This window comes from Battus philenor, unplaced genomic scaffold, assembly GCF_028537555.1.
Source record: "Battus philenor isolate CCGP_79_NKW_IND1 unplaced genomic scaffold, ilBatPhil1.0.hap1 SCAF_1, whole genome shotgun sequence".
NCBI lineage: Eukaryota > Metazoa > Arthropoda > Insecta > Lepidoptera > Papilionidae > Battus > Battus philenor.
In genome coordinates this window covers 501,904-566,693 of record NW_027181661.1, presented here as the reverse complement: position 1 = coordinate 566,693, position 64,790 = coordinate 501,904, and the positions used below count along the sequence as shown (strand labels likewise).

The window sequence follows — 64,790 nt, the reverse complement described above, 5'->3', positions numbered from 1 at the left end:
AACAAGAAAAATAACAAAAAACAAAAAACAAAACACTTTTCTCCTTATATGTACCACAGAAAATATTAAAACGTCTACGTCATTAAAAGGCTGTCGAAAATTTGACGTCATAATAATTCAAAAATAACCTTTCTAAATAAACATCGCAATGAAAACGTGACCTAATTATAAAATTTTGTTTAGGCAAATTATTTATAGTAAATATCAGCAAGCGTTTTTATATGTCACGCACATGCCCACCGCTGCACTTAAAGAAACCTCCTGAAGCCCTATAGATAACAAAATAATCTCATCTGGAACATCTATCACGTGTCCATGTATCCAACATTATCACACAGATCCTAACGCCAAGCAAGTTTCATATATAAAGTGTTTAGGATATTTAATAAAACATTGCTTTGCTTGTGTAAATATTTATTACTGAATGATATGACAACGTAATTGGTTCACTATTTCAGCGGAAGGAGGCCCACTATTGGACAAAGATCTCCCACTTAGATATACAATAGGACCAACGTCTTCCGTTGAACTATAACAATCGTCTGTTGACTTTGTGGCTTGACAGTGCAGCAAACTGATCAATATTTTGTGCTATTTACATATAACTGTAATAATAAATAATTATTATTTCGTCTCTTTACAATTCCAATTGCAATATTTGCAGAATGTTGCTTTTTATTCATTTATTTATTTTTATTTAATATCCTTTTTATTTAATTCCAAAATAATATACAAAAAAAAATACAAAGAGCGGTCTTATTACACGAAACAATCTCTCAAAGACAACCATAGTATGGCGTGTACAAAACATACGTATTTACAAACAAACGTACATAAACATACAAACATATGTATCTAACATATATATTTATAGCAAAAAAGGTATTATATATGGCGCGTATATGTTATTTAATTTTATCTAAAACTATTTCACGTGTTTCTTATTCTATTGTTAGCTACATTTGATGCTTATTGAAATTCACGAGTGTTCGTTTTTACGTAAAAATTTATTTATTCGTTTTACCCACGTCACGATATTCTAAAATTACCTCAGATGAATTCTATATTTAATCACATTTTATAATTGAAATGATTAGTCTCTGCTAAGTTTTATTAGACGTCGTTAGTATATAGTCAATGAATAATTATAAAAATGTGTGATATGTTTAAAGATATAACATATAAAATGAGATTTGTTAACATATTTATAATGAATAAGGTATAATACATGTTAATAAATATTTATATATACTATAATAAATAAATACATCGAAATGTACTCAATCGTACTCAAAAAGAATAAAGAAACAGAAGTAGAAAAAGAAATTAAGTAACAGATTTTTTTGTATATATATATATATAATACATGTAACAATATATATATAAAAAATTACCAGCGCCTAAAAAATATATATAAATACATATATAATTTCAAATAAAATATACGACATACTAAAGTCATAATCAAACTTATAATAAAGTTTAGCACGTGTACATTCGAAACTAAAAAACTTTTAACAGTAACGTCAAATTTGATCAACCTTATCGTTGCCAAAACTTCCGAGACATTTCGTAACCATCGCGCTGCGGTTCCTCAATTCTAAACGCAGCCTTAGAAGATCATCGATCGGTTGAAATTTTTGCATGTAGCTGCCCGAGCCAAAGCTTCCAAGAGAGCTTTCGAATTTAACAATGTCTACGTTGAATGAAATAAGTAAGTCAAAATCCTAAGAACAGCTTTCTTTTGAAACATGTAAGGTCATAATAAAAAGAAAACGGCTCAGATTAGTCAAGACATTAAGCATCACACACGTCAGATGGTGTTGAGACTAGTATTAACCGCTACCGTTAACAAAACTGCCATATTTACATACCTGATAATCAATGTAAGTTATAAAAGTAGTGATATACTATTAAAGAACCCAAAACAGCGTTTATACTGCATCAAGATCAGAAAGAAGAGAAATATAAAAAAATAAAAAATATAATCCACTTTCGTACCAAAGTAGTCAACATTCGCACCGTCTTAAAATAATGAATAAAGCCTTTTAATTTAACAACGCCATACGCCCTCGCTCCTGCGGAATCTATTATTATTTGGGCAGCAGAGCAAGTTATATCAAAATCATATATATATATATATATATATAGACCAAAAATTTTAACATCGGTCCAGACGAACTCCCCACTATATATATATATTTATTTATATATATATATAAATATATATATATATATATAAATGTGTGTGTGTGTGTGTAATTAAATAGACGTGGCTCCAAGGTCCATTACCTATAAAAGTTTAGACTATGTCTGCACTCTCCACGCTTGTAGCTGCGTGCATAAGCCACTTGAACAACAATGTTGTTACACGCAACATAATATATACATAGTTGCATAATAATAAAGAAAAAAGTACAATGGGCGTTCTTATCAGACGAGGCAATTTCGTCCAGACAACCATAGTATGTAAACAGTAAGTATAAACATACATATGTATATAGCATATATACTTACAATAAATACACTACATAATTATAAATACAATAATAAATAAGAACATCGAACTGACATATATCGCACTTGCCACAAAAAGAAAAAGTACATTAAAAGGATAAAAAAATCATTAGTTTATTATATATATACATATATAGTTTAATCACGAAAAACACAAGTGTTTAAAGGTCATAATAAATCCATCATCTAATTACCGACTAGTTTTAAGCCGATCGCCGCAAATTGTAAAACAATAATAAGAAATACTTATGGCGCTGTGTATGACGTCACACGCGGTTATGACACACATGAATATTTGTAATTGATTTTCACATAGTTTAACAAGATAGTGGTAGGCAGTATTCAACCCCTGTTATAAACAGCTCTAACCAACACTCTACTTACAGAGAAATTAAACGAATATTTATTCTTTCGTATAGTCTTTGCCAATTTCGAAACGCCATGACATTGAATTAATGCAAATTCAAATAATTTTCTCCATATACTAACTTCGAGGTTAGAAATGTTTCTATAAGAAACTGGCAAGAAAATCGATAGTTACTCCAAGAAAAGAAACATCTCATGGATGGACGGAGATGAATCGCGTGACGTTTCTAAAGTACTACACAAGGATCATAGGAGAAACTAGTAAAAGAAAAAAAATAGGCAAAAAAAATGTATAAGACTAATTAAAATAAATACTCAAATCTGTAATAAGTGTAGAGATAAAAGAAAAATAAATATTAAATTATAATGTGATTTTAATATAATAATGAAGAAAAATAAATAAATAAATAATAAAGCATAAAGCGAGGAAAGTGAAAGGAAGGAAGGAAGGTAGTGAAAGGAAATGAATAAAAGAATTTGTGAAGAAAAACATATTAAAAAACACAAAAATAGTCCCCGTTTAATCTAAAGGGGTAGTACGAAAGGTCCCCAAAAAGGATGACATTATTTATAAAAAATATATATATTACTCACGTGACAATCAGTATAATACAAATTCGAGCCATGATTGTTTCCTATGTAGAGCATTTAATGCAATAACATATATACACACACACACACACACATTTATTTATATATATATAACCATATAACCCAAACAACCCGAAACAGAAGAAGTACGAGCGTACCCTCCAATAGCGGGTTCCATTAAGAATAAACCTTTCGTTTTAACCTAATTTTACATATCAGCATCCGCAATCTCTATTTTTAACGTAAGGTAATCAACTACGACGCAGCAAGCACAACGTTGCTAAAAATGTGAAAAACGATTGCGGAAAACGTGATAAAAACAAACGTGTTCAGCTAAGATTAAAATTTGTAAATAAATGTACACCAAGAATCGATCAAAAACGTGATTTAGAATAAAAATGACGAAATTGTAATAGTTGGGGTAAGGAAAAATTGATATTAAAGGAAAAGATAGAATAATTGTAGTAAGAAAGATAATAAAGGAATGAAAGATAAGAGAAACGATAAAAGTGCGCGAAAATAAATATATTACATGTGAAAGTCCCTGTCCTAGATAGATAGGGATATATCCTCCTATAGATATAGGCCGTAAAAAAACCGAAACTTAAGGATCTTCCACAAATCAGTTTCTTAAAGAGACGATCGCAAAGTTCATTTTGGTATAACATTAATTGCTAATTATTCAAACTAATCCTTCTGTATTTCGACAGAGAAAGTTTTATTGTTCTTACTGTTTAAAATCGAAGCTTATATATTCAGTTTATTGTTCACTTTATGTACACAATACTTATAGATACGTGGAACATACACATTTTGCTGGTAATGACAAATAACCGTTTTATATTTATTTTTGTATCAAATTTTACGGTCTAATATTTATGACGTCACATTGTGTACGGCGCAAAAGCCGTCAACTGACTTTAGACAATTAAAAAAAATAGATAGGTAAGAGTGATTTATTATTTATTTATTTTAGGTAGAAGTTGGAGGAGGTCTGCTCCAGTGGACGTCCTGGGTTGCGCTTGCTGATTCTTGGTCTCCACTCCCCTAATGAGGAGCTATCGTTCACCAATATATATTTACAGTTTTATATTTATTTCTGATATTCATTCTCACAGTCACAGTTCATTCTTCATCACAGTTTCTTTCGGACTTCTATATTTATTTTTTTATATTTTCTTCTTAAATCATCTCTCTCTTTCTCTTCTATGCTTACTCTCTGTAGAAGTACGTGCTGTTAGCCCGAAGGCTTTTAAGGCTTCATCTAGGGTTCATATGAGTTCACAGAGCGGAAGAGTCCGTGAACTTAAACTTTCTTTCTCTTCTCCACTCATCTCATTGTCACAGTCAAAGTTTCACCTTACTGTAATATCTTTGGTAAGGATAGTAACATGGTTAGTTATTTATAAGGAAATATTGACTAAGCGCCTTCTAAGCACTAACCAGTTAAACCAGCGGAACTTGTACTTATTAAAAGGCCATGGTGAACTTCCATCAAAAACATATATGTGCTTTACCTGCATCCATAAATCACTTCGCTATAAAAAAGAGTTGTGGGAGCAACATTACGTCATCATCAGCGGCGCTTCGGAAAAGGGGAATCCCACAGAAAAATATTCCTTTATTTGCATCGGTATTATAGATGAAACATAACGCCATCGTCAGCGGCGCATCGAAAAGGGGAATTCCACAGAAACATAATTGTTCATTTCACATTAGTGTTAGTACGAGAGAAGCTCGTATGGCTTCAAACATTCAAATTAACGGACCCTACCCCTCCGTGAATACAGCTCCGATAAAGCTGTAAAAGCCTTAAGGCTACAGAGAAAAAGCAAAATGATTTCACATACTTCTCCTACGGACTTCGTATAGTTATTAACCTCCTCGACCTACGGGTCCAAAAAAGAATTCTACAGAATATTATACATACCGTTAAACAGTAAAAGCAAGAATCATAAGTTTCAGAGCCTGTTACATAATGACATAGATCGATTTGTTACCGAAATAGAAAAACCGGAACTTTGAATTTAAGTTTGAAGGTCAAGTCAAATTGTTGTTGAGGTTCAAACCTGGCTATGCAAAATCTTTCTTTCCGAGTATAATCTTGAAAGTGGAATTATTATAAAATCTTTTTAATCATCCAAATTACATTCTGCCGATTAATTAATAAATAATTATGAAAATAACGAAATGTCAAAAAATCTTAATAAAAATTTAAAGATATTTTAAATTAATTACAGCGCCATCTATCAATAGTATACGTTTCCCGTTTTTGTATTTACTAAATATTTAATTATGTGATTTTAAAATACCTGAGAAGTTTTTCGTGAAGGATAGTTATTGTTGCTCTATTAGCATTAGTAGTGAATAACATCACGAATTGTTTAATCATTCAGCTCTTTTAAAACACCTTCATAAAACTAGTAAATCATTTATCAGAAACAGTGTACACTTTTTACAGTTTATTCCTGTTTAATACCCTTTAAATTCCATGATGCACGCCTTGCGATCAGAAGGCGCTACTGCGACGCCGCGACTATTCGGGTTTCAGGTCGAATGGCGCGCGATCGGCATATTACATTACTTTAGCTCGAAGCAACAAGAATGCCTTACTGGTACTTGAGAAGGTTCCTCAACTGTTGACGTCCTTTTGGAAATTTTAATGTACCGATAACGTGCCGGCAAAACCGCGTAAATATGCCATCCTGACCGAAAATATCATCGTCAATAAGAAAGAGATTAATAAATAGATACTTCCGCTATGCAACAGTAGTCGTGCAATGAAGTGCATCACCCGCCAGCCCGCTGATAATCCATTTTGACACGAGTTGACTCGGTGTTTGGCAATGGTCGGTGTAACATCTGTGGATGCCTCGTGGGGGGTAAAACACGTGTAGAGTAGATTAACGGTGGTAGTTGCGTTTCGCAATGTTTACCGCATGCGCATTTATTTGTGGGCTGGCGGGCGGTGCACTACATTGCACGATTACTGCTGCATAGCGGAAGTAGCTATGTATTAATCCCTTTCTTAGTTAGGATGGACTTCCGCGAGGTAACGCCTGAATCTATTAGATAATGTCGTCGTCCGCAAAGGGTTAATTGTAGCTGGACGCTTCTGGAACATTCGTAGATTTAAGTTGGAGAATACCTTAACAATGATGATTCAAATTTATACTTGTTTATATTGTTCTCTTCTAACATTACTCGTGCCATAAACACGTGATGATTTAAAATTGTTCTATTACGATAATGGTATGAATAAATGTATAATTAAAAAACCTAACACCCTCCCTGTCGGGATCAAAGATGGTACAATATACCTACTGAGTGTAACGCTAGTGCATCCGAATGCCCGTCTATTTTTTAAAAATATCGTTTTTTAGGAATCTTTCTTTTCCCTATCATTTTAGGACAGGGACTTTGATTTACATATATTTTATTTATTTTTCTTCTTTCTTACATCATAATACCTGGAATTTTATTTTCTCCCTTTTATTTACATACTTTCTATACATCGCCTTCCATCTTTCGCCAATAAAATATTATATTTATTATCATTCTTTGTTTTCTTTCACAGTTCCAATTTGATTTCTCTTTAAAAGCATTTACTTACAATTTTAATATTTGAATATATTTTATTTCTTTATGACAGTTACTACTTCATTAATTTCACTGGCCTCTTTTGGGGTCTGTCGTCCAACCCACGATGGGTAGACATGGTCTTTATTTACATTGCGATGTTCTACATAACTTTAATTAATTTCCATGCTCATCTTTTCTCCTTCTCAATGTTTTTCATTCTTTCCTCTAATTACCTTGACAATTACCTTTCCAATCCAATCCTTTCCATTCAAATCCTTTCTTATTTTAAAAACCTTTCATACTTTTGCGCCATATTTCGCCTCACTTTCTTAACTTTAACATTTTTATTGTTCTTAATTTCTATTTTCTTACTACTTGCACAGCAGTTAATTTATATTTCTAATATCAAAACTTTTTTATCACAAGAGTGATAAAATGGCTTTGGTATTATTATTTTATTATTCTGGTCCCTTAATTTATTTATTGATTTTTATTGACTATCTTAGTGACCACTCCGGTAAATACTCTAGTTTAACTAGAAAAAATTGACACTGACGTTAACAATCGTTTGTTAAATTTGTTATCTGTAATTTAAAATTATATTTAACGACATCTAGTGACAAGTTGCTTAAACATTTTCAGTCTCATACGTCCAATACCCTACAGAAAATAATATGCGTTTTTAGTCACCTACTCATAGATCCAACTCCTAAAGGTGGATTGAGAAGCAGGTAGACGCTTCCACATCCCCCTATAGATCAACAATTAGACCCTGTCACATACGACGATGTTATGGATGTCATTCAAAATTACAGATCGTGCATATCTCTATTAGGCTCATTTGATTCCGATATTGATTTTTATTTTTATCGCAACCATAATAAGCGGATTCTTTACGTAATAGAATCAAGAGCGCGATGGCCATATTAAACACTAAGCATGCAGACAATCCTACGTGATAACGTTATTGAGGAGTCGAGAACCTTAGGAGTAGAGTGGTTCTTTATTATAAATGATATAAAAGGCAGTTGTGTGAAGTAAACTGTATGAATGTTCCATACTGAATGCTTGTATTGTCAAAGGTGTTATACTTATATATATTCATATACCTTCAAGAATAATGTAATGAAAATTTTCCACAACCTCGCGACGACTTCCTATTGCAATTCAGTTGTTATTTGGAGTCCATCAACTGTCAACAACACGTTTATTCTCTCATGAAGACTCGCTGGTTTCCAAATGGGTTAAATATATATGAGAGTTAAAAATTTTTGTGTAGCAAAGACATTTAAAAATACTTAACCTTAGGAGTAAAAAGGTTCTGTTTCCTAATTGAAATATGAAACTGTTGTGTGTAGACCTCACGACTATTCCATATGGAAAACCATTACGAAATGCTTCAAAGTTATATGGTTATTAATACACCTGAAATAATTTCATGCAAAGTTCTGACAATCGCTCTCGCATAAGTTATAGCCAATATACAAAAATGCTTTATTGGCATCGGTCGTGATTCGCGAATTAGCAAGCGGCTAACAAAATAAAGGTACAAATGGCTTTGGAAAAAAAATATGCATTAGCACATAAGATTGATGTAGGCTGCAGAACTTCTTAACCTAGAACAGTGTGTTTTCATTACCTACGATTGTACATGGAAATAACCATTTAATCTGTTATTAAAACAGTTCGTCGATGTCGCGCCTAAAATGATTGACATTAATGAGACCTTTGGCACAAATTAACACTATATCAATTAATATAAATCCTCTCTTACCGATCCAAGATATGGTTTAGTTCTGATTATGAAAATAAAAGTATTTTTTGTTATTTGAAATAAAAGTTATGTCAATAATAAAGCAATAAATTTGTTTTTTTTTTTTAGAAAATCATCTATTTTACCATTTAAAGTATTATTAACTTATAATTTATTGCGAATACCACAATATTATTTTTTAATGTTAAAATCGCAATAATTAGCTGTAATAACATGTTATATTTAAAATATTGAAAAAATGTAAAGAAATACTTAAAATTTGTTTTAAATATTTTTATTAAATATCCATGATTTTTTTAACTAAAATTATATACTTCAGCCTCGAATTGACAGATAGTCTGTCATTGTCATCTGTCAAACAAACGTCAAATTCAGATGCTTCGATGTAGTAGTTTCGTAAAAAACAGTCCGTGTTTCCTCGCGAACGTCCAAAGGTGGCGTAAGAAATGTGAGACCGGTATTGAGTCGGCATCATTTTGAACTGATCCGAGGTCATTTGATTCTCTAATTCCAAGCTCAATTATTATCGATAACCGTTATCGTAATATTTATCAGAAATTTTTTGTGATAACTTTAGAGTATAATTTATAAGTATATGAAGTTAAGGAAACTACATATGCTTGCAGTTTTCACGTTGTAATTTGCACATGAGCCAGGTATTCTTTGGTTATTTTATATTTCTACCAACTTTAGCCTAATTGTGATTCAATTTTATTCAGATACAGTAGTTTTTTATTTGTTGTTTTTACCGTATATTGCAATAAAAATATACGATCGTTTAAGTTTTGTTTTAATTGATGGATGCAGCGCGTTTAGAATGTACATCCAAGATGTGTTGATAACCTACTGAACCTAAATAATTGAAATCTAACATTTATTATTTTATTGATTAAAAAGTTAGTCAAAGTTGTGATCAATAAAGTGTTTAAATTAATTTAAAATTGCTAAATCCAGTTTTCACATTCCAGTTTGAAATTGTGTATATATATATATAAATTATATCACTGTCATTCTATTTCTAGATTTAGAAGATGTTTTCAAATATGAAGATAGATAAAAGATTGCTGCCTATTAAAGGACATTACTTTCTATTTAATGCTGGTATGTATGTTTTATTTGTTATTAATTACTGTTACATACAACCTTCAACTCTGTGAACTTAGTTCCGATGAAGTTGTAAAAGCCGTCAGACTAACAGCTTTAACATTAACAGAGAATAAAAAAAGCCATTTTGTTCTTATGTCTTTGAAATTTTATCATTTTAGCAGACTAATTTATATGGTAATGATTTAGGTATATCTGAGAGTGATATATTCAAGTGGATTATGTTTTGTGATGCATTATCTTTATTACTCTTGGGAGAATATCCCGAAGCTGAGAAACAGTCTTCGCCTAGGCATCTAGGCGGATAAACAACATCTCTTTAGCCAAGGCTATAGTACAGAGGTAGGTTTAAGGATGTTCACCATCCATGAGATTTATGTCATGGTTATTCATTGAAAAACTGACATATTTGGGTTGTATAACAGTAGCTATTATATGGTTGTAGGAATATCATGACACATGAACTTGTGCATGTATTTCATGAAAAAGATTCAAGATTTAATCGCAAGATTTCTCAATGAGGTGCTATTGGCAATGTTTGTACAAATAGTGTTGTACCATCTGAAGATTGCAATATGGAGTAGATATGAGGAAGTGGTTGCATAAACCATAATTCCTTCCATGAAAAGTAGGTGTCGCAACAGCCAGAGCAGAGTGTTAATAGCCGGCAGCTTATGGCAGGCATTGCCTGTTGCTTGTCGGCATTCCACAATGCTCACTGTGTTGACTCTTAGTACTCTTCGATACTAGAGATCTGGCCTTATTGATCATGCCCGTGCTTTTCCGGGCCAATTAATCTGCTTGTTGCTTCTGGAGTCGTCATTTATCTACTGTTTACTTGTCTATATAAAGACACTAAATATATATTTTTTGTTCCAGGCACTGCACCTTTGGTTCCATATCTGTCAACATATGCACGTCAATTGGGATTCTCGTCAGCAACTGTTGGTCTTATATATACAGTGTTACCAATATTCGGTTTAATTGCGAAGCCTCTATTTGGAGTGATAGCGGATAAGTAAGTAAATCATTTGTTTAAATATCTATACGATCAATTCTTTGTTCTTATTTCATATTTATGAAATGGTAATTATGAATTTAATTTGTAAATAAGGCTTTGGTTTATCTTATCTTTCATCACTTGGTAATTAATGCATTAAGGACCAGATGTTTTGATACAAACATGTACGTTCTAAAATCATCATAACTTTGTTATTTATGAAGCGATTTTTGCGATTTTTAAAATTGTACAGAAATATGTATAGGTATTATTAAAAAAGAATGATTTTTTCAAAATAATTATAATAATATTGAATGGCCAAAGTGCAATGCAACATATGGAATTCTCTCCGAGACTAAGCTGTATTTATCTTGCGTTTGTATGCCTCTTAAGCGAGCAATCGTAAGACCTTGTTTGATTCTTGGAAGACAAAGGATTTAATCAAGTTCAATATATGGGCTGTTGATGCTAATATTTAAATATACAAAGTAGGTTACAATTAACACAGCGGAGGATTAATGATTGCATGAATAGTTGAGGTTGGTGAGGTTTGAGGGAAGCAGCCCTAGTGGAATTCTTCACTTGAATTAAATAAGTAGTCTCTATGGATGATCTTAATTGAAAAATGCCAGTGTTTTTACCATGCCATATATTAAAAGAAATGTTATTTATGTTTTATTAAAAAATACTCTGCTTTGCGAATGTTTAAGAATATACTTACATATATACTACCTAGTGCCGCGATTTCGTCCGTGTGAATTTTAACAATTTAGATTAGATTAGATATCTGCCAGTATAAGTCCCTTCAAAATCGGTCTAGCCATTTCAGAGATTATCCGGATGAAACAGACAGACCGACTGGATTAAATTAAAAAAAGTAATTTTGGTATATGTATGTAGTCAAAAGCGGTGACTTTAATTTTAAAATTACGAATAGATATTCTATTTATCTTGTGAATAGATATGTAGAAAGCTTATATTGTAGCAATATTCGAAATTTAAACAACTTAAACATATGTGAATGTCAAAATCAATTTATCCAGCGATGAAATTTTTACATATGAAATGATGATGATAGTTTTTTTATTATATTTATGTATAGTTGTGCTTAAATTAATAATGTATCTTATTGATGCGTTCGATTTGTGAACATAGCGTGTTTTATAATGAATTCTTGGAACGCGACTTTTATGTTTTTATTTCTTCATTCCTGACTTATAAAAATAATACGTCTCAAATGTTTTTAGTATACTTTTTTACATGCAAAGCGAATTCCATGGCTTGTCGGGTTTATCATTTTATGCGAATGTTTTAAACAAAAAGTGTGTGTCGTGTCCGTTGAACTGTCGGAATTAGGTGTAAAAAGAGTTTGTGCTCGATTGAACATGGCTTGGCAATTGACTGCGTAATAACACAGCCATACTTTATGACTAATAATTTATTGCGTCCTTACATGAAAATGTTTGGATTGTGTAAAGTGTAATGTAGCATCCCATATATCAACGTCATATTGAATTCAGCTGAATAGACGGTTATGGGTTATAATCTGTATATCTTAATAATATTTTAAATAAAGAACTACGTAATATTTACTAGACCATTGATTATCTGTTTCAATAAAAAGTTTTTATTTTTTATTTTTATACTGTATATGGCGATTGCGATATAAGTTAGCATGATGTTTTTATGTAGTATCGTATTTATAAATATGATTTATAGCAGGGGTGGCCAAGCTCCATGATAGTTTGAGCCGTTGTTCGAAATTTGAAATTTTTCGCATCGCAATTTTTTTTACAAATTTTTATTTATTGAAATTATATAACATAAGTACAAAACACACCAATACCTCGCTTTGCGTCGTTTCGTTTTGCGTTTTATTCGAAGTTGCGTCTCTGCTTAATCAGTACTAATTTTCAATGTGCGTCGTTAGGTTTTCGAGGTCACATTGTATTGGGTTCGAGTCTTTAATTTTTTTTTTTGGCAACACTTGTTTCTAATTGCGCTATGCCATCAGAACTCGGGGATTCCCTTTCTAACTAAAAATCAACGCAATTTGAAAACAGTTTTATTTTCACTTTGTTTTGCTAATTTTAAGAGTTCAGTTTTAATTGAGTAGTGTGTTGTGCTTTTTTAAAAAGAGAATAATAAATTTATATCATTTTTACGTGTTGTTTCTGTTTACTTAAAAAGTAAATATTATTCCAGTTTATTTATTGGCAAAGTTATATAACTTTTGTTTTTTAAAAAATAGTGTTTTCGTGACCCTGGAACCTATCTTCGATCTTTACATTGTTTGCTATAGAAAATCTTAATTCACTTTGCGGCGTTTTAATTTGCGTCGTATTTTTTTGGAACGTAACCACGACGCAGTGAGGTATTGGTGTATGTGTATTGAAGTTAGTTATATGCACACGTATATGACAGCACTTCTGATAGTACTTAAGATGCCGGTTAGTTAATTATGATCGGTGTTTGGATTTCGCTAATTTTATGGTGGAATAATAATAATAATTATTATTCAGACCTGTAATTTGTTCGATTTCCCAAAAGCTTACATAGGTTATATAAATTTAAATATTGAAATAATTCGATAGAAATAGGCCAATAATAATCCTTCAGGGCCCACAGCTTGATCACCCCTGTATTATAGTATATATGTATGTATGTCTGTATATATGTATGTTTTGTCGTTAACTACCTGTTATTTATACTTCTATTGTTACCATACTATGGTCGTCTGTAAGAAATTGCCTCGTGTGATAATTGTAATTTTTCTTTACTATTATACAACTATGTATAATTCCTAGCGTATACAATAAAGAGAAAAAAAAACTTAAATAAACTTTATGCACTAAGCTATGTTATATTTATTACTATGAATGTATTATCAGTTTAATTTTACTTTTAGCAATCCCCGGTGATATAGTTAAAGTCGCAATTAGTCGCTAGATGCGGGCAACGTAAGATCGGTGATCGTAGCGATCTTCGGAAAAAGCTTATGCTTTGCAATGGTCATCTATCAGGTGATGATATGATGATAAACAAAATTATCACTTTACTAAATCAAGATCACCGTCGTTAAACAAGTTATGGATAGTGTTATGCTCGGGATAAAATCAGAAATGACATGATTCGTATATGAACAAAAGTAACGGTTTTAATCCAGCTGATTGGCAATTTTAAGTGGCAGTTAGTAGCCGATATATCGCACTACACGTGTCCGCTAGAGCCTTAATGAGGTGACTATTAGAAGGAACCTTATGTCCAGCCGTGAACCTCCTGCAGCCTAAATGATAAATAATGATTAATACATGTACTCAAAATAAATATTACATCAAATATTAACCGATCGTGATGAAAACAAATAATTTTTTAAAAAATATTTTCTGACGTTGATTTATGGAACTATCAGCTTAAAAATATTAAGGGGAAAGTAATGTCGCTTTCTTAAGTAAAATTCACACGACTACATTTTAGCAAATATTTATTTCTGATCAACAATATATTCACCTTCGTTATCAACAATCTTTTGTCTTTTAGTATTAAAATTTTCAATGCCGGACGTAATGTTTTAGTTTCAGGGTGTTCCTTTTTGTTATATATTCGTTGTGATTATAAGATCCAATTTGAAACCAAAATATAGAAAATAACACAGTAATACTAGGATAAATCATCAATAAAAATAATAAAACTGTAATATTTTGAGGATGGAGTAGCGGGGTGAATGACTATGGGTGGAAGGACATGAATTACAAGAGAAAAACTGTAAATAAAAGAAAAAAATAATCCATAATACATTCAACTTTTAAAAAAAATAATTTCTTGATGCTTTGAACAAAAAAGTTCTGTAATTTTAAAAATTTCTAAGACTTAAAAAGTATTTTTTGAGACCTCGCAAACCAAAAACTATGTTTCGCGATATTGTCATCAAAATGAATTAACTTCAACAGGCAGTCAACCGATATATGTTACTGATAAGGAGACGGTTCATTTTAACTCGATTGATAACGTCATCTTATCTATTCTATGTTGATGAAGATTTAGTATCAAGGGGCAAATGTAATTATCCCAGTTTTCCATTATGTTAACCATATATTACTTGTAATACTGTTATCAAAAACTAAGATGAATTTGTTTGTAAAATTAATTTACTTATTTATTCTTCCAAATCAATTTCGTATCCACCAAACAAATCCCCGTTCGATAAAACGCTTTTTCCAGACCTTGAAATAGTCGTAATAATCTTTTTCCTGCATAGCGTTCAAAACCTTCGATTCGGACTTTATATCAACAACAAACGTATTCATATATACCGCTATATATACCTTTCTCTGTCGCATACATATTTTGTCGCTCTCACACAAACGACGTCGATTGGTTGCAAAGTGTGAATTGTGATTGGTTGCTTGATAAAGTTAGATCTAGGATTGGATAACATAGCTTTAAAGTTTTGTATAAGTATAAAAAGAGGTGTTACGGTAAATAAAGTTCAGGCTGTTCTATGCATTGTAGTTTTACCTTTAATTCCAAAGAGAAGAGAGTCTATATCAGCGTTCCCGTATTGGCGTTTTGACTTCGTTGAACAGTTAAAAGTCGCACGGAGTCAATTCAGGCGTATACAGTGGTTGGATCTAGTTTTTTGTAAAAGCGTCGAAGAAGCAATGAAGTAAGACATCGATCAATTGACGCTTTTGATACACAAAACATCCTTCAAAATTGTTTGGGCGGGGTCAAAACGCAAATGTTAGTTAGTTCTACAAAGTTAGATAGTTCTACAAAACTAGTAAAAAAAAAATATACCTGCGTTCTTAATGCCCGGGAGTTTTAAATGATAATTTCAAACTGATTTTTTCATCAACTTGTATATTAAACTTGTCAGCATGACGGTTTTTGGGAAAGGCCTGTCTTGCAATGGGCGTCTATGGTTTGTTTTGACGATATGAACACTAGTCTAGTCTGAACCGGGTATAGTCCCTTGTTAAATATGTTCATTTGTACATATGCATACACGAACACTATTATTTTCGGGATTATTAAGAAATATAAATATATATATATATATATATATATATATATATATATATATATAATTCTGTAGCCGTTATTGTTTCATCCTACATACGCCCACTGCAAAACAGGCATCTAAAGATATCTATGGGGCTTATATCATAATTGCTACGCATAACAGTCGGGTTGGCCATAGCAGTATGTTATTATGGTATGTAGAGGGCGCTACTGCTCATACTATAAAAAATTGTTTGTAACACAAGAACTATGTAAGATTGTATTCCGGGATTTGAACTCGTGAACTGCGATCGCAAGTCACTATGTACCATAAGGTGTTGAGTAGAATTCGTAAAAATATAAAATCAGCTGACAGACGCTTACTGCAAGGCATAGGGCTCCCGCAAAGATTGCGCTGCTTGCAAGCGACTTCCATGCGACTTTATTTGAAATAAACTTCAAAATGAGCTTCAGTACAATAATTTTAATGGATACAGCTAGTTAAACCAACAGAGGTTCTGTATACTAGAGCTTCCAATAGAGCTTTTAGACCGGTTGGATGCGAGATGCATCCATCTTATTTCGATGTGCTTAGCAAATTTATCTATTTATCTTTTAAGTTTCTACTACAAAAACTTAAGGCTGTATGTATGTATCTTTTACTTTCGGTTAATTTTAATTATAACATCGATTGCTTAACTATTAACAACGATAAGGTATACACCAATACGTCACTTTGCGTCGTGGTTACGTTAAAAAAAACACGACGCAATATGAAACGCCGTAAAGTGAATTTAGATTTTCTACAGCAAACCATGTAAAGATCGAAGATAGGTTCCAGGGTCACGAAAACACTATTTTTTAAAAAACAAAAGTTATATATCTTTGCCAATAAATAAACTGGAATAATATTTACTTTTTAAGTAAACAGAAACAACACGTAAAAAATGATATAAATTTATTATTCTCTTTTTAAAAAAGCACAACACACTACTAAATTAAAACTGAACTCTTAAAATTAGCAAAGCAAAGTGAAAATAAAACTGTATTAAATTTGCGTTGATTTTTAGTTAGGGAATCGCCGAATTATGATGGCACGGCGCAATTAGAAACAAAAGTGTGGCCATATTTTAGAAAAAAAAAAAGAAAATTAAGACTCGAACCCAAAACAACGCAACCTCGAAAATCTAACGACGCATAATGAAAATTAGTACTAATTAAGCAACTTCAAAAAAAAAAACACAAAACGAAACATCGCAAAGCGTGATATTGGTGTAGATTACACTTATATAACATATAACATAAGTAATTTTGTTTCAGGTTTAAAATTCAGAAATCAATTTTCATATTATTCCAAGTGGTAACGATACTCAGTTTCTCGGCGATTTATTTTGTTCCCGGCGATTCGAATCCACTTGCCACAGTGCAACTCGAGTGCGGCGACGGTGTGTCGTTTTTGCGAAGCTGCTATCGGGACTCGAACTCAATCGACCAGTGCAGTAAAAATGCGTTTGAGACTCTAACTGGAACATCTCGTTGTAACGTAAGTAAATTTTTAATGTGTTTTAATTTTATTATAAGGGAATTCCCCTAGACACACGCGTGATCACGTAGGCATTATTTATTGAAATTTATTATAGTTGTAAAACATTCAAAGTTGGTCAGCGAAATGCACATATCATTCAGCTGTTTGTAGTTGTTTAAAGTGATCAATTTTAAATATGTGACAATAATTTATTTTCTCTATTAAAAAGAATAAAGTTCTAACAGTAAAAAGTTTGCAGCGACGAAGCTCTTTATTCGCGGTATATGTTTCATAAATATATGAGATTATATGGGATACGTTCCTAGGTGACAAAATAAAAATCAAAACAAATATAAAAAAATCAATGTAATTACAGTGTGATTGTTTGCATTAATTATCTTAAGGCCTAAACAAAGGTTTGAAGAATTTTGTAATTTTCACTTGCTTGGCAGTTTTTGAAAGCTTCAATTCAGACTGATACGCTGTATTCGCATTAGCAATTTCCTTCTTAAAAATAAGGCTTCGTTCCACAGACGGATCGACGTTCCATTCCATTTGCCATTATTAAACCTTCACTAAGATTTTTCAAATTAAATGTCACGTTTCTATCATAGAAAGAAACACCATTGAAAAATATACTTTATGCCTTGACTAATAAGGTTGCTCTCATTCTGTTTGTTTACATTCTCAAAAACACCGACCGCGTCGACGGTGGCTCACGTCAAAGCCTTCGGCGACGCCATGTAACAACATGCTTTAGGCGAGTTGCCATAAGATCTATTTTACTTTTTTATTAGTCTATTTGAAGGCTTTACCAAAGGATATTGGGTTGGATACCTATTGGAATCATTTTACTATTATGTGTGTACTACAATGGAATAGGTTGTTTTTTAATCCGCAAATAGTGAATAGGCGAATGAAGGAAGTGCGAATAAAGAGCCTTTACTATAATGAATAATTATTCACCATCAGTTCGCCGAAGACGTCATAGCCGTCGCGAAGTAAGTCAAACTTAGAGAGAGAGGTTAATAGACAGATCCATATCTGCTAAATAACAAAATATCATCTCATCCAAAATGACTCATTGACTTAAAACTATTTTTTAAAATTCGAACAACCCACCGGCGTCATTGTGTCCAGCCAACTATGACCCAGGAGTTTTTAAGACAAGAGCAAAAAGGTTTCTTTAGGCAAGCATGTAGCATCGTAGACCTCGATATCGCTTAACATCAGGCGAGACAGGGGTCAAATACTTCGCCTAAAGGATTTACGACGTCAGAATTCAGGACACGAATACATGGTGTTATCCTGAGTCTAATTAGTAAATTCATTGTCGCTAAGCTGGCTACAGAAAGGTCTATATTTCTTAAACTATTTCTTTTCGAGTTTGAATTAAGAAATTCCGCAGACGAAAGTAAACGACCAACTACATCGGATTTTTCAACTTAAACTATAGTAGGCTGTTTTGATATCGAGCAAAACAGATGGCAACTGGTGCCTTAAAGCGTGGAGATTCCGGTCCAGGAAGAGAAACGTTGGAAGTTCCCCCTGACCTTATTCAGGTAGTTGGTAGTACCAATATAATGATGATATATGAGTATCACGTCACAAGAACTCGTGCGTGTAATATACGGACGAGACTGAAGATGCGATCGCAAGATTCATCGATACTGATATACAACCTGAGGATGCTAATATGGAGTAGAGATGAGAAAGTGCTCGCTTGAAACGTAAATTTAAAAACTGGACATTGTTAGGGTATCTTTAAAATTGATTAAGAGACTAAGTAAATACACCTATCTCCCGATTTACACGGTAGATACGTTCCTGAGAATAACGTGTAAATCGAAAATCAAAATTTTTGCTATTTAACAGTTGTGATTTTTTTTCAATAATTTTAGGTGTACACATAAATAAAAATAGAATGCATTGACAAGTTAAAATATTTAATTTATTACGGAAAAACTGTTACAAAAAGTAAATTAGTCTCATTCTTTTTTTCGGAATCAAAGGTTCGAATTCACTTTCATCACTCGAAGTTATTTGTGCCGATTCGATGTTTGAAGCAGAAATATTTACATTATGGGAGATGGTAATAAAATCGGTTATTAAAACAAAAAAATAACTTTTTTGGAAAACCGTGTAAAAGCGAAAACGTGTAAAACGAGTACCGTGTAAATAAGGCACGGTCTCTGTTTGTGGAATGTGGATTCTGATGATAATAAAAAACTCCTGATATTAGATATCTATGGAGGAGGCTTTTGTTCTAGTAGTTAATATCCTAAAATAGTGGGGATAATGATGATGGTTCAAGAAACAAGGTTACCTATTTTGTGCACTGCTGGTTTATTAATAATGATTGACCATAAAATAATTTCGATAAGCTTTTTTTGACAGTTAAGGTCTTGTATTATGATTAACTCTGGGGTTATCATTTAAAGGTGTTTTTTTTTGGGCAAATTTTATTTTCTATTTTTATCTCCACATGAACCTTCGTTGGAAGGTATGAAAAATAAAATAAAACGCATACTTGTTCATCGAATTTAGCAACACGTTTGTCTGTTCATTTTTTATTTATAAATATTTATTGACTTTGATTTAAGGTTTATTATTAATTGTACAAGCAGTGGAGTTCATGTTTACATGACATGTAGTTGTGGAGTTTCTTCATGCTTCTTCATCAGAGTCAAAAATAAAGTTAGATTATAAAATAAGTATAAATGAAATATATTTATCTTCAATTATTACAGATGAGCTGCGAAATGGACTCGCCTAAAATGTGGCAAACAGTATGCGAACACTGGCACATACCGCAGTATTGTTACAGCCAGACAGATCTCATAAGTTACACCTCACACATCAGCGACGTCTCGTTACAAAGTGACAACTGTATATATTTACATTCGAGCAAAGTCAATTTGGACGGTAAGAATTACATTTAGATTTTACTTTTTTTGTGACTTGATTTTTCGGACAATCTTCACCGCACGCATATCATTGCTATATATCATATCAGTAATTTTAATCGCGAGAAAATCTAAGTCTTAATGGCGGCGTCGTCGTGAGAGAGCAACAACTATACTTCCTCATTCATCCTTCTCTTTCATACAGGCGTCTGTAGAAATTATCTTACACTCCGTCTACAATTTATAGCATTACTACAATTAGTACATATATTTATGTATGTAATTAATATTCATGCTCCATATTGCTAGCCACTACGGCCACAATACTTTCATGTAAATTCAGTTATGAGAAGATCACGTGCACACCTGGAGATACTAAGGGGGGGTTTTAGTGGGTAGGAATCCATAACTCTATCCTTTCCCCATAGGACAGGGTACCATGATTCCATCCTGTAGATCTTCTTCTGCCATACAAAAAAGGAGTTTATGCTGTAAATACTAAGTATGTTTTCAGAGCTACGGCGTATTTCGTAATTACGGAATTGTAAGTTAATAGTCGGTATATGGCCGTGTTTCTCCTTGGTGTGTGTGTGTGTGTGCGTGCGCGTGTGCGCGTGCGTGCGTGTGCGTGCGTGTGTGTGTGTGTGACATGTAACGATAAATAACTCTTATTCACTTTATTATTTGGTATTTTTTAGGGTATCCCTACACGCCGCACTGCCACATTGGCGATGATTACCTCGACCTGGACCAACCCTGTTCGTTGAACTGTACAAACAAGAGGCTTTCGGCGGCTATAGGCGAACTCGAACCGGTCATGACTTGTTCCGACAAGATGCTCACACATCGCCTCTGCTCGAACGACACCAAGTTGTTCCAGGATGTTACAAATCAATCACAGTATGACATATGCCAGGTATGTTTCAGTGAATACACATATAGTACTAGCTGATCCCGCAAACGTTGTTTTGCAAAAAAAATATTTTTAATTTTCAATTTAAAAATAAGGGTTGATCGTAGAGGGGTGAAAATTTAGGGTTGTATGTATTTTTGTATGTTGCATCATAAACAAATAAAAACAAAAAATTTTGTCAAAAAAAAAATTAAGGGTGAACAACCCTTATCATTTAGGGGTATAAAAAATAGATAGTAGCCGATTCTCAGACCTACTAAATACGCATATAAAATTTTTAAAATCGATCAAGCCGTTTCAGAGGAGTTCAAGTTCGAACACCGTGACACGAGAATTTTATATATTAGATATAAGAAACAAGTAAAAGTCTTTGGGTAATGTGTGTTGCCGGTGTTGATATAAGAAGGCTCAAGGTAACCCAGAGAGTACTGGAGAGGGCTATGCTTGAAATTTCTCTGTGAGATCGAATCAGAAATGAGATCCAAGATCACTGACGTAGCTCAAAGTATTGCTTGTGATGAAAATGATGAAGTGACAATGGGCGGACCACGTGCCGGTAGACAAGGCATGTGAGCCTTCCGCTAGGTGATACAATATAGTTATGATCACGAGAAGTTGCGGGCAGCGCAGAACCGGTCATCATGGGAATTTTGGGGGAGGCCTGTCTTACAATGGGCGTCCATCAGCTGAAAAGAAGAAGAAAGGTTCCAGTGACTATTGATCTAGCTTTTTTATCAGGATCTATATTTCACAGACATTAGCGTCTGTTAGTAAATAGTTTAGGAGACTTAAACAACGTAACATGCAAAAACGTGAGCAAAAAAAAATCGGAAATAGATAATATGTAAAGCAAAGGTTCTTACTATCTAGTATAGCCATATATTGTTACTGGCTGTTTACATACATAAAAAAACATTAATTTAAATTTCGAACATTAGCTTTTACATTAAAAAATAGACTTCTTTCCTGCCATTATTACATGTTATTTGTATAGAATTTATTTGTTTTGAAAATGGATTCGCGCACTACCCAAATTTGGCTTAAGCAAAAAGTTCCAGACTTCATAAAGGCTGATGATTTTCTTTTGGACTATAAATTGTAGTCTGTGCTAGAGAACATGGCCTGCTATAAGCGTCACCCAAATACTGAGTCGCTTAAGTAATCTTTGGAGACAGAAGTGACTAAGTTTCCAATGAAAACATTCGTAAATCAATCGAAGAATGGCCTGACCGTTCAAAGCGTGCTTTAAAGCTAAGGGCCAACAATTTAAATAACTAGTTTAGTACTTGAACATATCTTTTTCACTCTACATAATCACATATAAAACTTTAAAATATTTTTTTTTTTAGAAATTATCGGATATTTTCTTTGTAACTTATGGCTAGATTAGGTACTTCTTGTAAGCTTGTGGATATGCTACAGTTAAATCTAACAGATAGGTTTCCAATTGAACATTAAGAAAGGCAACCCCATACCTGACTGCACTGTAATTCCAGTCCAACTCTCAGATTACTGCTAAAATTACTATAAAATTTATTTCAACTGCTACCACAACCGCTGGTATCACTATGGAATTTAACTAGTTAAAAATACGTCAAGCTAGGTGTAGTACTATGTATGACTGAATTTTTCCAGGCGTCTTGTGTTCTGGATAAATCGGCTCCATGGCGTCTGATGGAGATCTGCGAGGCGTGGGAAGCGGACGCAGCCAGCTCCTGTCGCCCGAAGACCAAGGAAGGGACTGACTTCCCCAAAAACCTTTCGTTCGTCGGTACCATCCTGCTTTCGACCGTGATAACGGAGAACGAGTGTGCTTATGTCCAACTGAACCATATTAAATTGCCAGACGGTAAGAATGCTCATCTTCTATTTATTGTTCCTCATACCTGCTCCGGGTCTTAGAGTTATGAAGTTATGACAATTTACTATAGTCGAATGTTTTATTTTTACACGATTTTCTAAAGAACGTATCTACCTTGTAAAAAAGAGTTACATGAGATAGCATAGTCATTAGGCGGTTTATTATAAAAGCCCATCCAGACTACTTAAAATCATTTACAATGGCCACTTGTGGACATCATATGGTCATGGTCAGTTCATCTGCAGAATGGATGCCTCTAAAAAATCATTACATAGAATGCCGTTTCAATTTTGATTCTTATTTGCTCCGCTAGATGGCGCTTAATTAAAAAGGACAAGTTTCGATTTCTTCTACCTGCTAGGAGTAACATTTATTTATTTCGTACAAGGGGGCTTACCAGATTCTTATGGCAGAAAGAAGGAGTCTAGGTAGCAGTAGGGCAGAGTTCAGAGATACATTGTTCAAGATATTCTGATCTACGATATCTTTTGGAATCACTTGAGAGTTGCTCGTAAAGCGCTTGTGTTTTTCTGAAAGCTTTTAATAATATGATTATTAAAAACAAACCTATTTTATGTAATATTGCTGTATATTTCTATTTATTTTATATAATTAAAAGAAAACACAATTGTTACAGGATCCATCCATTATCCGAACTGTTTGAAAAAGGCTGCGTTTGACACCGACAAAGAGCTGTTCTATCCGTCTTGTAATATTGAATGCGATAATTCAACTGTAAGTTGAACATAGTTTTAGCACTACTCATACATTTTCTTTCTTTAAACTCTCATATTCAAGAGAATATAATTTTAGCTCCTTCTTTATGCGTTTGTTTATTAGGCTGCTAACTAAAATAGAAGTAATTGCGACGCCCAATTTCTATAAACACACTGTTGTCTACATGAAAAGTTCCAAAGACAACTAGAGGGCCCTACTGTCGCTTATATATTCTAAACAAAAACAAGTTGAGAAATAGATTGATTATAATTTAAAATATTTGTTTATAAAAGCTAAGCTAACAGATAAATCGTCTTAATGTAAATAAACCTTCATGTTAAAAAATTTTTGTTCGTTTTCTTAGTTTTAGATCCATACTCATTTACATGGTTGGTATTGTAATTTTGTTGACTTCGTCGTTTCAATCCATAGATATCAACTGCAAGGCATTGGATTGCCCAAAGATATTTATGGGGATGTACCATGATCGCCACGTTTGGCAAGTGGTTTAGTGGTCGCAGCGTGGTATTATAGTACAGTCTATCCAATAACCAATGGCTTCAGAAATATAAATAGTGTAATCATAATATAGTAAAAAAAATCTTTTTAACGACATATTAAAATGAATTATTTTTTACTTGGATTATGTGAATCCGTCTCCAAGGCCACAGGCGTCAGTTTTCCAAAGATCCAGAATACTAAGCGTCCAGTTCTCAGTTGATTGATTGGAAATACCAGGCGTCTCTTCTGCAAACATACACATATCTATATCCTATTAAGTCCACTTGGTAGATAAAGTCCAATCGGCTTCCACGAGTGATCGCTTTTGAACGACAATAGTGAGATTTTTTCTGGAATATGTTATTTAATATTTCAGAAACCGTTGATTTTTTGTATGAAGTATACCATATGTTGACATAAAAAGAGATATACATTCACCCATATAAAGCACCTGTAACCTGTTACTTTGTGTAATTTGTAATTTTTTTTTTAAATTCCACAGATAAACGAATGGTTCCAATCGGCGTCGGACAGCCATAATAATACAAAACAATACACCAGACAGTTCTGGTTGTTCTTCCTGCTGATGATAATTAGTTGGATCGGTCAGGCTGTGGTCGTGACCTTCGCCGATGCTATATGCTTCAATCTTCTCGGTACGTTCTATTCATCTTCACTTTTACAGCTGTAGAACGCCCACTGCTGGGCATTGGGCTCCATATTATACTTCCAGTAACACCGGTTGTTAATATCCTGCATATAATGTTTTAAAATTCTGCAAATAGCACAAATACTTCCATAGTCATGTAAAAATCAGTTCAATTAATTAAGAATTAGTCAAACTTAATACAATTAAATGTTAAAAACATTTTATTTTGAGCAGCGGTAGTCCAGTGGTATAGGACTGAGACATGTGATCGTAGATTGCGGATTTGAATTCCGATACAAAATCAAATGACACATACTGCTTATAAACAAGTTTTCAGACGTTGAGTAGCAGCGACCTCTGCATTCCATAACACCACACTGTAATCGCCAACCCGCCTGCCAAACGTTGTGATTATGGTATATCTTACTATAGATATATTTAGCGGAGGCCTATGGTTTGCAGGGGTTGCTAGACAACCAAGGGGTTGAAATGATGTAAAATTTCAATGGAAAAATTAAGTGGCAGTAGGCAAGCCATTTGAGCCTTAAGTTTCCATAGCGGAGACCACTGTACGGCAAGTGCAGTGAAAAACGTCCACTGACAACACCCGAACTTCTAGTTGTCGAATGATTGTTTCTATACACACACACATATATATATACGAGTATATATACACACATTAATTACAGTACCACTTATTATAACACAATCACAAATAAAATTCTTAATTATTCTTAATGGAATGGAATCCGTGTATTTTTTATATTTTTTTAATCACATATGGCGCCACGTTTCGGGAGCCTCACATGCACTTCTATTAATTTACAATTTCTGTATTTGTTTTGGTTTTATGTGAGAATATTTGTGTTTTTATCTGTGTTAGGTTGCTTTATCTGTTTGCAAACAGAGATCGGAGATCAATCTCTTGTCACCAAAATGCTTTAAAGTTTGTACACCTATACCAATCATTCGGTATCTATTGATCATAATGAAATATGTTATAATAGTTATTATTTATTATATTGATATTAAACAAATAATAATTTTAATATTTAGTTATTCCAATTTTTAACCATTTAACTGTTTACATCGAGTATACTCGTCTTCGCTGGAAAATTATTAAGTGGACAGAAAAGGTTTTTCGAAATAAAAGTAAAAAGAAGTGTTAATAATTTTTTATATAATTTATTACTATTACATTATTTTTCCTATATACCACTGATTTTTGAATATGTTGTGCAATACATTAATTTAGAACAAATGTATATTAATATATTTTAATACATTCATCACTTTAAAACTCTTACATTTATAATTAATCATCCTGTATGTCAAAGTAGACCTAATCGTGAAGTATAGTTATTATTTACTTTGTACGTTCCAGGCACTCAGGTATCTTTGTACGGGAAACAGAGGTTGTGGGGCTCCGTCGGATGGGGTATATTTTCTCTGCTTACCGGCACTTTGATCGATCGATTCAGCGAAGGCGCCTACAAGGATTACACCGTAGCCTTCGTACTTATGTTTGTCTTTATGTTTGGAGACGTAGTCGTCTCTTGCTTTATAAAGGTGAGCATGTTTTGGTAATTTCGTAGCATTTGATAGAAGATATGGGCAACCCCACAAATTTCATATAAATTTATGAGTAATAAAAATGACATAAGAACGTCAGTGCGACAATGACATAATAGACATCGGTCGAATTGCGTTCTGCGAATATTATTATTATTAATTGGAGAACTCTACAATCTCCACACAAAGCCTTCGAAACAGGAGTTTATATAAGGGAGACCGGAAAGTCATGTCATTTCTGTCGATATATTTACAGAAACAAATTGATTTTTACAACTCTGGCATTGAAAATTTGTATACTAGATTACATATAACAAAGGTTGTTGGTACATATTTATATATATGTATATATATATGTGTGTATATATGTATATTTACATATATATATGTATGTATATATATTAATAATTTTTTTCTTTATTTACAATTTTCCTTCTTCTTTCACAGTATCTTTCGTTCTTTTTTTATCATTCATCCATCATAAAATCTTCTCTCATAATCTTCCACCCCCTTGGAATTATTGTCATCCTTTCACCCCTCTACTCCATCCCCAGAATATTTGAATAGTAGAATAATATTAGAATATTAGAATATTGTTTTTATACCAGTATTACTATCACAGTCATTTTCAATATTTAGGTTTCAAATTAGAACTTATAATAATAAAAAGTAACATCCTGAAAATAAAAAATGACGTCGCACCCAATTATAAGTACGACCTTTTGAATTTATCCGATTGTCTCTTTCCAATTGCAATGTGCAATTTTTATCGCCGGGTCAGTGTAAATGATCCTATATATTCAATAAGCGAATATTCAAATGACAGAAATCCTAGGCAGTGATGTCTCATTATTTTGATTTCATTTAGGCTATATCTGATAAAGCATATATGTATTAATATGTGTTAAATTTATTAAAATTGTTGTTATTGTGGAGTTTCTTCCTGACTCTTCTCCACAACTATAACACTTTGCGAAGCAGAGTAGAATCAAAAATAAAATAGATTTTAAAAAACACTACTTCATTTTTGTCTAAAATAAAAATATTTTTTATTTTTCTAGACTGAATCCACAAGAATGTCTATGAATATTTTGATAGACGTCGGAACCTTACTGTCATCTCTGCCGACCTTCGTCTTCGTGTTGTGGACAATATCAGTCGGCCTCTGTACTGGACTCCTCTGGCAGTTCCTCTTCTGGCTTCTGGAGGACATTTATGGCTGCGACAACTCGGACTATATAAAAACACTGCAAGGACTCGTCAGCGCGATCCAGACCTTCTGCGGTGAAATACCATTCATGTTCGCATCAGGTAATGTCGAATTTCTTCAAATCATTGATAATAGCAGCAGCGTATTTGTGAATTAAAAAATTAAATTCTCGTCAAAGACACCGTAACGTTTGAAGACATAGGTCTTTGATCACAGTGGGCACGTTGGGCACAGAGTCTGTCTCTATGTTTGGCACTAATCGGTGTAACATAACTCCTGAAGATGCCCCATGGAAAGATGAAACACGTGTTGAGTGATTTGACGGTGGCAGTTGTATAATAATTCGCATTGTTTGCCGCATACGCATTTATCAGCGAGCTGGCGGGCGGTGCACTTTGTTGCACGATTACCACTGCATGTGCGGAAGTGGCTAAATATTAGTCCTTTTTTTACTTAGGATGGACTTCCGCAAGGTAACGCATGATACCATTAAATAGTTATGTATACAGTTTTGGTTGGGAGATCGAATCAGAAATGATATCCGCTGAAAAACCAAGGTCACCCTTGTCTGAAGTGGCTATTCGTAGGCCGCCCACTAGGTGGAACGACGACATAGTAAAGGTCGCGAGATGTCGCTTAATGTGGGCAGAACAAGACTTGCAGTGGTCGACCATCAGATGAAAAAAAAAATTCATGCTGCGGATATCGATTTAATTTTTTTACCACAAAAGAGAGCTATTCTTGAAAGCTATAATATGAGAAAGAGAGACTTTAAAAGAGACGTTATGTGAAAAAAAATTGACAGTATGTAGTAGGTGTGTGATAATCTGGTTTCTACGGTCACAAACATATCGATAGACATTAGAAAAAAGATGTATATAAAGCTAATATTAGAAATAAAAAGCATTAAATTTATTTAGTACCAAATACAGATTTTAACAAAGAGCGCTTGTAGGAATATTTATCACCGATTCTAATTACATTTATAATAATTGAATCTGTAAATTTGAAACAGTTGTGGGAGGTCTGTTTAAGGTATCGAACAGATTCTCGAACGGAGACAATGTGCCTGTAGATGCGGCGTGGGTAAGCGGCCCAATAGCTGGACAGACATAGTTTGGGTCGCTGCAAGTAGCTGGGTGCCGGCAGCAAGACTGGTCTCGTCGGTCTTTGTGGAAGACCTATGACTTGCAATGAGCATATATGAAAGAGAAGAACGATAATAATAAAAAATATGAATAAATTACTACAATTAAAAAGTCCCTATCCCACACGAGATAGGGGAACGAAAGGTCCCCAACAGCGGGGACCATTATTAAAAAAAAACTTGCAATGAGCCATAATAATACAGTAAATGGTCAGATGTTATTAGAATAAATATTATACACTGGTCAGTGTAACATCTCCTGAGGATGCCCGTGGAGGGGTGAAACACGTGTAGAGTAGATAACGGTGGTAGTTGTGTTTCGCATTTATCAGCGGGCTGGCGGGCGGTGCACTTCTTTGCACGACTACTGCTGCATAGCGGATGTAGCTATATATTAGTCGCTTTTTTAGTTAAACAATTATATTGTTATGTGTTATATGAAACTAATATTGGCCCATATAAAGAGATATATAATATAAAATAATTAAATATTAAAATAACTATATCTATAGGTTTTAAAAATTACAACTGTCGAGTAAAAAAGTTAATACAAGGCGGCATTATTTATCTCCCTCTATGGTATACTACTCTACTCTCTTCTCTGCAACTCCACTTCGAATGTAGACTTAGTTTTGACAATGAGATGAGCTTTGAAACTTTTTGCATTTATAACCAATCATCTTGTATATATGTTGTATGGATTATATGTTACAGGTTATATACTGAACAAACTGGGGCATGTGAACATGATGAGTCTGGTGCTGTTTGCCTTCGGCGTGAGATTCCTACTGTACTCTTTCCTCACGAACGCGTGGTGGGCACTGCCGATAGAGATGCTGCAGGGACTTACCTTCGGGATGTTCTACCCCACCATGGCATCGTACGCCAACGTTGTGTCACCCCCCGGAACTGAAACTACCGTCCAGGTATTATTATGTTTCAAATATAAATATAATTGTCGAATTTCAATTAAAACTTTACTCCTAGTTTTAATAGTCAAAATTTATTTAAATCATTTATGGCACAAAGTATACACATGTACAATAAAAATAGAGAAATTTAAAATTAATGTCATTGAAAAATGTATATCAATCCAAGAATACTATACTGATGTTGTTGCGTGGAATTAAGTGTTTATCTTCACTCAGGAAGTTAGTTATTGTCGTGGACCACTGTGTTTTTTGCCGGAACTACCTTTTGATTTGGTAGCATATAATAATGCCAACATTTTATATATTAGAAAATAGGTTTGCGTTTTGTGAGACAGAAATGAACATAAATTTGTTAATTATTTTCAGGGGCTAGTGGGAGCTGTGTTCGAAGGCGTGGGCACGTCGTTGGGCAGCTTCATCGGTGGGCGAATGTACGAGGCGTATGGAGGCGCGAACACTTTCCGCTGGTTCGGAGTGGGGGCGTTAGTGTGCTGCGCTTGTCACGCGCTCGTACAGCACCTTATAAAGGAAAAGGTCCGACAAGCCGAAACGTGCAAAGGTAATGACACAGACATGGCGGAATAAATAACTACCCTAATCAGTATCATACGTAATTCCGTAACAATGACATGAATTAAGATCAAATGTATTGATTTTTCTAAAATCAATTATATTTTAATGTAATTGACATAGGTATTTCTAATAGTAGGTCTTTAACTGTAGTTGTCCCATAAAACAACGTCAAATCGAAATGGTAAAACCTCAAAATCAAATCACTAATTCACGAAAGTTCTAGGTTCGTAATTATTTATATCTCCTCCTTCTCCCCTTGCGACTGTATTAAAAGGAAATGTCTAAATAAAATAATTTTTTTTTAGCCAATTTACAAAACAAAAAAATTTTATGTAACATTATTACAAAGGTGTTGCTAATGATTAAAAACATCATAGTCTGTCTTAGTAATTAACATAATTTAATTAAAAAATATTAATACAATAAATCTATAAAGTCTCAATACATTTTCATCAGCGACTATATAATAATAACAATGGAGTTCTTGCATATAGAAACTTGTTACCTTTCTCCGTCCACCGGCGTTAATTCACGCCGTGTATAAAAATGATTGCGGTCCGCGGACGTGAATTCACGCCCGTGTGACTCTTTTAATTATCTTATAAAGCTTGTTTCTTGCAGTAATACAATTGCCAATACTTATTCTTGTAATGAAGATCTTCTACAATCTTATATTCAACAGAACCTTATGCTTATTGCATAAGGTTCCAATCTCAAATACAGCGCGAGCGATGACGTATTGCCTGCGGGAATTATGCGATAGCTCTTTTTGTCTGGGGCCCGTTAATACTTTGAACATAAAAATCCTACCTTCCACGAACATTCCAGAAGCTATGACCTTGACTATGTAAATTAATTTAATATTTTAATATGATTTCGTTTTGACATTGATATATGGGACATCCTTTATATATACGTACGCCAAATTTTAGGTTAGAATTGACAAAGTTTGAAACTCTCGATTACACTGTACATTCCACGTATTGAAACGAAACGTTAACAGTTACTAAACACTGCCGTTTGACAAGGTTTTCTACAATCTATATATTTGTATAAATATATATATATATATATATAACCTTAAAATAACTACAAAGTTTTTTGTTAAATACGATATATTAAACGGAAGGTCTTTGATCAATATATTTCCGGTGATGACATACGGATCCAAGACGTGGTCAATTACAATGGACCATATAAGAAGACTCAAGGTCACCCAAGAATCTATATCACCGACGTAGCTATATGAAGATCCTGTGCATCCAGCGACTTCCGCGATCTTGACCATGTCGCCAGTCCACCTAGCATAGGGCCCACCTACGCCGCGTCTACCGGCTCCTGGTCGCCAATCAAAAACACTCCGCCCCAACGGCCATCGATTGCACGAGCTATAAGCTCCGCCCACTGCCACAGACGAGCAATTCTTCAAGCTATGTCGGTGACCTTCCCGTTTTTAATCAATGTAACATAATTAAGTATTGTGTAGGGTTAATATAACAGATATTGAACTTATGAATTGCTTATATTTAGAAATACTACTGTGATCAAAAAGTAAGTTGAAATTGTCATTTAAAACCTTCGAGCATTAGGCAGAAAGGTAGAATTTTTTTTACTAGGTTGGTTGGACTGTCTATAATATTTTCCAAGCGTTTGTCAAAATGTGTAATTTTAATTAATCTCAAGTTACGTATGTTTTTGTCAAATGCTTCATTTTTTTTAAAAGTCTCGATTGGTGCCAAAATGGCTCACTTTTTTGAAAAAAAAGCGCCAAAAACTCGCCTGATATCATTCCGCCAATACCGTATTCGTCTGAATTGACTCCGTGCGATTTCTGCCAACACAGCAAACTCAAAAAAACCCGCACCGTTTTGACACGATTGATGTGGTAAAAAGACTATTCAGAATGTTTCAAGGACTGGTAAAAAGCATTGGCAAAAGTGCCTGGTATCAGACGGGGATGAAATTGATTTAGAAGAATAAAAAAAGAATTTACTAATTTTAGAAACAATTTCAAATTACTTTTTGATCGCAGTATCTTATTTTTAAATACATTTTAATACAGTAAACCACTTAATCGATAATCCTCTAACAAATTTATGAAGATTTCATAAACGTACATGAAATTTAGACAGTCTTTTTTGATGTAAAAAACCAAAAAAAAACCGTTTAAAATATTTATAATTCAGAATTCATACAAAGTAATTACCCTAAGTTGTGACATGAATAAGAGAAAGTGGCGTATTCGCAAGAGTGAGACAGCACTGTTCATTCAGAGTGATTATTCTATAAAAAGAATATTTAAATCTGAACAAGATATAGTCAAAATGTTTTTTTTTTTGTTTTAATTGTCTTATCTATGCTTCATAGTAAAAAGAACAAAATGTTATACGTATTATAAGCATAATTGAATTTAGCATTTGATATCTATAGACAATGGAATTAAACATTTTTTTTTTCTTATAATGTTAAAGGTATTTTTGTGCCATAAGATGTAGTTATTTTTTAAAAATTCAAATTTAGAACGGTTTTCAATTTCGAACGAAGTGCCTAACAAGGTTTACTGCTAGTAGACCATTTCATAGACCCTAGCGGTCTCAATGAAGATGCTTTGATAGTATGCTTTCAAACAGTCTCTCCTTGGATATGATATGATATGTATACTTCTCTGATAAAAAATATCCGGAATAAACTATTAGTTATTTTTAAGTATTTTCAATCTAGTTTGGGATGTCAAAAAATGTTCGACCACGAAATAGTGAGCAGTTTTTCAATTCTTTTTATTTTATTATTTATATATAAATTAACCTTTGTCTGTATGTCCTTTATGGAACCGTAAACTATGTATTTGATCATATAATGATCTATAGCAAAGTTGTTGTGCGTGAGCCGCCTTGGTTTGACTAATTTTCGACAGATGGCGCTACTGTCATTCCAATCAGTTTCGTACATTCATACAACGAAAGCAGCGAATGAATGACGTTTCAAAATGTCGGTAATGTAAGAATTTATTTAAATTGTAAAATTTATATCATTTATTAAAACAACAAAATAACTAATTTTTTTGTTATATTACACGCGAGTGAAGTCGCATCGCACAGCTAGTATTTTGTAAAAACTGCTATGGCAAATGAGTACATAAATGTTTCACTTAAGTGAAGCTGACTCTGCAATTTAATTATCCCATATTCCAAAATCTTTATTAAGGAAATTAGAAATATAAAATTATTATATTGATTAAAATAGGATATGTAACGCTATTTTATTTTTTAGTAGATTAACTATAAAATTTTTTAAAAAAAGACTGGTTTCTTTAAAACTAACCACACGTGGGATGGAATTATTTGTGTAATGCAATTTTAATACAAATTTATACTTTTGTCAATTTATTACTAGTAACAAGGTACAATTACCTGTATTTTAAAGTTGATACTGATATAACAGTGATGAAAAGAAATATAATCGAATGTGACTAATTTAAAAATAAATCCATCACGTAAAATTGAGTGACCGGCGACAAATCGCTAGATCAATGCTCTAGATATGGCGTAACATATCCCGCTACAAACGTTCTTAAATGTGTCATATATCATCGATGCAATATATGTTTAAACATTTCACAAAACCAATTCAGATAAATCAGAATTTATCATTTTATTATTCCTAACATAGTGTTAAGTGATTGCTTCTTTGAACTTTTACACTGGCTTAGTTTTACATTAGTCCGTTTGGTTTATAGTGTTCTAATAAAAATTAATGTCGAATATTTTAGTGAAAATCGGATATTGGATGCATGAACAAATATGGAAGGGTTTGCTTAATATGGAGAGCACTTATAATAGTTCTCAGGTTGAATTTGAAAATTATTTAAGAGCCGTCTCCATAATTTCTTAGCTTAAACGTCATATGCATTCACTATCCGATTGGACACATAATGACATAAATTGTCAAATGTTCAATGCACAAATATCACTATAAATGTCTCGAATTTATTATGATGCCATACATATATATGTAGCGGAAACTTTTGTGTTGTTTGTGATAAAAAATTATTTAGTTTTATCATGGCTGTGTTATACACTATTTATATTTTGTTTTAAATATCTTATGTATTTATAAACCCGTACAATGTCCTACGTGACTAAAAAATTTGGAATATGTTTTACTTCTGTCTTTAAAATTTTTATTTATTTTTTGTCTGTATTTTATTTATAACATAGATTATCTGTACACTGGTTGAAATATATTTATGTAAATTTTTCATTCCGTTATTTATTCTAACAATTTTTTTTAAATCTGTTTGTTAATTGCGTATTTCGAATTAGGAATCAGTGATGGAATAATATGCTTTTTATATACACTTAAGTTCCTTTTAGCCAGTATTAAATTTATATAATTGTAGTTTTAATGATTAAATATATTGGGCATTTTAAATAACTGTGTTTGATTTATTGTTTCTATTTATACTGTCGGATTTAAATTGATTTTTATTTTGTTTAATCGTCTGGCTTATTAACAAGTTTGTTTATTGTTTGAGAGTTTTTTAACCCGTCTAATTCTAATTGTGGTACAGGTGTCAACAGAAGCAAGTATATTCCAAATTTTTTTTTAATTAATTTAATTTTAACGGAATATTTGACATTCCTTTATATTTAGATGTTGCTTATTATTCAATATGTATGTGAGTGTTTGTAATTTTAATTTCAGCATATTCCTCTGTAATGCGGTACGAAAACCTCTACGATCCGAATTATATATTGGAAGAAATGACAGATTTCAATATGGAAAACTGACAAAATGAATGTCATTTTCACTTTAGCAACACGCTATAATAAGTGAGTAAAATTAAAATATTATAAATTAATTGTATACCTTAATCAATAAAGATGGTGTAATTAGACGCGTATTAGGTTATAGTTTAACCCGCGTTCAAAGGAGGGCGGTCTAGAGAGGCCCGTGTCACTCCCGACCTCCGAGTAGTCCTCGCTTCGCACAACTTACACTACACTATACAACCTGAATGGACCCTCTACAGTACCCGGTGATATTGCACATCGACCTTTAGAAAGAGACAGTCGACTAATTTCAGTATCTTAGAGCGATATCTCTGTCGCACGACTGTCAAAACGTCACTTAGATAGTGTTCCAAAGGTCTATGTGCAATAATTATCGCCGGGTAATGTACGTGTGTGCATCTTCGTTGTAACTGGGGTATGATCACCTAGCGTGAATTTTTAGTCCGCGGGCGTCCTGTTTCGATGAAGCTGTACAAGCCTCGGCTATCAGCATAAATTCAAACACATCAAATTCAATGCAGGTTAAAGCAAGCTAAGAAGCTATAGAAGCGGCTTCATTTAGGAATAAATTAAGATTTTCCGCTACTATGTTATTACTTCTCGATGAGTTTGTTTGGCTAACCTTGAGGCAGTGCTTCTTGGTTACGGAAACCAGCTTGAAGAGACAAGTTGTTAATAAAGTAATTATCAGTATTCCGAGTTCATAAAAAAACCTCTTTGCCCTATTATTTTTGGATTAAAAAAATATTAGGGGGACCGGAAAGTAATGTCGCTTCAATTAGTAAGAACAGAGATAGAGATACACAACGTAAGATGTCAACCCACAAAATGGACGGACGACATTGTAGCCGGATTTCGATATATTGAAAGTCTATGCCCAACAATGGACGTGTGAAATGACCATGATGATATTTATAAAATAATTTTTTTTTCTAGATTTATTAATGAAGTCAATTGGATCGCGCCAGAAAAGGATCCTGTTTGAAATTATAGTACTTAAGAGTTATTGAAACGAAAAATATTTTTGTCTTAAATAGCTGCTATTATAGATCTTATTGCGTTGTGTCTATCTTTTAAGATAGATACTTAAAATCTTTTTTGTAATAAATTATTTATTGAAAAAAAAAACATTTGCGTATTTATTTTTCATTTCCTTTATATCTAATATATAAAATTCTCGTGTCACGGATGAACTCCTCCGAAACGCACGACCAATTTTCGTGAATCTCAACGCGCATGTCGGCCAGGGCGGAGAATCGGACATCTATTTTTCATCCCCCTAAATGTTAAGGGTGGTCCACCCCTAAATTTTTATTTTTAGACAAAATTTTTTAGATTTTATTTTTTATGATACAGCATACAAAAATACATTCAACCCTTAATTTTCACCCCTCTACGATCAACCCTTATTTTTTATTTGAAAACTTTATATTTTTTTGCAAAACTTTGCGGGGTCGGCTAGTTTGAATATATAATAATACTGTGACCAAGAGGTAAGTTGAATGTCTATAAAATGTAGATTATTTATTTATTGTTCCAAGACAATTTTATCTTCCTAAAGGTAATTCCCCTCCGAAAAAAAGCACATTTACCAACGATTTTTCCGTCCTGATCGTTCGAGACAGTCAAAGTAGTTTTACGAAATTTCAATGGTGAAGGCAGTTCATCAAGTTTATTTTCAAACTAAAGCTCTTTAAGGTATAAAACTTGACTAAAATTATCTAGAATCGATTTAATATTACACGCAAAAGAGTGCAGTCCACGTGAAGCTACGGGTAAAAGGTAAATATATATACCTTTCACCATAGGAATTTGATCCTTCTCTTACTTAGGATGGACTTCCGCAAGGTAACGCCTGATTCCATTAAATATTTCATTTTTGAAGACGAAAACCAGGGAGTACACAACGTATTTTTCCTAGTATTAACACCGTGTCTATCATTGTTTCTTTTAATTATTTTAGTTGTTTTTGTAACCGTAAAAACACAAGATTTAGTAAAAACTACTTGCAAAGAATTCAGGGTTTCCATTCAATGGGACATCATATAGATCCCTATAGATCTTTTTTGAATTACAAATATTGTCGCATATCTGCAGCATTGCCCCAGAGTAATATGGCATAAGACAATACGTTATAAAAGTAGCGAAAAAAAAACGATTCTGGTTATATTAGCATCCGTCAGCTATCTGTCTTTTGGAACAGCGTAAGTATAGGAAATCAGTCTATTTTCAAGAGAAGACAGATGGGGGCACCACTGAAGTTTAGAGTCAAGAGTTATAGATAATAAGATGGAGGAACAGATAGGATGAATTCTTACATCCTATCTGTTCCTCCATCTTATTTCTGCAATTTATATTTTTCGTAGAAGGATCCAGAAACGTTTTACACAACTTAAGATCATTTGAAATATGTCAGAAGACCTTATGAATGATCTTAAGGAGATTGAAAGAGGTGAAAACAGATAAAAAACTATTTGAAATTATTAATTAAAACTTAAATTTTTCCTGTCCTTAAACGAGATAGGGAAAAAGAGTGCCCCAAATAATGGGGAATAAAAAAATCGTTCTAAGCAAAAAACATTAAGCCAGTATTAATTACAGTTGTAGCGTTCTCGTTCTGTATTGCTGGCCACTACGAAAAAACTTTTATGTCAAATAATTCTTTCGCGTTCGAATTCAAAATTCGAACATTGAATTCGGACGCCATCAGTCATGTGGTCACTGCCGTTGTGTAGTGGATATATGAATCCTTCTTCCGACCGACGAAATAGTTAATATAAAGGCGTATATGATAATTCAATTTACAAAGAACTTTAGGGAGTCGAGAGATTCTCTATTCTAACTGAAACGAAATAACGTTTCGTGAAGTTTGAATGACTGTTCTATATGGAATGCTTAGAATATTATTTTAGGCGAATTATGACCATAGTAAGACTATTTAAACACCAGCCGAAACAATATCTCCCAAATGTTCCGATAGTGGCGTAAGAATTTTTAGCTGTGGCAGAGTCCTAATGCCCTTTCAATGTTACTCGAACTTTATGTCGTCTTTCAACAAGACAATAGTTTTCATGTAGATTAAATACCTTGAGATAAATAATTACTAAATATTAAACGCAAATTGTAAATATGTGTAATAATAAGTTTAATAATATCGATTATTATTTTATAAGAATTTTATGGGGATGCATTGCAAAATCGAAAATGAAACGTTAAAAAAATAAAGACCATATAAAGGCGGTACAAATGAAAGTTACTCAAATGATAATTCAGATTACTTTCACATTTAGCACAATTACTTATAGTTACGAATATGGCTGTCCGAGTCACGTTCAAAGTTCAATATGAGTAATTACTGCGTCACCGTTCATGAAACGATAGAAAGTGAAATGTTTTTAGGACAATTTAACATAAGTTCACAATGATTGTTATTTATGTACTGAAGCTTAAACTTGAGTAAAATGGACATACGATTAACTATATTATGTCTTGTTAAATTTTTAAAACAAATACAATTTTACTTTATTTGAAAGAACATTTGATATATGATGTAGGTTTAGTTTATTTTTGACCAATGATTTTTTTTGTAACAAATTTATTTTAATAAAAGTTTATGAACGAAAGCTGCATTGGAACGTTGTAAAAATGAGTTTTCTAGTTTAGTCTGTGTGTGTGCCGTCTCGGCGGACGTTAGCGCCAACCAGCTAGCATTAAAGTGATTATTATAAAAAGGTCTAACTCAATTACATCGTCAATGATAGTTTGGAACTAAAAATATTATCAAAATTCACGAAAATGCAAATCTCGAAAATATAGCGTTCTTCTATGGCTTGCGACGTCTTATAACATCTGTGTATTATCCAATTATTATGAAACAGAAAACATATATGATACACAATTTGAAAACTACCACATCCAACCATGGGTTCCCGAATAAGGTGATCATATTTATTTTTTAAATTAAATTTCAACACTTTCTGTACTTAATATTAATTTGTGATTATTGCCAAATCATCTAACCTCGTGTCGGATTTATTGTTGCGATATTTTTGCCACTCCATTTTGTTTTTTTTCGCCTTTATTTACTAATCGTTTTCGTTTGAAACCTTATTTATTTTTATATTCGCTTCTTCTAATGAATCCCAAGTGTAATGTCATTTATCATTGAAGCTACGTGTTTCCTGTGGGGCATATCGTGCATGTCGACGGCTGCAAAGTAGATACGAACAATTGAACATTAAAAAAATATAGAATTTGACAATAATGAACAATGGATTAAATCTTATATGATTTACTTTTACAATTAATTCTTAAATTGATATAATCAGATAAATGTAATATAAATATGTGTTAATTATTTAATAACAATCAGTTACTAAAATAGGTTGTTTATATACAACAAAGTTTCACAGTGGTCATACATAAAGTTTGTAAACTACCAATGATTAAATTAATAGTTTTAGCTGGTAAAATTGCAACTTTGTATATTACTGTGCAATTCATATGTTACTAAAACAACTGTAGTTCTGATAAACATATGATTATTTAAACAAAACCCTAAAACCAAGTTTTATCATTAAAATGTAATATGATACGAGTTGAGTGAAATATCTCAATAACAAAGCCGATTTATTTAATTCATATGTATGATACAGAAATGTATTTTATTTCAGTTCATTAAAGTATATTCAATGTGCAATTACAGAGATTCCGCACGATTCTTATTTGAATTGTTCTGTGAAGTTTCACCGGGTGATCCCTTAAAGGAGCCTTATGTAATAAGAAAATATCCAGAGTCATACAAAAATGAGGAGGAGCTGAAGAATATAACAAAGTTTACATTCCCATGTCAATTAGATAAGTGAGTATTGATTACATTATAACAATAATACATTTTTGTTATTTCCTGTATTGCGATGACAAATGAAATTTTATCATAGACAATAAGCATTATTATGTAGGCAACTTAAGAATTTTTTGTATATATTGCAACAATAATAATAATATATTAACACATTCATCACATTACGAGATCTAAAAGACCCCTCGACTTTTGTTCTATGCTGGACTAGAAGTCGAGTACCTTGTATGACTAAGACAAAAATACATATTTGCTTTCACCTTTAAATTTGGTATGATGGCATAATGTAGAAAAAAAACATTACGGACTTAATAGGTTTCAAACACAGACACATTTTGCCATGTATTCCATTCTTATAGTTCTTTGAAAATGTTGATGCTACAAGTGTGTTAAAATCAAGTAACAATACCTTTTTTGAAATATAACAATTTATGTATAGCATATTAGTAAACTAATCTAATGCAATGTACAAATATAAATTATTATTCTGTTCATCATAAGCAGTGGTAGCCTAGTGGTGGAGGACAGTTGATGGTTGCTTGTTCAATTGTCTCGGTAAAGTCTTAAATAATTTATACTTTTTGTATTAATATATTATTGCCGCTAGATACAAACAAGTATCTGATTGATGTGCAGCATCCTCTGTGTATAATAATAAAATCACTGATCGCCAATGTGTCTGCCAAGTATGGCGTTTATCCCCCCATAGATATCTTCAGCGGAGACTTTGCCTTACAGTGGGCATCTTTTAGCAGAAACAAATCTGTTATATTATACTCCCGTGAATATTTACATATAAATAAACATGGAAATGACAAATCTAAACATCCTGGTATTTTGTTATTAATAGTTTCATTGTTGTAATATTAGGTCTGGGAACAAAGTGTGTTAACAGTGATGACTTATGGAAGTGATACATATTTCTCTCTCTTCACTTCTTATAGGCAAGATAGCAATCTCTCAACTAGTTCTAGAGTGAGCTTTGCTATGGAATTTTAAATCAATTATGGCATCTTTCCACAAGTTCGACAGATGAACTAGCTGAGGTGGTTCGAAGAAGCTTGATGTTGGTCGTTTACTACCGGTCTTATTAAGGAAAGGTGTATGTCCAGGCCTATGTCTTACAGCTGATATAATGATGATGAAATACACCTTTGTTCTGAAAAATCTTGGAAATTTGAAATTTCAATTGTTGAATAAATAAAATTTAGGATGGGTTGGTTGAAATAGATAATATACCTGCTGGTGAACAATTTTTTTAGTTGTTCAGTCTTTTAAACTGTGTGAGAGGAATAACTTTAGTAGGAATCTTCCGCCTATAGTTTTATACCGGTGTGATGATCTGAACTGACTAGCTTTGTTCAGTTTTATCACTGTTTTACATGTTGGGGATACAGTATTATCTCTCCTTATTATCATGCTTTTTATAATCACTTTATGCCCATCGCAAGGCTTAAGCCAACCAAAAAGATTATATCTCACCTCAACAAATGGCTATCTTAACATTCATCATTCAAAGACCTTCATCTTCAGGCAATACAGCGAAAACAACTATAGAAAATATTTGAACTGAGACCTTACTGATTAAAACAGTTTTTTTTTAATGTAAATAAATAATATTGTTATACCAGTATCTAACTTTTACTGATTGCTCTATTCCAGTACCTTCGTACAACACTACTCATTCGTGCTGACCTCTGTGGACTCTAAATATACATTCTGCTTTTGCCGCTACGATCCTAAAGCAAACGCTGCTCTGGTGTTATTGTCACATTTACCATGGCACGATATCTTTTACAAGTGAGTATTGTTCCATTAGTATATAAATATATATATATATAATTCGGTTTTTTGTTGAAATATTTATTTTTAAATGATGCTATATGGAACATTGTATTTGGCTCTTGTTGATATACAAGTACAGTTTTTTATATGTTTAATATGGCACTGCTATATAATATTTGATAGGTTATATACTATTGACCAAAAGCAGTTAAAGTCGCCATAGGTAGGGAAGTTGTGACCAGTTCTCATGGCGATCATTGTTGGAGTCCTATCCCTTGCAGTGAGCATCTGTCTGCTTATATGATGATAATAATGTAATATTAGTTTGCTGAATAATGTTTGCTAAGCTATGTGCTATGTGCTGACAAAATAATTTGGTGGCTACAACATCTAAATCTGCTAGTATAGAAATTTTATAGACAATTTATATAGGCGCTACAATAAATATTATAATAGCTACCACAAGAGTCTGTGATTATCAATATTTTAGCCCCTGCTGAACATACCCTATGTCCAAAAGAACTGGTTGAAAGCGACCTGGATCCAGCATCTTCCAACTTATGGACAGACTACATTGAACTTCCTTATACATATCCTCTATAACCTTAAGTCTCCAGCAGCCATCTGTTCTGCTTGTGACTTGCCCACTGCTACTTTTGCTTTGTTACTGTCATTTTAGACATTGAGTTGAAGTTATTATAATCAAATGTATATTAAAGATAATTGTGGTGTTTTTAGTACATATGGGAAATTTTGTTTTATATATTTAGAGATTGTTAATTTCTAAAAAATTCTGTTGCTTGATGAATTTGCAATGCAGCGTTATAAAATCTTTCTTTGCCATATATGTCATGATATGTGTACAGCCTCTGCGATTATATGAGATAATTTAAACAGTTTATATTTTTATAAGCAAAGTTGAAGGTCTATATTCTTCATCATTATTCCAGCTGTGCTGTCCCCATTACTAGATAGTCTCTCCCATGTATTTCTAATAACGCTAGACAATATCCAGCTTCTTCCAGTGAAACTAATAATATCTGTTCACCTTGTGGATTTCCTATATAAAAGAAATGTCTATCTGAACACAAGAAGCTGTTATCTGTCACACTGAAAATAAAGCAACATGGATAGAATATGGTTTTGCTACAAAAGTGTTCTTCTTATAAGTCAACATATGAACCAGTAGATACACCTCCGATTCAAATGTCTGGTAATATGTAAATTGCCATTAGAATACTAGAACTATTTATTTGCTATTGTATAAAAACAATCCTGCCTTTAGTGTCTACCCGGTCTTCACTTTACTATATATTCAGAAGATTATAGAATATATATATTTATAGTCACATGCCATCTTTAAATATAAGTTTGAATCTCTTTGACATAGAAATAAAAGTGTTATCTTATAATTTCATGTTACAGCTATGTGTAGACAATAATATTTTGATATTTTACCACAAGACACCATATGACTGTTTATAATGTGCTTCCCAACTAGAGGTCCACACCCCCACAGGTGGATAGTTTATTTAATATTAAAAGGTGCAAAAAAATTATAGAAAGCATTGAGTGAGGCATGCCACAAAAATGGTTTGTAACACTGATGAAGACATTCAGACATTATCAAGCCATCTGCAAAGGTCCAATACTCTAATACATATGATGGCTTATTATAGAAAGCATTTTTGTATTAAATTAAACTAATTATTATGGAATACGTTACCGTATAGATTAATTAATGGATTTCAAGTTCCAAATATTTATGGTTCCCGAAAGTAAGATTTCTTTTGGAGGGTTTGCCATTTTGTGTATGTGTGAGTCAGATGGCAAGTTGTAACTGTCATTCACAGAGAGAGGCAGAAACAATTCCTTTTGTTAATACATCTGTTAGTTATTAAAGACATCTTCTCAATTAGATCTAGTGTTCAGTAATTTCTATAAGTAAATTGTTGTTATATTCTTTGTGCATTGTTATGGATTATAAAATTCATCATATTGATATTGTATTTGTTTATTGTCTCAATTGACCAATGTGAAAGTTACTGCATAGCCTTTTGCTACCTTTTTAATATGCCTACATTTTTTTTATTTCAAATTTAAACATGCATAATTATTTGCTTGGCCAAGCTATTTATGAAGTTGCTCCATATTGCGAAATTTAATGTTTTAAGTGATTTTCATTACAAACATAAGGAAGAATGTTAGTTTAATAAATCTTATGTTTTTATTACTTATATATGTTATGTGTTAATTGGATTCTCATGTTAATAGGCACACTACAATAATATACTAACTTTATACTATACTTTAAAAAAAATTATGTACCATCGAAAATGCATGTTTCTAGTGTTCTCTTTATAACTAGATGTATGATTAAATATAGATGAAGTATTAGTATTTATTGTTATGGAAAGAGCTTTTGAAAAAATCAGGATTGCTAGTCCAAGTGAGGTAGATAATGACACTTATTTTTTAGTGACATTCCTTTTGTCTAATTTATCTATTAGTCGTTCAGGTTAACATAAAACTTTATCAGGGCTTTAGGAAGACACTGAAACTTTATACTTCCAACCAGATTCATTGGAAATCAACGGAGGAGGCACTTGTCCAGCTATGACATTGCACTCATAGCCCATAATTTTTTAAAACATCCAAATATCCTTTCTATGTTTATTATTAATCCAAAGTGTGAGAAAGGCGAATATTGCGATATATTTTTCATTATGCGAATGCTTCTAATGTGCGATTGTATACATTCTGTTGTAAGTTGTAATTTAAGTTTGTATTAATTCTGTTTCTTAGCAATGAAACTGCAGCTGTGTGATTTGAATCCATTGCTTGTTGCTATATGTTTTATATGTTAACTAGCTACATACTGCGCGTTGCCAAGCCTCGCCTGAAATTTATTGTAATGACCGTGGCGCCATCTGTTGAATTTTTTTTCATAGTAAATAGGAAACCGTGGGCTCATGCGCAAAAGTTTTGCTAAAGATCATCACATGATCAAATGCATGGATTACGATCATATAAAAGTCATACAGACAATTATAATTTGTGTATATACATATATATCTTTAAGTCTTTGTAGTGATATTTTTTTTATTTTTTTCAGAAAAATTACATATAAATGTATATATGTAATTTTGAAATTGAAATTTCTGTAGTAAGTTGACACGTTCACTATTGGTATTACGAAATGTATTCCAAGGAACACTACACAATTTTTTTTCGGATTTACTTTAATCATTTATCTCTTTTTTATATTTTTTTTTATGGATAATGGATATAGGCCTGCCTAATAGAATGGGATTGGGCATATGTGGGAAGTGGCATCTAGAGTCTTCAGATGACCTTGATAATGTCTTCTGTCCAAGTTCTAGTTGAACGTCCTGTTCTGAGCATTGTCGGTCCTAGGTCTAGACTCCAGAACCATAGATTTTTAATAAGACCTCTAGGAAGTGGATTGTGCCCAGGATCTTCTTCGACCTGTGACAGACATATAGTATATTATGTCAACTAGTCTACTCTGAAGATATCCACAATGACCAGTCTTGCACTGCCAATATCCAGCGACCTTAAACTATGTCATGGGTCCCCCTAGTGGGGTGCTTACTCGAGTAACGTTCACTGCCTCGTGTCCACCACTTGAGAACCTTTATGCTCAATGTCACTTCAGAGATGTGACTTTAGTTCTTCTGCCTTAAAGCCCTTTCCTTACAACCTTATGTCTTGCTACAAAATATAAAAATACATATATATGTATATTTATATATGTCAATAATTGAAAGCAAAATAATTAAGATTGTGAATTAAAAAAATTATTTCGTTGTTTCCAGGCTTCTGAATTGCATAGCAAATTTGCTGGTCAGCGCGGAGAGGGCCGAGTTGACCTCGTTCCTGGAGGCCTGCAGGATGAGACCCCCTATGCCTGGACACACCCTCAAGGTCACCTACAACGCGGGACAGAGCGTGTTCTGTTGCCAGTGTCCGGATGCCAAGTTACCCAGTATTCCGGAAAACGTAAATTAATCATGTCTAGTACTATGAATGGAAGTAACGAGTGGTGCAAAAGTAATGTCATAATTAGAACTGGCAGCCATTTTGTAGTACATTAAAAAAAGAGATCTGTTGTTGAAATAAGTTTATGTGAAACTATAACATTAATGACATTAATTAAAAAATAATATTGGTCAAGTTTTACGAATATGACAACATAATTCACTTTGTGTTAAAACAACAGATCTGAAAGTCCGTCAAAAAAGCAGTGATAATAATGCCATGTTGTATGTATATGTATCGCTTCAGTTCAAAGTTCAGTGACATTTGACGCCATTTGTAAAAATTAAGGCACATTGACATTATGACTTTACTTTTGCGCCACCTATTAGTTATGTGTATAAGATTTAATTTGTTGACTTTAGTTACTCGCACATGGGTTTTAATCTAGACTATTTTCTGAATATCCAAGATGCAGGCCTTGCAAGAACTTTGAGAGGCCAGTAACTTGACATTATGAAATTATTTAGTGTAGCTAGTAAGTGAATTACAAATGAAGACATTTACTTAATAACTTAGATCACACCGCTCGTACGACCGATGACCGTGGGGCCGAATGTTCTCGGTGGTGTGACCTCTCGTTCCACCCCTATTTAATTGAGAACAGTGTTTTTTATTTCCTCAAAAATTTTTTCACAATGTTTTTTATTTTCTTCCTCATCTGCCATGCTTCACATTGTCTCTTTTTCAAGAGAAGCTGAGATTACAAGTGCCAGCGTATTATTCTTCGTTCATATTCAAATATTTTACAAAACAGCCTGTTTGATTGTGGAATGTGTAACCGCTGAATATAAGACACGCTAAGTCACTGCCTATTTTTTAAGAAAATGTTTAAGAAATATTTACTAGACCCTTGACTACCCATGCATTAATATACAATTTTTTTTCTTTAATCTATATACGGTAAGTGCGTTCCAAGTCTGTTTGACGTTTATATTTATTATTATGTATTATACTGTATGAATTAATGCCCACTGTTTCTATACTATGGTTATCTGTAAGAAATTGTCTCGTCTAATAAGACCGCCAGTTGTAAATTGTCTATACGATTATGCAACTATGTATATATTTATAAGTGTACAAAAAATAAATAGTATTAAATTAAATTATAGATGAGATTTTTTTATCCAATTTTTTTTTTAATTTGTATTTGTCATGTGTTTGCCTGTCACGTTGTAAAATTTGATCATGATCAAATATAAATATAAAAATATTTTAAAAAATACATTTGATTTAATTTTCAATTTGTAAAAATATGTTTCAGTGCAATATCACAGAGTACTTCAGTGCAATGGACGCGAAGTGCATGGCTGGTCTATGGGCGGCCTTGCTCCACGAGAGGAGGGTCGCCATCGTGGCCTCCAAGCCCTCCCGCCTATCAGCGTGTGTGCAGGCAGCGAACGCAACCCTCTTCCCAATGTCCTGGCAACATATATTCATACCAATATTACCGAAGCACCTCGTGGACTATCTGCTGGCACCTATGCCGTTCCTTATTGGAGTTCCTAGGGCTGTTATGGAGGTAAGACCACAATGTATTATTTTATTTGACATTATCTTAAATCAGTGATTCTCAACCTTTTATAAACAAACATATTATCCATCATATATTTTTTTTACTTAAAATTATTTATTGTTTAAATTATAATTTGTTGTTTCAGACTGTCAAAATGTCGGAGATTGGCGACGTGGTAGTATTAGATGTAGACGCGAACATGCTCAAAACCCCTTTTAATGATTTAGAAACCCTTCCACCGGATATGGTAAGCATTTTTTTTCATTAATTGTCACAATTGATATGAGAAAAAATAATATTTGGGATGACCCATAAATATACGTCAAGCCATACTATTTTTTAAATATTGCTAATATAAATCATATTTCTAATTTTAAATTTTTTACTACCGTAACGCCTCTGTAAAAGACAGATAAAATTATATTATTATTTATGTAAAGATGTGACCCGAAAACCTGCCTGCTAAGCGTGTTGAATAAATCCGTATAAATATTTTTAAAACGAAACATATTCCTTAAAAAGGAAAATTATATCAAGACGACAATTTTTTTTGTACATTTAGAAGAATATTATGGTGATGTAACTAAACGTGAAAGATATCACCGTTGACTGAAAATAGTATATCAATGAAAGGAAATTTATCAAAATAAATATTAACAGAGAAGAATTGCTTGAGATTGGTAAAATTTGGTTACTGGAGGTCTTTGCCAATAGGTGTTCAATGGGGCTAAGTATGAAGTGGCAATGGGCGAGGAACAATACTTGTGTAACTGATCGCTGTTGGATCTGGAAGGTTTTCAAGTGGCCACCAGGAGCCGGTATACGAGGCCTAGTTGGACCAATGACATAGTTAAGGTCATGTGTTGTCGTTGGATTCAGGCAACGTAGGTCTGATCATCATTTTAGGAGGCAGGAGCAAAGTATAGGCAGGTTATGTCTATCGGCAGACATGATTAAATGAAAAGAAGATGCATTTAGAAAGTCTAATTAGGAATCTGTGGTCAGGCTTTTGTCCAGTGGACGTTCCACGGCTAAATGATGATGATGAAGATGATGAAAATTTAATCACAGAGGACGTAGAATGACCATGTCACAAGATATCATATTCTCTGTCTGTTAAATTGGTTGATGGGTATGTCGTGTAAATCGGCTGTCATAATAGACCATATCTCTCATCCAGGTCAATGAGATAAATAATAAAAAAGATTGAATATAAGTACAATGTTTTAGTATTATAGCATTTTTACGTTTCAACCACCCTGTTTCAGGTAGCGAGTTTGAAGAAAGCTTTAAGTGATAAAAATGCTCTAGGCGACGCAGTGTCGCGGGCATTTCTACGCGCTTTAGTGTGTCTGATAGGAGGATACAGAGATGCTATAAGGTATGTCACATTCGGGCGTAAGGTGTGGGATATATATATATATATATATATACATATATATATATATATATATATATATATATATATATATATATATGCATATATATATATATGCATATATATACAAAGATATATTTATTTAATTATAAAATGTCTATCATATTACACAATAAGACATCAAGTTGACATGTCACTGCGCCGGCGCAGACCGCTGATGGTTTGCCTTGAAATCGTATAATGCAAGCGACTTAGGCTGATTTACTTTGTATGAACTTGACAACTGTGACAAGTTCTGTGTTGTCAACATTAGCGCTTGAACAAGTACAGCTTAACTTAAATTATTTATATTTTTTTCATAAATACTTTGTTATCTACATACTTATAGAATTTTATAAATATACTATATACTATACATATATCTTTAACATATGGATTATGCCAATAAAAATAGTACTAAAAAATTTAATAGTATAGGAGAATTTTAATACAGAAAGCGATACTTGAATGATGAGAGAAGAGAGAGTAGAAGAAGTGATGGATAAGAGATAGAGAATGTAAATAGAACCATTTATGAAAAACCAAAAATTTTTATCAGGAAAGTCCCTGCATATGGTAGGAGAGAGAGATTAAGCGAAAAATTAAAGATATTATTTATGTTATTGTAGATATTTGTAGTGAATTCGAATGTTCATACCAAGTGCCTAATCACAAGCCGTTAAAAATGTGTTATATGTTTTTAGTAATTGTAGTTAAAACATTGTTACAGAATTGAAAAGGGACAACTAATAACATTCAACCCGGAAGCCTTTGTGAGAACGAGGAAGAACATGCAACCGTTCCTGAGGAAGATCATGCAGTCACAAATATTTCAACAGGTATATATAACTATTACTTCGATATATTTGTTATATTGCTTGCATTATTAAACTATGTTACGTATAGTTAGTTGATAATTAAAAATATGTTATTCTTTCGCAATATATTTTATATAAAATGTAATTTAGAGATATTGTTAAAATGTATGGATACTACACACAGACAATCAAGTAACATTTACCTTGTATGTTGATTTGACATGGGTTTGATATAATATTTACACACAATAATAGTTTTAAAACACCGTTGGTATTTAATTTCTATTTAGTTTATTTGAAATGTCATAACTTCTGGAAACAGTCTCCGAGGCCATGTCAGTTTTTTTTATTAATTACATTTAGAGTATTTGACATATGTCTCACCTGATGTTAAATGATGCCGAGGTCTACAATGGTACATGGATGCCAATATACACGAAGAAGGCTGCACCCCATCCCCTGTAAAGTCATGAGCAATTGCAATTCTAATTAATTCACTAAATGTGAATTATATAAGATTGTATCCCAGGATTGATCCCACGATCTCCGATCCCAAATCTCAGTCCTCTACTGCTTGAATGCCACTTTTCAGATGTATAGTGATTATTATAAATTATATATGCATTGTACATGATGATTTCAAATTTCAATTTACTTTACATTTCATTTTTTTGTAATTCGTGGTAATCGTAACTTTTTTATTACATAGGTAATGAGCAACAAGTGGCGCAAAAATAATGTCATAATTTGAATGTGTCTTAATTTTTACAAATGGCGCCAAATCTCACTGCGTTTGACATTTATGATGAAACAATACATTCTTCGAGTACATTATTATTACTGCTTACTTGACAAATTTTAGTCTGTTGTTTTAACGCAGAGTAATATTTGTCGTATTCGTAAAACTTGAGCGATATAAGATTCACCAAATAATGTCATCAGTTTTACACTTTCAAATAAACTATGATCAATAACAGAGCTCTATTTTTTATTTATAACAAAATGGCTGCCGTTTCTAATCATAACATTGTTTCTGCATCACCTGTTATATACGAATATAGATATATATTACAACTGTGTATTTTTAATATATGTTTCCAGTTCATCGATGAGAGATTGGAGTTGTTGAACTCAGGGAGAGGCTTCAACGATGAATTCGAGATAGAGTGTAACGTGTCCGCGGAGAAGATGAATTCGGGAAGCGGTCAGAGTTTCAAGAGGCAGTACCGCGAGTGGGCGAGAACCGTCAAGAAAGAGGGCGGGGCCTTCTTCAAAACCGTCAAAGACAAGGTTCGTGTTCAATATACTAACGCCATCTATTTTCCAAACAACGCAATACAATAATTGTTCACTAATTATTTAATATCTCATCATGTGCTTTATCTGTCCGCTAGTCGCTGTTGGATTAAGTTTTCACGATATACAGACATGTAGGCTTTATACACGAGTGTCCCATAAATCAACGTCAAGTTGAAATTTGACGAATTGTGAAATCTCTTAAACTCGAGATTTTGATATTAAAGCCCATGAGGCGTGTAAAAAGAGATTAGATAAGTCAGTAAGCTATTTGGTTAACTAAACACATTGTAGCGTTTACATATGAAAACTAAATTTCAGGTTAAATTTTCAGAAGCTCTGCGTTTGTAGTATATGATATGGCTAAAATATATTTCTATAATTCTATGATCATATGAATTCATTTATTTGATATGTAACATGCCTTTTTAAAATTCTGAACAAGTTTTAAACGTTTAAGAACTGTAGATTATATACATATAAATGTAGCATATGTAAACATTTTATAATTGTAATAATAGCTTTTAAATCTCGTAAGCGAGGATATAAAATGTTAACATATTTTTTTTCTGCCTTATCTTTGGAGGTGGTTTTCTAGGTGAACAAAACAAAGTTAAAAATATATTTGTCAAGTATGTAAAATTAAAAAAATAATTACATATTGACTTGATGATTATTGGTGATTAAAGTTAAAAAGTCACATAGTTAATCTTAAATAATATTTTTATTTATTTCTATGTTTAAAAATCAATTATTATTTTATCAATAATCATGTTGGAATTTCTATGATATACAATCAATACTTGAAGTTACATCTGTCAACTCTTTTATCGATGTCCTCAATGCTGGCAACATTGAAATGTAAAATCATTTTAATTTTTTCTAAATAGCATGTTTTAAGGAGGTATATTTATAGCTAATTTTGGATCAAAATATGGTGACACTATCTATAAATAAATGGTTTTAGAAGTGATAAATAACATAATATAATATGATTATAAATAACATAATATGATAATATATTAAGAAGCATTATTAAATATTAAAAATAATTATTTATTATCTGTTCCCATAGATTTTGTATTGCCAGTATTTATTGACATGTCGCATTTCAATAGATAAATAGAGTTAATGTTATATATTTCAGATAGCATTATTTATAGGTAAAAAATAATTCGTTTTTTTTTAATCTATGTGTGTGTGTGAACTGTCAAACGCATGAAGTTTGAATAGAAATTTTTATATCCATGAATAAAACCGTTGAAGTCATGTGAAATAGATTCATATGTATATAGATTTTAAGCGATCAAATAGAGTTAATATAGTAAATATAAACTAAATATTTTCGCTGTTAAAAAAACTTTATATTTCTTTGCTTAACTGTGCTTCTGCGGTTAACTGTACTATTAAATTTTATGTTAATGCTTCTTTTTTTTAATTTCTCTTACATACGAGAGCAGAGCTCACATGTATAAGCTTATTTAATGCAATATAACTTACTAAGAAATACTTCAGTCCAGTGGTCGGCAAATATACGTTCTATTAGGAAATAATTAGCATTAAAAGTACAGTCAACCACATAATTTAAATATTTCAATCCAATTTGATAAATGGTTTGTATTTTTATTCATTTACTAGCTATGCTCCTTGAGTTCGTCCGCGTGGAATTTAACAGAAAAAAAATTAGTTTTGTTTATAGACATTAATTTCTTATTTTTTTTATTAATTCTTATGTCACTCACAAGTCTTAGCTGTTTTGAACCTGATCAAAAATTAGCATGAACTGTCACGGCGATATATGAAGTTCACTGGAATGACAGTAGCGCCATCTGTCGAACGTTGGTCATACCAAGTTAGAAACCTTCGTGTGGCTCATGCGCAACAACTTCGCTAAAGATCATCAAATGATCAAATGCATAGTTTACTATTCTATAAAGGACATACAGACAAACGTTTATTTTTTTGTATTTACAAAGATATTATTGACAATCACATTTAAAAATCACTTGCGTACGTCACGACAATGTCAAAATAATCAATAATAGCATAAAATTGTGTTTACCTATAGTGGAATTGTATCTTAAAATACATGGCCACAAGGATTAAAATTAAATCCTGTTCGAGAGCTTTATTATCATTTAAAAATCCATTACACTGTACTAGGAATGATTTTTCTTTAATATATATATGTGTATACAAATAAGAATAGGACTAATATATAGTTACTTCCGCTATGTAGCAGTAGCCGTGCAATAAACATACATCTGTGTGTATGTATTTATATTATGTATATATCATTCACAGTCTTAGAAAACATGAGCTCAACGACTCATATGACACATATATCTGTATTATTGGAAATTCATTGGGAGACCCTAAACCTAGAGAACGTTTTGCGTTTAAATTTTAAATTTTAAAATTCAAAATATCTTCTATAAAGTAGGCATTTATTTTAACATTATAAGCAGTAAGCTACCGCCGGCTCGGAATGCCGAACAGTTGCTCTTTTAAAAGAAAATTTAACAATTTTTTATGTGTATATTATAATATCAACTATGTAAATGAGTCAACAAAATCAGTTTGAAGCATTTAGATCAACTGAAATCTCTTTAATGCTATATATAAGATTACCAAGTAATATCCCCGTGAAGGATTTATTATCTTTTGAAGACGTAATTCAGTTTTTACTAGTATTTGTGTTTTTATATGTTGCGTTATGTGTTTCTCATTATTTTAAATGTAAGATTTTTAAATTTGAACGTATGTAAGAGATATAAGTGTATTGTATATCGAATTAATTGACTCGACAGTTATTGATTTTTATAAATCATTATCGTTTCAGCTTATAGATACTCACTTAGGCCTTTCTAATAGACATATGTGGGAAAATATCATAGTTGTCAAACTCTGTAATCGGGTTGACTATTGCAGTGTGGTATTATGGTATGCAGAGGACGCTGCTGTCCATCCTCTAGAAATTTATTTATGAGCAGTGGCAGTCTTATAAAGTAATGTTTCCCAGGAATCGAACTCGCGACCTATGATCTCAAGTCTCAGTTCTGTACTGCTTAGCTACCACTGATCAATTTTGATAAATAAAAAAAAATTAAACTTTATCGTAATGCTTTTTGATTTACAATATTATTGGACTAAGAAAGAGCTATCTTTGGCAAAGTCAAAAACATGGATACACAAGATTAACATATAACAAAAATTGCACTTGAGATTTATTAATAGAAAATACAAATGCAAATCGTATAGGTAATTATAATTTTTTCTAAAGGCTTACAAAGTATTGTAGGAAAAATTTCGTTGTGAAATTAAGACATGACCAAGGGAATAGGCATTATATATATATATATATATATATATTCCTGTTTCTTTAAGTGTAAACAATGTTAATTTTCTTTAGTTAAACTGGAATAAAATTCGTCAAAATATAATGTAATTTATTGTTGTGTGTGATTACATATGTAATTAAAAATATCAATTGAAAAACTCGTGTTTTGCCGACCACTGATTTAGTATGAGTGTATCGTGGATGTATCGCCCAAGGCTCGTAAAGGCTGCGACTCAGTGCACGCTGTAAGTATAAGGGTTGTCCTTTTGCTTTAAAATGTCAATATTTACAGGCCAATCCCGCGGTACAATCGGCTGTGAAAACGGTGAGTTCAAAGTGCAATTTAAGTACGTCACACACACGCTAAAATTCGCTTTCACCGCTGTGTGGAACATACTTTGTCCATTTTATATGTGAACGGTGAAGGTTGTATGTAACATATGTATATATTCTATATCGATGTATGCTTACATTTTGCAATTATCGGGATAAAAAGTATTCGAGAATAAAATCGATTTTATAATCGATTATAATAAAATCGATTAATCGAATTTATTACTTTTTATCCCATTATGCATGATATTAAAATTATTATTTTAAATATATGGACGTAGTTAGCAAACAAGAAGAAAGATGAATTTATTATAAATGAACTTATAAGAATGCCGGCGCATTGTTCGTTCATGGTAAAATATTTTACAGCGCAGGCCGTTTTATTATGGAATGCGTTACCTCTATAGAGCGTGTTCAGTCATTACCTGGTTTTAAAATAAGATTATTTATTCTCCAATTATTTTTTTTATTTCTTTGTTTATTCTGAGACAAGTGCGATCGTAGTTAGTTTGATGTTTTTATTTATTATTTTATATATATAATGTTTAACGCCGTATTTATTATAAGTATGTATACGTATGTCTGTATGCTTATACTTCTACTGTTTCCATACTATGGTTGTCTGAAATTATCTCGTGTGATAAGACCGCCCATTGTACATTTTTATTTACTATTATGTACGTATAAATATATATTATATTGAGTCTATACGTGTCTGTGTTTTTGGAAGAGTGAGCGCCTTGATCTACTTACTTATTAGTGATAATTTTGATGACATCTGTCCGTCTTGTTATAAAGCGTTCATTAGATCCGCAACCTGTTTTATGTTTACTTCTTTAAAGATATTTTTTTGTTTTGCAACCTAAACCAAGTGCTTGTACATATGCTATAAATTTACTATCAATCGTTCTAAAAATGATCTGTTTGCAGTTTTTTTTTCAGTGATCCATTATTTATTTATTGCGAAACTACGTCCGAATTATGTTATATATTGCTTTTTATATTTCTATGCCATTGCCATTGTTGGGAACTTCATTTCATGGAGTGTACTAGTGGGCAAGGATATACCTTATTGGTTATGTTATGTACGTGTATATAGTCTGTCTATATATACACACACACACACACACACACATATATATATATATATATATGTATATATATATATATATATATATATAAATATATATATACACAAAAACGTAACAATCATGACTGGGATTTATACCAAACTGATAATGATATATTTTTGTAATAATGTCATCCGTTTTCGGGTGCCTCTCTTATATATATATATATATATATATATATATATATATATATATATATATATATATATACATACGTATATTGATGTATATAATTCATAAAAAAATGTGTTTTAACCGAGAGACCGCTATATTTGAAAGACAGACTAAATCCATTATGACATTTCTACGAATTTTTAATAAAATAAAAATAAATGAAATCATCGATTTTTAATCAATTAAAACATTATTTGACCATCATCGATGTGCGTGACTGTCAAAAATCGAAAAATTATCTTTCGATGTTATGTTTACATGTGTACTAAATATTACGATATATATCTAATAAAATTACACCAGCCATTAATAATTTTCCGCATCAAAACTTTGTGTATAAAGTGCATGTTTATGATTCGAAAAAAAATATCTAAAACAATGGCCATACTGTAGAAAAATAGGATTAGTCATATTCATAATTTTATCGACAGGGCGTAAACTGCTGGATGTAGATTTGACCCTCCTTACAGTGTCACATTCAGAAACATAGAGAAGACTATCCATGGGATTTCTATGTAGAATCGAATCCTTTTTTTTTTGTTTCGGTGGGGGAAATCTTCCGGTATTCAAGATGCCCTGTCTCTGGGGGGAGGACATGAGTATGTGGGATTCCTACCCACTAACCCCCCCCCCCCCCGGTGGTCGCCCTCTGCACTAAACGGGGGACCGCGGTATCTCCCGGTCAGGGATCGCCACGCGATCTTCCCTCGCGCCGTGCTATTTTTCGATAGCCCGTCCCGGGGTATGCGTGGATACGCTACCCCCGAAACCCTCGTGGTGCTATCACGATGGTTGAAGACCACGTCGAACCATCGTCCGCTTTAGAGTATGGGATCGAATCCAGCTTAACCAGGTTCATGGCCGCTATAGCCAAACACATAAGGTGTCACATAATGTGGACAGACGAAATTGTTAATATTTGTATATATATATATATATAGGGATTTATGATCATCAGTGAAACTGTTCATTTCACAAACGTAGACTGCAAGACATAGATATATATAAGAGATATAACATAATCTTCCTTGAGTTTCGTACGTAGAGGGCGCTGCTGTTCATCTGGAAACTTGTTGACAAGTTTGAATTATATAAGATTGTATATCGAGAATAGAACCCGCGATCTCAAGTCATCTACACCTGGGCTATCACTATTCAACTCTATACATGGCATGGCTATGCAAGTTTATAATATTATATATGTATGTAGCCTATATATCTTTGCTTAATTTGCACAGAAATTTCTTTTATATATATATATAGTTTGTATATATTCTTAAAACATCTTAGAAGTACACTTTTTAATTTATGTTATGAATTTAAAATGAAAATTTTGATACGAAGTATGTATCTTCCACAGAGTAGTGAAAATCGGCGCATTGATATATTTCTTTTTATGCTGCAACTCACTTTCAACTCTATTTATGATACGTTTAGGTATATTTATCGCATGCAACTGTATCACGTAATTTTTATCAGTATTTTTAGGCACTAATTTTAAGAGAAGGAAATTTTTTATAAAATCTGAAGATTTAAAACAACAGAATAAATTTAAAAAATTGTTAAATTAATTATTACCGGTACATTATATATTGTGTGATGACGGACTCGATGCTTTATAGGCATAATCTAATAAACAGCCCAGTGCTGGGCAAAAATCAACAATAGACAGTTAATATCGAGATAGATAAACGAATAATAATTTACAATATCATTGTCATGTTACATAAAAAATATTCTAAGCTTATGTTACTGTATGTTGCTATGTTATGTGTCTCTGTGTATATGTTTTAATATAATTGAAGACAGAACTAATGAAAATAAATATGATATATATTTTTAATTTAAAACTACAGCACTGTGAATCTTATTTTATTTCTATACTATGATCTTGGCATGCGCTATCGAATTTTATTTTTCATAGTTTATATGAAATTTCATTGTAAATAATATTTTTTATTTTCTAGGTACGCCAAGGGAGCAGGAATATGAAATCGGCTGTCAGAGGGCTGAAAAATAAAATGCCGAAAACCGGTTCCAGGCCTTCGTCTACAAACACAACCGACGATAGTAGGTTCGTATATTTTTTAACAAATTCTGTTTGTTATGCACAAGGGAGTCGAAAAATTAATACATGTAACCGCATCTTTATAATAAACCAATTAGACGGTTTGCATTTTCTTGTTATTACTCACAGGCAATATACTAAGGGCTTCTTCTCCACTTTGCGAACTAGAGTCAAAAATAAAATAGATTAAAAAAAATAAGTTGACGATTAATAAGATTTCTGTTAAAAGTTACAATCTTGAATGAATTATTTTTATCTTTCTATTTTAAAGGTTAGTTCATTTGTCAGCAATAGTGTAAAAGACACCTTTTTTAAATCACCATGTATAAGGTGATCACTTAAATAAGGTTACATTCAGTTATTTTTTCAACAATTCTGAATTCACAACAGAAGGCCAACAACAACTTCAGGCAGTACAAAGTTTGCAGTGATATAAAATAAACAGTAATTAATTTTAATATGTAGTAATCTGGATTTTGAAAATGCTTTTTCTTTATATATAAAGAGGATCGGAAAGTAATGTCGCATCAAGTTAAATGCACACGACTATGTTTTTAACAAGTTTTTATATCTAATTAACAATATATTCACTTTCGTTATCGACAATCTTTTGCTATCCAGTACACAAATTTCAATGCTGGGGCGGTAACAAAGTAATCGATTTTTCTGTAAAATATGTCGACAGAAACGACATTGCGTTCTGGTACCACTAACATTTGTCCTTACGCCATTTACAATTTCTGAAACACTTGATTTATGTATAGAAATTACATCAATTGACAGCAAATGGTCATTTACTGCTATACATTCACCGCTATGAAGTTTATACACATAATCAATCACTCTGTATAAGTTAACATCATAGGTCTATGTTCGAATAGGTTTTCTGGATCAGCGACTCCCGTGTCTTCCGACTCCTCGGATTCGACGCCGGCGCATGACGCACCAGCGAAGGAAACTCCTCCCGCCCTCCCTCTGGACTTATTAACAGAGATGGAGTTTCTCTTCTCTAACAGTTCCCAACGCCGCGACAGCTACCCCAACAGCTCGCACAACTCTGAGATAAGCCTCCAAGATAAAGCTGTAAGTGTTATTTTATATACGTTGTCATTGTCCAATGTAATTAGCTATTTGTGTTATATCGTCCTGCATGCTGCGAATCGTCAAAATTTTGGCACGTTGTGGAATGGTTTTGTCTTTATTTTTAATCTGTAACATTATAGAGTACAGACTATGTACGTAGATGGGCACGTTTTTACAAATAGAAGGTGGTGATGTATTCAAACTGGTGGTTCAATTAGAGAATTCTTTTGAAAATGTATCGTTGAGTTATAGTTGTTTGATGTTTGTAAGTAATTTACAATGTAGATTATATACAAAAGAATTCTCTTTGCTACTGGATGTTTCATTTTGTACACGAATAAGAAACAGACACCATACAACAGTAATTACTGCGTAGTAAATACACGCTATATATGAATGTACCGAGAGCATGTACGCTCCTAGGAGCACCGTGGCACATTATTGGATTTTGTTTTGCAGAAGACACTGTCACCATGCCTCCCCCCTCGGTTACCGGAACGACCCAAAGTCCCCCACCGCTACCCAATTATATCCACGCGGAAACTAGTCGATCTGTCGGATGCGCCGGCGCCGCCGCCGCGAGCGACACCAGCGCCCTCACCGCACTTCGTCACTAACATCACGAGGGACACGGACGCGGGCGACTTCCGTACCAGCACGATCCGATTCACTGAGGGCGGCGACAAGGCCAAACTCAAGTTGACCGTCTCCACAAACCAGAGGAGGCCTATCCCTGGGCCCTCGTGCAACGGATCCGTCGCGAAGCTCCCACCCCCGGCCGCGCCGAGACAGACCCGGGACCTCGCGGGAAAACCGACCGCCCTCCCGCGCCCTCCACCACCTCCCAACAGAAGAAACCGAGAGGTAATTGTGATATGCGCACTTACAATCTTATCGATCATCTACCTTATACTGCGAGAGGCATACTCAAACGAATTATGACGTATCTTGCACTAACAAGGAATTGTAATAATGAGATGTATATTAAAAATACGGTATATTGTTAAAATTATTAAATTGAATATATTTATTATAACTTTTGCAAAGGTTTTATCCCTTCATTCCCTCTGGTTTAACCTATCCTAACCATTTCGAAGCATGCTTTATTACACGCTTCGTTTACTACTGTTTACCTCCTTCGCTCTTCCTGGAATGCCTTCACTTACACGAAAAACTTTTCACTTTGTATGTTACATATATTTTCTGCATATTGTTTATATGTTACATTTATGTAATGCTATGGGGAAATAAAAGCTGGTAACGCAACCTAATTAGTCTGTTATATATATAGAATCTGCTGTATATATTTATTCCTTCCTAAATCACTAGTTTTAAATATCAATAAATCCTTATATCGATATATGATCGTTTAATTAATAAGGGGTTTCTATTACTTAAAATCTATATGTTTTTATTCTACATTTAAAACTACATACTTAAGTAATTCCCCTAATAACTCGGTAGTTTTATAACACTATATAGAACAGGTTTTTACCCTATTTTACGTGGGGGTTTACAGCTATTTATATCGCGGTATACGGGGTAAAATATGCGCGTTGTAGAGACGATGCCGGATTCTTCGTAACGGTAAGATTTTTTATATATCATTGCGTTATACAGGATGATTCGATGGTGATATATCTAAGACGGTGACATTACATTAAAATGTTTAATTTCCAACCTAATAATGTCGCGGTTTATTTTATTTTTAAGTTTCCGTTTAGAGTGTCCAAAGCATTCTTTAAATAACATTCCCTTAAATGTAAGGACGTTCTCTAGAAGAATTGATATTCTTATAAAAGCAACTGTTTACGTTATAAATCGTAATGGCGTAAATAAATCAGTTACTGCCTGATTAGAGGCTTTTAAGGAAGCTCGACAACATTCAAACAGCTCTAAGTTAAAAGTTATTTTCTCCCCGCAAACTCAAACTTTGTGAAGCCTTAAATGTCAGGATAAGGGCATTTCTATAAATACAAGGTGATTTATTATAGTAGTAAAAGTATTACAGCTCATTCCCTGTCGATTACTATATGGTACACTTAAATCAATTATTTCAGATATATTAAATAACATAATGAACATATTGAGAAAAAGCGTTTTCAAAATTCAATTTACGGAATATTAAAATTAATTATTGTTTACTATCTGATATTCCAGACTTTGTAATGCCAGAAGTAAAGCCTGCATTGCAAAAAATATATATGAATCAATGTAAAATATTTCAAAGCGATCACTTTAAACAGGCTGATTTAAAATGTATGTAAGCTTTTTGCTAAAAATGAGCCATACATCACCAATTTAAGGCTTTCATATGTAACCAACCACCCAGGACCTCACGTTAATATTTACAGCTATACTGTATTCGCAGGACAGAGTTGATACCGGAGAATGCTCAGCTTATCGGTTAGCAAAGTAAGGATGTGTTTACATTGTCGTTTTAGTTGAGAATATCTTGCATGTGTGTGATTATTTGTGTTTATCCTACACCGTGTGGAACCTTTTTATTAACTTGTTTTTTAAAACATTAAGATCCAGAATTCGATAATAAATCATATTATGTTTGAAAAAGTAATTGAATTGTTACTCGTTTAATATATATACATGTGTAAACACATCTTTACAATTGTCAATGTTGACTTAAATCATCTGTCTTTTTCAACAAAAGGTGTTGGTTGAAATAGAGATATTAACTTTGTCTTGCTAAGAAAGTATGGATAAAAACTTTTGGAACTAGTGATTTGGGTATGGACGATAAGGGTCCAACGCATGACGCCTCTGCTTTTAGCGTGCTTTTTCAGTTTGCATGACTAATTGTTCAATGTTATTAACAAGTTCTTTCGAAATATGTGTTAAATGCGCTTTAAAATATATACATTTTTTGGCTGTGGTTATTGCAGTTGTATCTATGTTGGTATGTGATATAAATGTAATAAATATGTACATTAAAGATATTTTTTTAACTTAATGAATGCTCATTAAAATTTACAAATGATATTTTTATTAATGATACATAGTGAATATAATATCTGTATTGTGAGAAGTTATATATATAAGTAATGATATGTTTTTTATTGTTTAAATAGATTAATGAATGTGTAAGATTTGTAACAAGAGTATTAAAACTTGATTCGAATCTCGGGAATGCTTTATAGGCCAATGGGTTTCGTTGAAGAATGCGCGGAACAAATGTTCCATATTTCTCCCCCCTCATTAAACTGGGGGACCGAATGTAGGTCAGCGATTGATCGATTTGATCGGCCGACGAGAAAGATAGGTGGGATAATACCTTCCAAGTACGAACCAATAGGTCTCGGCCGTGTCGCTTGACATGTCATGTCATGCCGCGCCGTGTCATGACATACAATGCGATTAAAATAAGAATAGGACCGGCCTAGCGCCATGTTGTGACGTCACAACGGGAACTTGGTATAGTGTGCAAAAAAAGCAATGTTAAAAAATAATACCAGTGGCTAAAGTCACTCGCTCGGTTACCTTCGAAGCAGTTTCCAAATGCTTAATGAAACTTCCAAATACATCACGCGATATATGAATATTGCCATCTTGCCCTGGTACAATTCTTGCTTGTTTTAACTGGTCCAACAACATAATGGCACGTTTTTTCTCTTCCTCGAAATACTTATCAACATTGCTGATAATCTCTCGAGCTCGCCGATGTAAAACACTACCTCTTTTGCTCATTGTAGAACAAATTAAACAATCAACAAAAACAATTATTATTATTTTTTTTATTTTATATATTTAATGCTTACCGTACTTATATGAGTGAAGTTAGCCGAGAGCCCGTCCTATTCGTATTTTAATCGCATTGTACAATATCATGTCATGTCGCGTCATTTCAAATAGTCTCATGTCATGCCACGTTACGTCACACCATGACATGTCAATAATTAAACTGGCGTGTTTCTTTTCCAGCCGTGTGGCTCTGTGTCGGATCTGATAAAACTGGACGACACGCCGACCGATCTAGAGGATTTCGATCCGCTGAGGTATCGAGACAAAAGCGATAAGGTCGAGCCGGTGAAGTCGTCCGCGGACAGTGCGCTATTGCACGAGTACGGGTTAGACTTTAGCCGGTTCGGCCTATCGGACTTTACAGGCGCCTCTAGCAAGCCCGAGGCTGCCTCGGGAGTGCCCAAGGGTTGGACCACATTCAACTAGCTCTCAAGTAAAACCGTGCGACGTTTCTCTGTAAATCTAGGTAGAAACGTAGTTGCGCTTGTACATAATATTACATATCAGAGTTTTTTAATTGTAAATTATGTTTGTCTATCGGTCAAGTCATCGGTTTGTATTGTATAGTTAAAAATGAATTCGATGTAATCATGTTATTTTGTAATGTACATAAGAGGTTATTTCGTTCAAATGGGCCCTATGGTACCTTTGAAATGTTATCCGTTCTGCTTGTTGTATTTGTAAATCTATTATTTGTTAACCGAACGATAAATTGTGATAATTCTTAGATAATTTTTATTATTTTAATTATTAATTTAATGTAAAAAAAATATTTCAATTCTCGTGATCGTTCATATATAATTTAAATGATTTTGATATCGACTCATGTTTTATATAAAGAGATTGCATTTCGTATCTATATCGAAATTAAATGTTGATTTTATTATTATTTTAATTCGCTGAAAATTATGTTACTATTTATTAACCGTGAATATGTTTAATATGTATGAATTTAAATAATGAAATACAATTTAATACGATAAAAAAGACGTTTGCCAAATAACATAGTAAGGCTTTGTTATATATGTATAAAAATATTTTTATCTCCTTAGAATATATATGGCAATCTTTTATAGATATTTAATTGTATTTTGAAATGTTAGATATTGCTTCGGGGCTAACGAAACACACTAGAAAACTTAATAAAATATTGCACCTTTATTTCAACGTGGAATTTAAGTATAGACGTCCTGGAAATTAAAAACAATAAACGATATTTCATTAACTCTTTTAATTTAGAACATATATATATGCAAAAATGTCGAATAATATATACAGCAGAAATAATAACTAATTCAAATTAAATAATAATTAAACTTTTCATTTTAGAATCGATTTATTTTAACAGTAACTTTGCTTTAACTAACAAAAACTCGTAGCTTTCATTAACAATTACATAACAGTAATGCTTTAATTTGTCTTGAATGTTTAACGAAGGCTTCGAAGCAGTATCGACACTTGTAATAAATCAAAAGTACAATTGTCAAATTTATATCTCATGTATATGCTCTAATGCTTTTACATATATATATATATATATATATATATACATATATATTTATATATTAGATATATATTTTTATAAGATGACCTAGACGAAACGTGGCGACTTCATGATAGTTTAAGAGTATGTTAATTTATTTCCTCGTAATATTATTTACTTGTTCCGCCAAGACGTAGTTGTGAGTTTATAATAATTACATTTATTTATTAAAATTATTTATATAATTTAATAGTATTTATTATATTATTTTATAGTGACAGCTTGTGTACTTCACGAGAAAAATGGCAGTGGGCACATTTGATATTAAAATTTGGCTTCCGTAATGAAATTACTCAACCTTAATATATGAAGACCCAAATGCAGCCTGAAAACAGCCCATAACGCACTATGATAGAAAAATATAAAAACAAATA

General features: G+C 32.7%; 2 protein-coding genes across 3 annotated transcripts; both read left to right on the top strand.

The window, feature by feature from the left end:
• Positions 1–9,250: 9,250 nt before the first annotated feature.
• On the top strand, positions 9,251–36,290 carry Sugb (Sugar baby). Its single transcript, XM_068776978.1, has 15 exons — positions 9,251–9,486; positions 9,853–9,931; positions 10,814–10,952; positions 17,259–17,481; positions 20,214–20,388; positions 21,068–21,285; positions 22,918–23,131; positions 23,781–23,878; positions 24,864–25,017; positions 26,395–26,579; positions 27,644–27,893; positions 29,654–29,865; positions 30,238–30,430; positions 35,149–35,276; positions 36,174–36,290. Exons 2-14 carry the CDS (start codon positions 9,862–9,864, stop codon positions 35,232–35,234), a joined length of 2,217 nt encoding a protein of 738 aa, XP_068633079.1. The 5' UTR covers positions 9,251–9,486; positions 9,853–9,861; the 3' UTR covers positions 35,235–35,276; positions 36,174–36,290.
• Positions 36,291–38,926: 2,636 nt separating this feature from the next.
• On the top strand, positions 38,927–63,637 carry LOC137918915 (DENN domain-containing protein 1A). Of its 2 annotated transcripts, XM_068761853.1 has the most exons (14): positions 38,927–39,175; positions 39,943–40,098; positions 41,761–41,898; positions 45,723–45,906; positions 47,207–47,464; positions 47,604–47,705; positions 48,727–48,839; positions 49,606–49,714; positions 50,795–50,983; positions 54,622–54,654; positions 57,934–58,040; positions 58,916–59,117; positions 59,577–59,981; positions 63,054–63,637. In XM_068761853.1, exons 1-14 carry the CDS (start codon positions 39,159–39,161, stop codon positions 63,297–63,299), a joined length of 2,259 nt encoding a protein of 752 aa, XP_068617954.1. In that variant the 5' UTR covers positions 38,927–39,158; the 3' UTR covers positions 63,300–63,637. The 2 variants fall into 2 exon arrangements, with proteins under 2 accessions (XP_068617954.1, XP_068617961.1); XM_068761860.1 differs by lacking the exon at positions 59,577–59,981.
• Positions 63,638–64,790: the final 1,153 nt, after the last annotated feature.

Excerpts from the sequence above, each read along its gene's own strand:
- Sugb (XM_068776978.1), top strand. The coding sequence starts at position 9,862 with ATGTTTTCAAATATGAAGATAGATAAAAGATTGCTGCCTATTAAAGGA. Across the intron at positions 23,879-24,863 it reads TTGAATGCGATAATTCAACT|ATAAACGAATGGTTCCAATC; the intron begins GTAAGTTGAACA and ends TAAATTCCACAG. Across the intron at positions 30,431-35,148 it reads ACAAGCCGAAACGTGCAAAG|CATATTCCTCTGTAATGCGG; the intron begins GTAATGACACAG and ends TTTTAATTTCAG.
- LOC137918915 (XM_068761853.1), top strand. Across the intron at positions 58,041-58,915 it reads AACACAACCGACGATAGTAG|GTTTTCTGGATCAGCGACTC; the intron begins GTTCGTATATTT and ends ATGTTCGAATAG. Across the intron at positions 59,982-63,053 it reads CCAACAGAAGAAACCGAGAG|CCGTGTGGCTCTGTGTCGGA; the intron begins GTAATTGTGATA and ends TTTCTTTTCCAG.